The 72,089-nt window shown below is 36.8% G+C and overlaps 2 protein-coding genes across 3 annotated transcripts; one reads left to right on the top strand and one right to left on the bottom strand.

Moving 5' to 3' along the window:
* Positions 1 to 894: 894 nt before the first annotated feature.
* Positions 895 to 15,739, bottom strand: LOC100893087 (low density lipoprotein receptor adapter protein 1). Its single transcript, XM_030991448.1, has 3 exons — positions 15,061 to 15,739; positions 5,827 to 5,891; positions 895 to 2,155 (listed from the first exon to the last, which is right to left on the bottom strand). The coding sequence occupies exon 3, from the start codon at positions 2,036 to 2,038 to the stop codon at positions 1,037 to 1,039; it is 1,002 nt and encodes a 333-aa protein (XP_030847308.1). The 5' UTR covers positions 2,039 to 2,155; positions 5,827 to 5,891; positions 15,061 to 15,739; the 3' UTR covers positions 895 to 1,036.
* Positions 15,740 to 18,757: 3,018 nt separating this feature from the next.
* LOC580274 (cilia- and flagella-associated protein 251) lies at positions 18,758 to 40,206 on the top strand. Of its 2 annotated transcripts, none has more exons than XM_030991449.1 (25): positions 18,758 to 18,860; positions 20,875 to 20,956; positions 21,489 to 21,910; positions 22,407 to 22,679; positions 23,312 to 23,458; positions 23,885 to 23,988; positions 24,449 to 24,557; positions 25,189 to 25,347; positions 25,834 to 26,002; positions 26,417 to 26,507; positions 26,936 to 27,073; positions 27,886 to 28,015; positions 29,718 to 29,773; positions 30,146 to 30,205; positions 30,703 to 30,782; positions 31,581 to 31,720; positions 32,525 to 32,698; positions 33,143 to 33,286; positions 33,668 to 33,750; positions 34,395 to 34,536; positions 35,126 to 35,217; positions 35,778 to 35,906; positions 36,775 to 36,971; positions 37,612 to 37,752; positions 38,573 to 40,206. In XM_030991449.1, the coding sequence occupies exons 2-25, from the start codon at positions 20,923 to 20,925 to the stop codon at positions 38,794 to 38,796; spliced, it is 3,438 nt and encodes a 1,145-aa protein (XP_030847309.1). In that variant the 5' UTR covers positions 18,758 to 18,860; positions 20,875 to 20,922; the 3' UTR covers positions 38,797 to 40,206. The 2 variants fall into 2 exon arrangements, with proteins under 2 accessions (XP_030847309.1, XP_030847310.1); XM_030991450.1 differs by having other exon boundaries at positions 21,492 to 21,910.
* The last annotated feature ends 31,883 nt before the right edge of the window (positions 40,207 to 72,089 follow it).

The raw sequence follows: 72,089 nt of genomic DNA on the forward strand, positions 1-72,089 counted from the left end.
ATATAAAGAGGTTCGATATTTTGGAAGTACTTGTATTCGCGCAGCATTCGGGACGGATCGAGAGTGTGATTCGAAAAATTAAACGAACCGTAGTCAAATAATAAATCATGTATTTCGAGATAAACTGTCTGTAAACTATTCTAAATTGACAATCATGATCCCCATGTAATCATGTGTTTCTCAACAAACAAAACAGAAACGAGATGACCACTACATTATGAGATGACCACTACATTATGAGCTGCAAAACAAAATGGTAAATGGCACATGATTTGTATTGTGATCACGACAAAAATGACATAATCATATTCCATAGCTCACTACATTACTAAGATACATTTTCTTTTCACATAAGATTTGTTTGGTAGACATAATTATTATTGCGGCTTGCTTCAACACTGAATGTAAATTTAGCTGGACGCAACAATAAAAGTATTTTTGAGGTGCTACTACATCTTATGACTACCTTCATTCTAAATGACAATATGACTGCAGACTTTAAAAAACAAGAACATCAATCATGATAATAATTACCATCTTGTCAATTTGCTGGTGGAGATGGCTTAAGCAGATCGCTTTTGAAAATCATTAAAATATGCAATTTTTTCTGTTAAAACTATGTGCTGATAGGATATAGTTTTAAAGCCAAACGAAAATTAACGGTACAGATAAGCTAATGATGCAAAATACACGAGCCTCCTAAAACTTTGCTGCCAAACAAAATGATATCAAAACGATACACAATAAAATGACACAATAAAATGTCACGACGAAACAGGAGCGTGGTACGTGGATGGCTTGTAAGTGGTGTAGCATGGGTCAAGACAGTGGACATTGGTCTTACTCTGTGATAAAAGTGCGAAAAAGAGGGCAACAAATGGGGGTGAGGCCCTTACTTCTTTCTCTCCCCTCCCCTTTCGCCATTCGATCTGTGGAACGTTCACACCCTGTATCTAAGCCTCTGTGTAATTAGTTTCGTGGAGAATCTCTAGATATAATAATCTACAATTCTACATCATTGTCTTGCTATTTCATCCTATAGTGAATCTAATAGTTTAGCTTTCTGAGCGGCTCTCGATTCTGCGATCTCCTCGAACACACTTTGTACTTCAGGGTCCATCAGCTCAGAAACAATGTCCACCTCGTCATTCAACATGGCAGTTGGGTCAACAAATTCTTGATACTCTTCCTCTCGATCGGTAAATGCTTCGTTCTCCTGTGCGGTGATCTCGCTGCCCGATGGCGACGTCGACGAATCGTTACTCGGCAACCGTTTAAATTCTTTGTTTGACCCCAAGCCGAGCCATTTGTCCATCCATGACACCACTTTGTCAGAGCGAGTAGCTGTCTCACCAGGTGGCGTAACGGGTTTCTCTTCCGTTTGTGAATTAGAGTCTGATGTTTTGTCGCTAGAATTTTGATTCGTTGCCGTGAGTTCCTCTAGCTTCGCGATGGTCTCCGCGATGCTTTTCTCGTCTCCACTACGCGATCGGTTGAAAATGTTGTGACCTGGACCCGCTTTGATCTTGTCACGTAACCTTTGGCTCTTGACCCCTCTTCGCCAGCCCTCGTACGCGGTCTTAAAGGAACGCAGTAGGTACACCACCATCGCCCGTGCGATGGCAGGGGTCTGACATACGAAGGCGAAACAGTAGAATGGCATGGTGGACTTACGACCCTGGGTGATGTTCGGGTCATTCTTGCTGAAGTTCGTTACAAGGGAGAAGACTCGCGGGTAATGTTTGTCAGCAGAGCCGTAGCTGATGGAATAGATGGGTATGAAGGTGTCTCGCTGTTTCTTCGGATCCGAGCCTTCCGTTACTCGTACTCCCTTACTCGTAATCGTCATCCGAACGACCTTGAGTTCCTTTCCGCGCGACTGTGCCACGAGGTCGCCGATGATCTCCGATGTACACTCGCGACCCATCTTGCGTTGTGTTGCCGTCTTTCCGAGAAACATGAGCTCAAATTCTGGCGGCTCCTCATTGAGCTCCACTGTGATACTTTTCTTCCGATTCTTTGAGAACAATGACGCCATTTTCTGTTTCCGTAAAATCAATGAGATATTTGAAGATGATGCATTAACCTTCTTCACCAAGTATTCTTTCTACCTACTGGAGGCCTGCTTATATCACATCAGAGTCAGCATTTCTTTCTGTAGATAAGAGAGATACGATGAAAATGTGAATTAGTATATCTGTACAATTTAACACATTAACTCCATTTACTAAGTCTCTTCTGCCCCCCCCCCCGTCTTCAATTGTAGGGATAATAAACATTAACTTGGTGCAGCACATCTGCAGAACGTTATCGATTGATATGATGAGACGACGGAGTATATCATTTACATTAAAAATATCAACGAACATTTTTCAACATGTTTATGTAAAAATATATGATTAACAAAACTTTGAATCCATAAGTTTGTGGTTTCATAATGTGAGTAGTCCTGAAAAGAAATAAAGAACATGAGAGAGGGGTATTCTTTCAGTTTCGTCTTATGGAGTACTACTTGGTATCGTATGGATAGAGGTAAAACAATTAAGAGAGTTTTTTTTTTCGTATGAATCCTGTGAATAAAATTTTGAACCAAGGCCCTGTTTCATAAAGCTTGTTATAAATAACAAGTTACAAATATTGTTAGAAGCTATACTGAAATCATGGCATCTGATTGGCTGAGAGCAAATTTGTCATATATATTTAGCATTTGTTATATACCTCATTTTAAGATTCTTTACTAATCCTGTCTTCTGATTGGTTGAAAATGCAGTCATGTTCTTAACCATGCCCGCTAATTGAAATTCATAGTCATTTTTCCCGGCTCTACCGGTTTATATCCATTTTTCATAGCACTTTTTCCATGGCTGTGAAACGTGACGTCATTTTGCTGCGATCCCCAACCATGCCCGCTAATTGAAATTCATAGTCATTTTTCCCGGCTCTACCGGTTTATATCCATTTTTCATAGCACTTTTTCCATGGCTGTGAAACGTGACGTCATTTTGCTGCGATCCCCATTTTGGTTTACGTGTTACCGTATAAGTTTCTTTTGTGCGATGAGATGGAAACCTAAATGGGTGAGTCAACATTTTCCTTTTTTTCGGTATATAAAATATATATTGACTGCTTTTAATATTCGAGGCATAGTTGTTTCTATAGGGTCTCGGGAAACTCACAACCTGCTATGACCCCGCGGCGCAAGCGCCTTGGGGTCATAGCAGGTTGTGAGTTTCCCTTGACCCTATAGAAACCACTATGCCTCTCAAAGCAGTCAATATATCCTTATTATTGATGACAAGTTTTATGAAACAGGGCCCAGGTTATGAGAGACATCAAGGCTCGACGTTCCGAACAGGTTAAATGTGCATCATCAGAAGTGGACAAAAATATTTACGTTTATAAACCTATGATAATGTATTTTATATACTAGGGTGATCGGGAAAATTGCTCCTATACCCCCTCCCCCAAACGAATCTGGCAGGGCTGGTGAAAAGACAATTTCAGCAAAATCACACGATTCATCAGCCCCCTCTCCCTCTTAAAATGAACTGACACCTTCTTCATACAGCATAGTGTGTTACAGGGGGGTCCGCTCGCTCATCATAGAGGCCGCTTTTCATATAAGGACCGCTATTCATAATTTGAGAAAAGGGTCATTATTCATATTTTAAAGGATTATTATTCGTGACACCCTTTCCGTTTTATGAATAGCGGTCCTTCACGGAAAGTTGTTGTTGTTGTTGGGTAATTGTTTATTGGCGTTCATTCAATGTTGAATATATACGCCATAATTATTTTTAATTTTATAAGGAAAATCAGTTATAAATAAGAAAACTGAGGATAAAGAAAAGGAAGGAAGTTCCACGTAATGAATAGCGGTCTTTACGAATAGCGGAATAGGGGTTCTCACGAATAGCGGTCCTTATGATCAGCGGTCCTCATGGCTACAGAGGTTACCCCGTTACAGGAATCCATACCTCATTTCTTTGGTTATTTGAAATTTTTATTTTGAAATGTAATAAACAAGAATCTGAAGACATCGACAATAGGGTCAACAAAATCATTAATATGATAGCAATTTCACATTGTTTTGAACAATTTTTAGTACGCCTAGGAGTACAAATGAAAATGAATGGGCAATTTTCGGTTTAAAATTTACCTAACGGCATTTGCATCTCCAGAAAAATAAAGAAAAAATCAAATCATATGGAGCCCCTCTTCCTCCTCCTCATAGAATTCCGAACGAGTGACTCAGAATAGATTTTACTGGGCCTTTAGTAGAGGCCGCGTTTAATCTTAAACGCAAATAAATACGAGCTGTTTACGAATTCAAGACTGGTATGCTGAACTTGTTTTCAATATTGCCGCATAAAAAAAAAATGAAATTAAAAGCTGCTCATCCCTGATAGAAATGTGGTTCCAGTTGGAGAAGCATTTTCATTGTCTATACAACTTATTCCCCTTTCAAACATTAATCTGTCGTAATATCTAACGATCCATATAATCGATCCCTGCAGCTAGTGGAGGGAATCAAGAAGTCAAAGGGATTTCTATTATAAATCAGTTGGTTGGAGTATTAATATAATTATGTTACTCAAAATACCCAATATTCTCGATGTTTGCGGCGATTGGACTGACCCCCGCCCCCCCCCCTTCCTCACTGAACGTTTGACCCGTATTTTCAGCTTGGACTCTTGTTGGTGAAGAATTTAGACCTTATTCTACTAAGAAGATATTCATGATATTAAGCTAGCCTACGACCTTAGTTGTTTTTCATTTCAAAATCAAAGTGAAAATGTTGAAATAATTCATTCGTTAAGGATGGATCGATTGAAATATTTCATGGTCTCTTAAATGAATTATAATTGTCCATATTGCTCAACGTCCTAAAACAAGCAGTAACTGGTACGATAATGTGAATTCATCGACTTAAAATACATTATGAAATTAGCAAAATTATTCTATAGGTTCTAGTAAACTTAATCATGACAGAATCATTACAGAATAACAGAAGAGATCAGTTAAATCATTCTGGTAACAGTGTCTCTGATATGGACGATGTCTAGGAGGTGAGTAGAATTCCATCCTTCTTAAGAGTTCCCTTTCAAAGCCTCTCCTTGTGTTCATCGAGCAGTCGTTGCTATGCAGCAGGAATTTTACATCACCTGCTTAGCAACGATTATCTTGTATTTCAACTATATACCCAGGTTCATTCATCAATTCGTATACCCATGCAATACCTCCGGAATTTCAGAAAACCTTAGAGCTCAGAAACGTACCAGCTCTCTTTTTGGCACTTTTGGAAGACATCATCAAAAATTAATGTGGACACACTGATTGAATTAATCAAACATTCCATGTGTCCTCATCAATATTGTTAAACATAGATAGACGCCCTCTATAATGTGTTTGAAAAGCAACTTCCATCATGAACACGATCGGAACTATTATGTTTTCGAAATATCATCTTATGGGTAATTTCAAAAGGGCCGTACAAGGCCATTGAAATCACCTAAGGATGATTTTTCGAAAGTTTTTGCGATCGTGTCGATGTTAGTCTTAAAATAGACATTACGCCTTTTGAAATAAAGCTTGATTTCCGTACATGCAGGTCCAGCTTGTATTTTGTTTAACTATTAACATGACGTATGTCTGCTATACATGTACTGGAAATGTATTGTATACGTATCACCTGCTTATTTCCAATCTTCTCTTGAGTATACCCCCATTGCACGTTTGCAAATTAGACAATAATTAATGTCACCGCGAAGGGCATTATTCAAATCAACTGACCATGCTTATTACTGGCGTATATAAAATACTTACACATCGTGATGCCAATGGTGTACGTGCACGTTGATGAGAACCTTTTCAAATGATGTCAAAGCGGCCTAAAATAGAGAAATAACAGAGAGAGAGAGAGAGAGAGAGAGAGAGAGAATGAAATGTCAGATGGTAGCACCGGTCTAAACTGGTAGAATCACCAGACATGAACGTATAGACAGCAGAGTGGCGAGTGGGGGCAAACTCAGTTGCTCAAAGTGAATGCTCTAGAAATAATGTTACCTCATTTCAGTAAATGTAGCCTGTAATATATCTCTTTTAGCTGACAAACTACTCCATTCACATACACAGATGGTAATAAACGATAAAGACGAATTGAATGGTAAAATAGCAAGTCGAACAACTAGAAATGCAATCGTGTCACAACGATGTGCGTGCAATGACGCCATGTTTCTACGTGTCAAACGAAAAAGCTTCTCTCGCCCTATCCAGAGCAATTTGTACGAAGTCTGTAGCTTCTGTGATATTGGAGATAGGTAGGGCGAAAGAAAGGCCTCAACAGTGACCTTGATGGGATGGTAGTGACTATGCCTACGAAGTTTGAAAGAAATTGGGATATGGGAAAGGACGTGGAAAGGGCTCGCAAGCACTGCGTGCAAAAACCAAGGGGATTTGGTGCATGTTCGTCATTGCAATAAAGATCGTTCTGGGGGTCAAAAGCGTGAACCCGATATGCCCCATAGACAATGCGTGTAATGCATGAGCGGAAAACGTACAGGATCTGTATTATGACCGGAGTTAAATTGTTTTTTCTCTCTCTCTTTATGTCTCTTTATGAGCCGTATTTGGTATCATTAGAAAGAGAATTTCATGAATGTTATTGTAAACCACTCTCTTTTTTCCCATGATAATCCTATCGAAACACGTGATGTAAAATAGATTTATAGGACAAAATGGCGTCTTAAATAGTCACATTGACCAATTTTAAAAATCCGGCCATGAGGTGCCCTGCGTATTGGAACTCGGCATGTCACTGCAAATTTTCAAGGGAAAAAAAGGACGTTTAAGGGGCGAAAAGCAGTCTGAAAAAATGACGTCATAGCCGATACGTGTTAGATTCGGGCGGAAACTCGGCGGAATTCGTGTAGTGATCTTTGTTCAAATGCGATTTATTCACAATTTTCTGTGTGAACATATACTATACTTGGTATCATTCGAAAGGGCACTTCATTGCGGTCAGTTTGACACCATTGTTATCTTCGCGCAATGTATTGCACGCATTTAACGCGCTATCACGCAATGCATAGTAAATACATCATTTTTTGAGATAACTTTGCGCTGACATAATCAAATTTTACCAAACTTTGCGGACAGTTGTCACGTATATAAATACATGTGTGTGCCAAGTTTTATTGACGTAGGTCAAAGGATCGTAATTTTAGAGCAAGTTGAAGTTATTTTGGAATTTTCTTGAAAATGGCGAATTTGGAGGGCAATTTTCTCAAATTTGGTCAGTGATAGGGTATATAATTTTGTATATGGCTGGAAAGGGCATATCTTCAAGTATCTAAATCCAAAAAAGGGTACGGGTTTGCTAAGCCATTATGGAGATACGGCCACAGAGAGAAAGCCAATTCCCAGAACTTTAGAGGGCGCTATTTATGTTGTGCAAAGTCATTGGAGCGTGAAATTTGGCATGGCTATGTGCAATTATGAGATAAGGATACTGTGAGATTTAAATACAAAACGGAATTTATATGAGAAAGTTATGGCAGTTTTAGATTATTTAGGTGTCAATTTTTCAAGAATTTGAGAGATAGTTGACGGAGTCGGTTTCAGATTTGAATTTTGAGTATGAAGATGGCATTTTGAAGGGCAGGTTATACGTCGCAGATAAAAGAACATCTCTTAGACTATCTAGAGGAATTTGTTAGAAATGTGTAGGATCTAGGATAGTGGAGATAGGAAGGAAGAAAGAAAGGCCTTAAAATGGACCAGAAACGGACAAAATGGCGCCTGGACGGTTATGCATGAGTGATTTCGAAAATCGAAGAATGTAGTGACCTTGAAGGGATGTTAGAGACTATGCCTATGAAATGTGAAAGGAAAAGGACATGAGAAAAGCACCTAACTAGGAATAACAAACATTACGTGCAAAACGAATGCGATTTCCTGACGATAAGGAAAAGGAAAAGGAGGAAAAGGAGAATATTAATGGGGCAGAATGTGAACGAAAACAAGGCAATGACGAAGGTCGTCATTGCAATGAAATCACAATATTGAATGCAGTGTCAATGCTGTCGGTGAAAAAAAATACGTCTTCAAAATAGTATTTGATCTAACAAACGAGAACAGTATGATTAATATCTCGCTTTGATACGAATTCTTTTCAATTCTTTTCATGAGATTCAACAAGAGAGAAGAATGTAAAGACATTATACTGCACACGATCGTCTGGATAAAAGCACGTATTGTTTGCTTATCACTTTTGATAGGGATATGAAGCTTTCAATGGGAGCCACGAAGGCCAACTCTCCAAATCTTTTAAGATGGATCGTTAATAATAGTGAGTGGTAAGGGTGCGTCTATACCTGGTTTTAGCTACTTAACGCTGTCTGTACTCTCCAAGATACATGCTATCATATGAGCACAAAACATAATTGGGTCGTATCATAAAACGTTTTACATGAGGTTTAAACGTTCTTGATGTGTTATGTGAACCGACAAGAACGTTGTGTTCACGAGCGAGGCGTTATTTCTTATGAGAGAGAGAGAGAGAGAGAGAGAGAGGAAGAGAGAGAGAGAGAGAAAGAGAGAGAGGAAAAGAGAGAAAGAGAGAGAAAGAGAAAGAGGAAGAGAGAAAAAAAAGGAGAGGAAACAAGGGGGCGGGGTCGGGGAGAAATAAGAAGATCATTAGAGAGAGGGGGAGATCTCACAGAATGGACAGCTATTGCTGATGGTACTATAGTATTTTGCACGCCGTAGAGACAGCATATAGACTTGCTATCTCTAGGCGGTTTGAGACTGCAGAACCGGACAGCAAAATGTGAATGATTCAGTTGCCTCTTATTAGATATTACCAATAAAAGTCAGCTGCATGGACACAGGCTTGTGTTCCCACGATACTATCTTGTATGTAAACATATAAAGGGTCTATTGAAAATATCCCCATTTTGCAAGGAAGCCTTGGAGTATTTTGATTAACAATAATACAACTTTTTTTAAAGAGTGGTATACGAGAGAGTCTACGTACTTCTTCCCATGCCTGTCATAATAATTACAGTTGAATGGGTCAAGTTGTATAGTGTTTGCTTTACTACCGCCTACAGGCTTTTTTTACTTCTATTTGTGGCTGATATATTCATAGCAGAACAACAAATCGGCAGTCTGAATGTGTTGCTATTTGAGCATAATGTTGTTTTTGAATGACATGAATTATGTCAATCAAAACCACATAATTTGTATTGACAAAAAAGGTATAATGCATCTTGAACCCATAATCAAATCATCATGAAAAATACTAGGCCTACACTGAAACCTGATAATTCAAGCTTTGCCACTCTCCAACCATGTGCAACCCTCACAAAATCATCATTAGTATTATGATTACCATATTATGGTGTATGAATTTTAATGTATATGTTAGAATTATGGAATATATTTGATAAACCCATCTCTTTACTCCAACAATATAGGCAACTAATATTTTAATTAGGTACAATTTATGACGTAAATGCAACACTTTGTTTTAGCTTTAGCAAGGGGTCGAAATGATTAAGGAAAACAATGTCTTTCCGCTATAAATCACTATTTAGTTGCCCTCCTCATCCCAGGTGTAGAGAGCGATCTCGTAGGATGAATTCCTTAAATGAGACTGTATAATATTACCAGTGCATGGAGACGCAAACAGTTAACTATTCAATGTGTTGTTCAAAAATGGAATAATATAATTGATAATGCATACTAATAATGACTTAATGAATAAAGAATTGGCTGCCAATATGAGTTGATGAATGTAACTATACTAAATTATAACAATCATAATACGCTTTGTATAGCACCGACTACCACATTTTTCATCGCTTTACATTTTATTTATTATTACTACCAACACAATTGGTCCTGTTAATGATTTTTTCATTTATTCTACTACACACGATGAATAGCTGAAATCGTCAATTCGCACCAGATGGACGCATTTCCCGAAAGTGGATGAGCAAACCAAAAAAACTTCTATTGATTCATAACGTCGAGAGGGTCGATTAAAATATGTTTAATTTGCCCTGTCACGCGTCAGCTGTTAATTGATTGCATTTGTTTAACTTTGTTTAATGTGTGCATTTGTTTAACTTGTTGGCAAGCAAGTCGTGTTCTATCTCAAATGATAATCTGAATGAGTTCACCCCTCTGAATAAAAAAAAATGTGTTGTCATGACTCATGAGGCTTGAACGATCTAATTATAGTCCCTCTCTCATTATTCGACTCTTAAACTTATGTATGTGCATATTTGTAATGGATAAAGACAAGTGTCAGACAAAATACCGAATCTTCTATTACCACTACTACTACTACTACTACTACTACTACTACTACTACTACTACTACTACTACTACTACTACTACTACTTCTACTACTACAGGTCCTACGTACATGAAATGTATACTTATACTTTTGTATTTTTCTGTTTTCTTGATACCATTTGAAGGCCCTTTCTTGCAATCCTTCTCTTTGTCCCTTTCTAAACCAATGCATTGTTATCAAACTTTGCTGCTATGTCAAGTAATATATATATTCTTCGATTCAAACAAATATTTGTGACATTGATCTTCATTGTAGCCTTGTCAAGGAGCAAAATGTATTTCAATGTATGTATTTGGCACCTATACTATTTGTAGTATTATAGCTATTCTTACACTGATAGATAATAATGTATACAATCCAGGAGAGAGAGAGAGAGAGAGAGAGAGAGAGAGAGAGAGAGAGAGAGAGAGAGAGAGAAAGATGGAGAGAGAGAGAGACAGACAGACAGAGAGAGAGAGAGAGACAGAGAGCGAGAGAGAGGGAGATAGAAAGAGTGAGTGAGAGAGAGAGAGAGAGAGAGAGAGAGAGGGAGATAGACAGAGTGAGAGAGAGAGAGAGAGAGAGAGAGAGAGAGAGAGAGAGAGAGAGAGAGAAGAACGATCAAAATCACCTGTCTAGATTTCAGTTCATGAAATGGGCACGGTGAGTAATATTTGTCCAGTTGGTGTGTCTATTTGCAGTCTAAATATGCAGATAATACATATCAACACGACTAAGACCTGGACTCGTGAGAAATGTATAAACCGTAATAGATTTCTTATACTTTTCGAGACCGATTTGTAAAAGAGGTACGAATATAGTATTCAGGACACGGGGTATGGCAGGTTTTTAGACCAGGGCGATTCCCGCTTCCCCCTTGACATATAATATATCAAAAAGACTGTGAACAGGGCCTGGTAGAATTATGCTTTCACAGATAACTATGGTTTACATTACTGGGTACATTAATAGAGCATTTGGGATATGTAATGTTGTAGACCAAGTCAGTCACATGCAGGATTATAAGAGTCCTTCGGATAGGATTTACAGTAAGAATCCACCAGCGCCTACTCTAACTAATAATAATAATAATTTCTTAACCCTGACGTAAAATGAACAGTACTAGCCCAGGATACACGATAGCCCATATTTTAAGAAGAACCATGTAACCTGTAATTATGATTCATTGATCAAAATTAGTGCCTAAATTTCGATAAATATGAAACTAATTAACACAGCCTTAATTCTTTCTCGTGATGCCGGAGGGATTGTAATTAGCTTTTTATTAGTTCCTGCTTATTGTACAGCCATTACGAAATTAATTAAATATATGAACCTGCTTACCGATGATAAATTTGGCACTACATATTTGCACATGAAATTAGCAGCGTCTAGTTAAGTTTATTCCTGGATATTCTTTATTCAGAATGTTTTATAAGTTACCAATATGCTCTAGATATACGTAATGTACAATGTAGGTCTCATTATCCTCATAGAAGTCGCGCAGCTTAGATCTTGGGCATAATTTAGGGTGGTAACTAGGCGTGCCTCGATTTCGGGGTAATTTTTAATCCCTCTCCTTAATCCGGTTACCCGCTGTTATATTTTGGAGATATAATCCATAGACCTACGCCGATATGTAATTCGATATGTTCAAGATGTCATGGTAAGTTTCCATCGTTTTTTGGAATAATTGCAATAAATTGGGAATATGATTATGAATATAATTAGTATCAGCCTATTGTCACAACTTAGACAAATTGCATACGCGGCGAATTGCATTTCTAGGCATATACACTGTTGGTCATAATGGTGGAATATTTATTTTTACCCCAGTTTAGGGAAGGATTTAAAAAAATTATTTATTTCTAATAGATCTAGATAATGGCATACATTCTCAGATTTTATTGAATATTAATTTGCGAGTGTTTGTTTTGCGTGACTGCTTAATCATATGTGTGCTACTATGCTAATCAGTTAAGGGACCTACGTCCTTAAGTCATAATTGACAGTAATGAGGATTAATGCCTCACAAAAGGGCACTAATATATAGCTGATCGACACGATTTTTATCCTGGGGCCTCACAGTAACGAGGCCATTGCTTAGCCCCTGAATCATGACTGTACGCAGTGTTTGCTAGGGTACGCGGCCCCTTCCACAAATCCCCCAAAACGAAAAAAAAAAATTCCTCTGTAGGGCCATGCATTATGGTTCAAGGCATGGCCACACAGAGGAATTTTGTCTGTTGGGGGCCGGGGGAAAATGCAATGAATTTTTGACAATTTATTGCATTTTCTTCGTTTTGGGGGATTTGTGGGGGCGGCCGCGTACCCTAGCAAACACTGCGTACAGTCATGATTCAGGGGCTAAGCAATGGCCTCGTTACTGTGAGGCCCCAGAATAAAAATTGTGTCGATTAGCTATATTAGTGCCCTTTTGTGAGGCATTAATCCTCATTACTGTCAATTATGATTTAAGGACGTAGGTTCCCTAGCTGATTAGCATAATAGCACACATGTGATTTAGCAGTCACGCAAAACAAACACTCGCAAATTAATATTCAATAAAATCTGAGAATGTATGCCATTATCTAGATCTATTAGAAATAAATAATTTTTAAAAATCCTTCCCTAAACTGGGGTAAAAATAATTATTCCACCATTATGACCAACAGTGTATGATGTCGTTCATGTATCTCCGTAAAGAGGCATTAATTACGATCTCCTGGGACAATTTAACCTGGACCTAACAGTCCATGATGTATAAACATTGCACAGTTTATCATAATCATCATCATTATGCTCATTTATATTCCAAAATTGACTCTATTTTCATCACGTAGAGGTAAGTGCTTGTCCGTGACATTTACAGAACGATAATGTCAATTTGTTAATGACATTATGTTTAAACAAGGTGCCGGGTTGATCGAATGCTGACGAAGTTGCTTTTATTTTATTTTTTTTATGTCATCGTATTAATGTCATTTCCTGAAACCATTATCAAGATAAGGCTTTATTATTCATATGTGGAAACGAAACGAAAGTAAATCTTCTCATTTTTTCTGGTCCCACTATTTGGAATAGTCTCCCTTTAAGCATTCGTTCTTGCACCTCAGTCGCATCATTTAAGAGAAATTTAAAAACTCATTTGTTTTCTTTGTAATTGTTATTTTTTTAGAGTGTAATGCACTTGGAGAGTATATAACTATTCTGTCTGTATTTTAAAATGTAAAGCGCCTTGAGCATGTTAATGTAAAGGCGCTAAATAAATACCAATATGTATGTATGTATGTATTTTCTAATGTTGGCACGTTCACACTAGTCAGTCATAATACTTTGACCTTTGTAAAGTGAATCAATATTGACATTAATATTTAATTTACATCCGTCTAGATTGCATTAATGACGTTGTTTTATCTGATCTTTTTAAATTCGGAGTAAATTTTAAAGATTTAACACCAATGTCGTATAATCTATAGATACGTTTCTACATTCCGATATCTTTCTGTGTGATATTACCTTATAACAAAATGCAGAGACGTTCGTATAAATGGTGTATCACTATATAGACTAATCTTTTTTTTCAAGCAGATTCAACTGGTCATTCGATTCAGGTCATATGGCATGGGTATAGTTTATTATATAGGCCTATCTAAATTCAAGGTTAGACTAATAGTTTTTCCCACTCTATATACAAGACACAATACATTTAGCTTTGTTGTCTGGCTTTAATTGCTGTTCGTGACTTCAGCAATACTATTACTGGTGAAGGAGTCTCATGCAAATTAATCAAATTGATACTCTGGAGAGTATGGCATAAAACAAAACTTAATGATGATGAAAGTTGCTGGAATTGGAATGATCTGCCCCCGCTGAGAAATTAATTATAGGCTAAACATAATAATGACAAATTTGATGAGGTGTTCACTGTTGCCTTTACCGCTTAGCATTGACACAATTGATCATTAGCACGAAGATTAAATTATTCATCAAGTCAGCGACATTGGGTATCTAAATTGATCTAGCATCAGATACATTTATTGATCGAGTCGAAAATAACAGTAAATGAAAATTGAATTTGTTTTAATATACGAAACCATTGTTATACGAAGAGAAACATAGATATCTCTAAAATCATTTAGCTGCATGACAAAACAAATTATCATTTATATCAAGGCACGATTTCTGACTGCGAAATATACAAATTAAAACATAATAGCATCATCCCATTTCTTAATAAACATGTTATAAAAAAACATTCAATGCTTATTATTATTAGTATTATTATGATTGACATGGTTTTGCGACTTAAAATAATGGTAAATACTTCACGAGAAACCTTCGTGTGTGCTTTTTAAAAGGTGACACTTGTTAACTTTTCCCGGAGAAAATTAAAGTGAATGAAGCTTATGTAGGCACAAACCAAAACAAACCTAGAAGAAGAGACGAAACATTCGCAAAATTCGTGATGACACATCCAAGATACCCTACTATATTATACACAATGAAGAGGAACCTGGTTGTGAATATTCTTGGCCTATTGTCATGTAAACACTTCATTGTTTAATTGTCATAAACAAGAAATATGCAAACAACTTATCATTATTATAACAATATTTCTATATTTTCAAATTCCAAGCATCGTTTTCAAACTAAAAGACGTAGTGACATAGAAATGCATGCAGTATGCGGATAACACGCATGATATACTTACTAGTATAATACGTTGCAGATATAGGCCGCTCACTTGTTGGTCTAATCGCTTCGACAATAATGACTAAAATATGATTATAGAGATTCCATATAATACAGTCATAATAACTTGGCACTGCCATACATCTTTTCCCGTACACCGGCGCACACACAGTCAGCCACGTCCAATAATATGCTCTCCGCGTACGTCGGTCAAAATAATGTGGTTGTTGCCTGTGCGTTTCTAATACCAGTCAAGGCCGTCCGACTTTGGCGTGAATCCTACCAAACGGCGCCAGATTCCTGCTAAATCACCCAAAGTCTAATAAACGATATATTATCACGTTTATTTCACAGATTTCTCAACCTCCTTTCAAAATATTACCCACCAATTAGAGAACTACCCCGCTGAGCAGGAGCTATATGCAAACTAAAATCCAGTATTGTGTTGTTATACGCCAAGGGAGTCCGTGGTTTTGCTGTTTGTCAGAGTTTCTATTATTAATCCACTTTCTACAGTTGTTTGTACTAGCAAAACGGAATCCTTAATTCCGTGTTATATGCAGCACACTTTATTGAATATACTGTGATTGTGCAATATACGCATACATATAGAAATAATCTTGATAATTCTCCGATACTGATAAGTAGCTTACACGTTCCGTTTTCATGCAGCTGCTGAAATATACGAACACAAGTCATGGGGAATTTCTTCAAAAGGCATTCGCTCTACCGTGATATTTTGCCTTTTCTCTCTGTTTTCAACATTTCATTGTATTTTCTTTGGTCCTCACTGTAGTCGGTCGATATTGTTATAGTCTTGGCATTAGACCCATTTCTACTCTGAGCTAAATATGGATGTAACTTCTCTTTCAATAGTGTCTACTTTAGCTTATTAAACGGCACATGTTTTTATGTCATCGATATAGATTTGTAACTAATGAGACATTGCTATAGCATAGAGAATTTTATAATGAGACGATTGAATGAAGGGCATTCAGAATAGCTAAGATTTCTGTTCTCTTTGAAAAAACAAAATAGAAAACAGAGAGAAAAGTTAAATGCTAACATAAAAGAAGCAACAAACACAATCATAGACGGCCTAGGGTAACTGAACCTTCCGATCATAAATGGCTTTGTTGATTTGGTATACCACCCTATACTGTATTATATTTTGTTTGAAAGTTACATGGATAGGTTTTGTTTAGTAATATCTTAGTCTCCTTTATGCACAATGATCCTTCCTTAACGTCACGTGTATCATGGGTATATTATTGTTAATGATATAGGCCTATCATGATCAGTAAAAGATTGACACAATGCTCTAACCAAATAGTAGCAAATCACTGCATATTCAAACGTATACTGTATTGGCATATTGTATGACTATTATTACTGAATGGTTCTGATAACGAGAGCCATTTAGCCCTTTATAGTATTATAGGCCTGCATCTTTTTCTATACCTATGATGTTTATTTTGTTTTCATGTTAATGGGACTATGTTTAGCAGAAACTGTGCCAAACTTTTTATGATCCCCCAACATTCACATGATTTGTCTTCTTCTTTGGTTATTTGCTTGTACCACCTTATTTCTTTTAAATAGTTTTTGCCATGCTTAAACATGAATTTAAAACGGATAAGTGGAAATATCTTCAATTCAATTCAATTCAATCTGCACATCCCCAACCCACCATTCACATAAAATGAATGATTGTATACTTAGTGCAGTCGAATGCAAATATTACAGAGTTCCCATACGTGTGCGAACTCCAGACATAGCACGCAAAGAGGATGACCTTTAGAAAGAATAGGGCAACTACAGTGCTCTCAAACTGCTCGTTAGATATGGAGAAGATTATGGAGAGAGGTTAAGAAACCCTACAAGATATAAATCTAAAATCCGAAAACTTTGCCCGATACAATGGAGTAGCCGTATTATTAAGAATTTGACGTTACACGAATCGACAGTCCCGTTTGCTTGTTTTTTTTGTATAGCAAATGGAGGAGTGAACGAAAAGTAGAAAATGCAATGCAATACTTGTGTTTTGTTGGTTTAATTTTTTTTTTTAAATGTATATATGGTTCTAAGTGATGTTAATTTTGAGAATGAATAGTTACTACATGCAAAACATGTAACTTGAATATAATTCTAAAATTAATATACACAAAATTATTCTAGATATCATGAAGAGGCTGTTTGAGATATTGTCAGGGAGAAAGGTTTATGAATCCATACAAGTTCATATCCACCTCTTGTTTACTGGCTTAAAGTAAAGTTCGACACTAGATAGAAAACATGTTATTCAAAATGTTTTTAAATCTTGAATGTCAGACGCTGTAAAGTAAATATTATGTGAATTGTGCGTATAATAATGTGGTTCACATTATTTTTTTAACATGGAATATGAGTTTTTTTATTGAGGTACCAGCTTAACGATAAGGATATTTTCCAATATAGAATATAGCAATACACACTTTAGTGTTTTAAGAACCATATTATTCTATCATCAAAATTATGGTAGATGGTGTTAATAACATTTTTATCTGAATACAAAGTTCAAAAGTACTTTGAATACAGGGCATGTAATTATTAAAGATATCGGTATCTTTATATGTATTTTAGTCCATTGTCCTAACTTTTGAATTGCTTATAAACATGATAAAACAATATCCGGAAGAACATTTGTGGATAGCCACGGGGGGGGGGGGGGGGGGGGGGGGGTGTGCATGTGTCCCTCGGCAAAACCCAATAGCATGCAGGCATTATGACAACAGAGAAAGTGTGCTCAAATTTGCAGGCAAACATTATTTAAGGGCTTGTATATCCTTCCCCTCACGGGACAACTTCATCTTTTCTTAAACCTTCTTTTTTTGGTGGTCTTAAATGCCTTCTCTATTTGGTTATCTGCTGAGAGATGTCTCAAGGAAAAACTAAGTTTATCACTAAGCAAGTTCAAGTCATTAAAATCACACGTGCAGTGTGCTCAGTGTAATCAATGGTACAAGTGCAAATATTTCATGTACATGCTGCATATTCTGCTAACCTACAGAATGCGAGAGCAATATCTATGCAATAATCATTGAATAGGGGGGGGGGGGGGGGAATCGGAAAATACAAATATAATCTGACCTGCACTCTATCAGTACAGACCGAAACTCAGCTCAAACAGACTGAAACGCTTCTGACTCATTTGCGGTAAGTAACACGAATCAACTTAATTTGATTTCTTAAGATTCTTTAGAAAAATAAGTACTAATTTTATTACATTACATAGTGCAGCTTCATGTGGGGACAAACCGAATAAAAGTGAGGGTATGACAGAGAGAGAGAAAGAGAGAGAGAGAGAGGGAGAGAGCGAGAGAGAGAGAGAGAGAGAGAGAGAGAGAGAGAGAGAGAGGGAGGTGGGGGGGGGGGGGTGCGCAGGGTGAAAGGAGTGAATTCCAGAAATAAGATGCCAGAAAATGTTAATACTGAAGGGAATTGGCACACCTACGAGAAAAGAAAAAAGTGTAGGGCTATATAATTATATAAAGGACAAGACAAGACCGGTAGCCCGAGTCCCACCCCAGATCAGGATCCGCCTGTTATAATTATATTGTTATTTTGTTCTTTATTATACACAATTTGAAAAAAAGAATACCCATTTAAGCCATTTTACATTGTTTTGAGGACGGCCAAAAGTATCGTTTTTATATTCGACATTAGAATATACCATTCTAGAACGCGCATTAAGGATACCATAGGATCACTAGGTACTAAAAATCTGTTGGCTAGTTTCATATTGCTGGTAAACAATAATCTCCTTGACGACTGAGTAAGGTAAGAGCAATGTTTGTTGGGAATCATTTGTATATTATTGACTTTCAGTGTTTTGTACATAGCACAGAGTGTATAAATGGATTAAATAATGCATGAATCGTTTTACATCATGCAAGAAACAAGATATAGGCCTGAGGAATGTAGGAAATACACCGACATAAAAACCGAATTGTCGTTAGTACAGTCCCACACGCTCGTGATCATGTTGCTTAAGTATGAACTCTCGATCGGCTTCTCGGCGCACAGCGCGTCGAAGATAAAGCCGCCCTAGATCTATATACCTATGCATCGACGACGCGTTACTACATTGAACAACTAATAGTTAATTCCATGGTGATTTTTTACGTGAAAGATGTAGATCTTCACGTAGTAGACTCTACTAGTAGAGACGTAGATCTAGAATGAATTGAACATTTCGTAGACTGGTACTGGTAGTGCTAGTTCTACTGTCCTGACAACAGTATGAAGCTTGAAGGGGTGACCAAAGTTCGCGGATATTTTAGAACATATTACAAAATGTGATATTCGATCTATGATTTCTCATATTCTACACAAATTTATTTATTTCAACTATTACCAAATGGACGGCAAAGTTTTTTACTACAGATTGGTTCAACTAAATCTAGAATATTTATCGTTGAAGGATTTCGGAGATATCACGATCTAAAAATTTGATGTCCAATCGTGCATGCGCGCTGCATCTAAAAAAGTCATAAAAACCACCATACTGTGGTCTGAATCTAATTTTAACTTGTTTTACCTGATAAATTTAAACTGAGTGAGATAAATTTTGCTGCTAGAGAGTGTTGTTGAGTATTGTTTTTATGGACAAGAAAGTGAGATGTTGTTCACTTTGTATTTTCTTTAGTGTTTTACTTTTGGAGAACATTTTTGAGAGGGAAAGGCCTCAATCAATGATGCTCTCATAATGGTTGATAAAGAGAGTGTAAAATTAATTTGGAAATATCCGACATCGAAAATGCAAACGCATGAAGAAGTGCGACAGGATGGGCTACTGAGTACTGTTTTCACTCTTGCCAAATTTAATGTTACATGGTTGAAAATTAACCTTTTTGGGCTATGTAATGACATGAAATATAATATTGATACCACCTAGGTCCTAACCTTAATTGGCACCCATTAGCCTTAGGGCTTGGTGATAATGACTTTTTAAATATATTTGTTGATATTTGTTGATATTGATATCACCATGTTTTAACTGGCTCCCAAAACCTGTGCTGAGAGGCAGGTAAACAAACCCTAAAATACGTCCAAAATCACCCCTTCCCACACACAACGAATATTGGACAGTGGCTTTAACATTTTCTATCCCGCTCCTACTCCCAATGATGCACTGCGATCAAAAATCGGAGGTAAAAATGACCTAAAATTAGCAAATATTTTACCAGAGCAATACAGCTTTGCTTCTTTTTCACATGTAACGGATGACTTTACGATCTGCATTGCAATGATGTTGACCATTGACATGTGTTGATGACACTTCCGTAAAATGTAAACCTTTTTGCTATACTGGACTCTTCTTTCTCCTCATTCAAAGCACTTTGAATCGGTCAAGAACTTGACCAATAAAATTTGAGAGCGATTTGCCTACCTTCCATGTGTTCCTGATTAGTGATGATAATGAGCTAACATGCGATGTACATTACAAAAACGCTGACCTCTCACGAGAGTTTGCAATGCTTGGTTCTACTGAAAACGGAAATACATGCTAATTGGATACTTACTTCACAATAATGGTGATTGGTTTGATGCACGTTCGCTGAGTTTATCAAAATTCCTGCGCGCACCCCTTTTTACACAAATTGCTTTAATGGAATTATGAAATTTAAAAAAGATCAGAAGAATTATGAAAACAGCCTTTCCTTTCTTTATTAGTGATGAAGAATTATTTAATTTCTTCAATAATTACAAAGGTCTGTAGTCTTGGCATTTCATTTCTCTGTTTCACATTGTAAATTTAATGAAGAACATTTTCGTCTATTTTACCTGACAGATAGAACGGAGTACCATCAGCACAGTTATCTAACAGGAAGTTTTCAACATGGCGGATGACGAAAAGCAGCCACCTCCAGAAGGTATGTAGCCCTAATTCTTCTTCTTCTTCAGTTGCAGTAAAACTTGCATTGGTGTACTGTTTAGGTGCAGTACAGATGTAAGTACAAGTCTGATAAAAGGTATATAAACAGCCTGCTAGTACAACTTCTGTAATTTAGAGCTGGGTCTTTGGAACCCCCATGTTTCATATTGTATTTTCATATTCAAAGAGCATTGTATTCATTGATAAGAGTTAATGCCTTCTTGCTCTAAGCTTTACAGATTACCTATCAGGTAGAATGTCAGGTATGGTTTAATACTGTGATTATCAGGTCAGTAGAGAAAGTGCCGTTAGTAAGTGGCAAGAGCTACCGATACTTACATGTACCCATCTTTGCAAGCAGCCTTCATGATTATGTTATTTAAAAGTGAAGGCGGTCATTGTCGTTTCGCAACAGATAGCTACTACTACTAGATAGCAGTAGTGTTTGCTTTATGTTTCAGAGTTGATATGAATATTTAAGCTGTGATAAGTTAGGTAACTTTAAAGTCTACTCATGTCTTTTGCAACAGAAGCTCCAGCAGATGAACAGCAAGCCACTGAAAATGCTGAACCCAGCGCAGAGACAGGAGGAGAAGGGGATGAGCCACAGGTAACAGAGCAGACAGAAGCAACTCTGGAACCTGCAGAGGAATCTACAAATAACAATGATGGAGATGATGAGGCTGAGCCAGCAGACGGCGGACCTGCAGAGCCCCAGGAAGATGATAGCAAACCAGCTGGAGATGAAGGAGAAGCAACAGAAGTGACTGAAGAACAGGCAGAGGATGGACAGAAAGGAGAAGAACCAGTGGAGGAAGGAGCACAAGAAGAAGGAGGAGGAGCACAAGAAGAAGGAGGAGGAGGACAAGAAGTGGAAGGAGAGAAAGAAGAAGAGGTGCCACAGAGAGCAAGAGGAATGACACCTCCGACAGAGACAAAAGCTTCTGAAACAGTAGGTGTTACGTGTTTTTGCTTCATGGTAGTAAGAAAACTGCATTTAAATGAATACTTCTTATTATCATCATTGCAAGTTATGATTATGAAAATAAATGTCACGTTGCAACCACATGAAATATCAGATGAATACATTTGAAGTAGACTGTGATGTTGTTTTCTGTGCCTTATTTACCATTTAATCATAATGACAAACAGCAACAAAAATAGTGATGCATGTATATTTAGTTTTACGGCTACACCATCCCAAATCTTAATGCAAGGAAATGATTATTTAAACTTTCTGGTATTAAACCATATTTAAAATTGTGATCGACATGGGGCTGTATGGGATGAGGAAAACTCTTTCTGTAAACCTTGTCTCAGATATGTCAGTAATAAATAATGCAATTTTACTATTAGTATACCATTTATTAAGTAAAAAGTTCGCAAAACTGCCCAGGTAGTCTGATAATGATGAGGATTATTTTAATTAAATTCCATTTCTGTTTTAGGACAATGTTCCAGAAGAAGCTGCTGAAGAGGCTGATGCTCAGTTGGGAGGGGTTACGGAAGAAGCCCCACCCCAAGAAGGAGGAGAAGTTGGAGAACAGGGCATCCAGGAGGAGGAGGGACAGGAACCAGAACTCATGGAACCACCTTCGCCCAATGGGGTACCCGACCCACCCAGCTCTGGCCCACCTCTGCCTAAGGATGTAGATAAGTCGAGAGCAGAGAGCAGTGCTGCTCAGGATTACCTTAACATGGATGTTACTCCAAATGCACTGGTAAGATATATATCACATCTCGAAATTTAAAAAAAGGTAGTTGTACAAGAAGTCAGTTATTTATTATGTGTACAGTCAGAATCAAAGAGGCTTAAGATGTTAATTGAGAGTTAGGTTATTGATTTTGAACAGTCAGTATTCATCAACCTACATTTAAACCACTTGTTCATTATGCACCTTCACATTGGTGCACAAATTGCATTTAGTGGTAATAATGGGACAATACTTAGATGCTTTGGCACAGTATTGTGGTAAGGACAAAATAGTAATCTCTCCATTGTCAATTTGAGATAACTTGAATACATTCAAACATCTTTGTTTAATGTTTTTTTTATGCAGTGTACATGTTTTATCAGACTGTTTTTCTGATGGGAATGTTATGTGCAGTAATCTATGAACATAGTACCAGCAAATATATTGATTTTGTAAATTGCAAATTTGGGAGAATTCTTATTCGTTGTCGGTCCAAACAGTCCTAAAATTAACGATGTTGAGAGATATTGATCTCTTTCTGTCTCCCAACCTGTCATTTACTGTTTATTGTGGTATGGTGTGATAGCAAAAAGATCACATGGTTGTATCTTACCCAATTCTTGTACCTTTTTAATCAATTTCCATCTTTGTATCCTCAGAATATGACCTGGTCATTTGGGGTCAACAAGTACATTCCAGCCATCAACTTGACTGACCAGCACCGGAAGATGCTCATCTATGTCTGTGGCAACACTGCAGTGCTCTCCAGCTATGATAAGAATACACAGAAACTACTCCAAGGGCATGTGAGTATTCCTTATGTATACTCAATGTGTTCGATATGATTGCAGATTACACAGTAGTGTCACAATAACATTTTTGTTTGATTAAAAATATCTCCTAAAAAATAATATGAACTAGTATACAGCTAGAATATGTTACATAAACCCTCCCCCCCCCCAAAAAAAAAAGAAGTTTTCCATCACTTTGTGGATTAGTTATGTGTGAGTTTGAGAAGAATATAATGCATATCTGAAAACAAAATTTAAGGAATGAAAGTGAGTGAGACTTTGGTTCCTTTGTGTATGCCAGATGTATGTGCAAATAGAATATATAAGTACATGTATGAATAAAACAATTCAATCTACATGAATGAATAATTCAATGCATTGGACATTTAAAGATATTTGAAGTGTACTAAAAGAAAGAATATTTTAATCTTTTTTCAACAGTGTAACAACATCACTTGCATCTGTGCTTCTCAAGATAAGAGATGGGTAGCGACGGCTGATAAAGGAGAAAACAGTATGATCATCATCTGGGATACGTATTCAGGGTACGTTGAGTCTTCTTAGTTTCTTTTGGAGTTCTCACTAAGAGATACAATTTACATGAGTTCTAAGACACCTTATGAAAATCAAGCATGGAAATTTAATGGTCTGCAACTCAAATCTGTATATATTGTGCTTGTAATAGAATGCTGTGATGATATTGAGGTAGTGTAACAAATCTTCATTTTGTATGTAAAGCCACAATATATAAGCAAGACATTGGGATAGGAATTTTCGAGAAGTGTGTTTCTAATTGCCTTTTACGGAAATGAATTTTGAAAGATATCACATAGATTCAGCTTCATGAATCTTGAGTATATGTTTGCCTAACTGTGATGCAAGCATGTGCATATATATTTTCTCCCTTTTTTGGCACCTTGGTGAAAATCTGTGAATGTTTGTATTAGCTCATTTATAAGTAGCATATGCAAGTAAGCTCATCACTCTATCTTGTATTCTACTCAGGACTCCTGTCCAGACGATCTTTGACCCTCACCCAGACGGTGGTGTAGTAGGTATGAACATGACACTCGATGCTAAATACATTGTCACACTCAGTGCAGCTAAGAAACAGGTGAGCTTCCCTTCACAAGTCAGTACGACTGTATACATCTATACCAAGCTTCCTAATTGACAAACAGTTCTTTTTAACTCTCTGAATTTGCCTAAATGGAACAGTGAAAAAGAAGAAGAGGAAAAAGAAATAATGAGGAGGATAGAGAATATGAAGATCAAGACAAATATGGAGAAGCAATAAGAAGTTAAGAGAGAAGAAGAAGTGAGAATGGAGAAATATGGACAGGAAATTGGCCAAATTTTGCCAAAAGTTCCAATTCTCAAAAGTTTGTTACTTATAAAATTCAACAATTATTTTGATTCTTTTATTTTCTTTGTGAAATATATATCTTGAATTGAAAGTTGAAACTTGTTGTCATTTAATAGGACTTAATCAAGCAATGAAATAATCTGTACGATCTCCTAATAATGAACCCAGTGCACCATTTCCACTCCTTTTGTATTCTATTCTGTAAAGCGCACTGAGACATGCGAGTATGCCTATGTGTTATACGATCTACAAACACTATTTAATTATAATTATTATTATTATATGCGCCACTTCCTATTCCCCCAGGCAGTGATTCATATCTCTGTACATGTCTCTGATTCTGTATATTTACATTCTGTCTTTCTTATCCATTCTTCAGACCCTGTCTATCTGGGACTGGACTACCAATGGTGAATACCCAGTGGCTAGCAAGGAACTAGGAGTCAACTATGGTCAACAGACCTATGTCTTGTTTAATCCAGAAGATCATTATCAAATCGTCTCAAACAGCCCCACACAAGTCATCTTCTACAAATGGGTAAGCATGTTTCAAAATGAGAAAAATAAATGAATACCAGTACATAATACTGTAAAACTTGATAAGTCTTCATGAGACTTTGCAATTTGTCTTGAATTTGTTTTTCCTGCTCATTTATGCAAAAGAAAAAAGTTTTTTCAAAGTGAAATATTCATTGTTTAGCAATACCCATTCTGCATACTGGATAAGAATTAACAACTTTTATACAGGAGATTTAATTAACCTAATTACAAACAATTTTGCTATATTCAAATCATCAGATACATGTGTTTTGTATCATTAATCTGCATTTGCAAATATTCTACCTTGTTGTAGCATACGCTTAAAAATATGTTTTTGTTGAAAGCTTATCTGGAAGCTCCAAATATCTATTTCATATTCATTATTAGTTTAAGATTATGACCTATTGATAAATTTGGATAAGGGTGGGATTTCGGTCTGAACCTTTTTCATCACAACTTGATATTTTAATCTCAATCCTAACAGGGTGGAGAGAAGATTGAGGTCTTTGCTCCTCCGTTGACTGACCAAGACTTCAACAGAGTGGTCGGAAACTTCAGTCAATCCATATTCTCTCAGAACAGCACCAGAGCACTGACCGCTACAGCTGCTGGTAATGTGGTGGTATGGGACAGCAATAGACCAACGTCTGGACGTAAGTGGACATTCCTTTCTGTTGTGGAGAATTTGTTGCATATCTGTACTAACCTATACTTATACAAGTGTTTGTACCATTGATGTAGCAAGATTAGAATGCTGAAGTTTGAATCTAGGATTTTATCTTAGTGCCCCCTGTTATTGATCTACAAGGGATGGGTAGAAAGAGAGAGAGAGAGAGAGAGAGAGAGAGAGAGAGAGAGAGAAATAGAAAGAGAGAGATAGGGAGCAAGTTTAACTTTTTGATTTTGTAACATAACAGTAAAATGTATTTGAGTTCAGTACTCTCAGTAAAATTGTATTGAAGGATGGACTACGTACAAACATATTTTTACAATCGATTGCAAGTCTAAACAAGAAAGCTCTTTATGAAGTAAATGTACCATTGTTCTATATTTTGTGTTATCCTCAGCCCCAAGTTTAGAACCATCACCCAACAAGAAAGCCTTCAAGCTCGTCAGGCTACAGGAGAGAGGTATCACAGTCCTCACTACAACAGACAGGTTAGTGAAGAAGAAGGAAAGAGGTCTTTGTAACTGATATGATAACATGAACCCATTGGATGATTTACCCTTACCTACTAGTACATGTTTTGTTATGTTTTTACATATCCATAACGTCTGTGAAGTTAAGTCAGCAATAGAGAAAAAGTGTTTCCAGAATATGTTCATAGTTTAAAAAACAGTCTCTACATGTAAATTATAATTAATTCATGAATAATACATTAAGTTGAAGAAGAAAAAAAGAAAGAAAAAAAAATCAGAAATGAATTATACAGTAATGCAACTAATAAAAAGCCATTTCAAGTTTATACAGCTAGAAGCCAGCCTTTCAACGAATCTTCAGCCAGAAATGATAAGGAGAAATTGTGAAGTTGATAGCTTTTATCCAATTTTATAGCTTATATCCATTTTATCCATTTGATTTGTAGGTTTGTTGTGACTGGAGATGTTTTAGGCCATGTGAAGTTCTATGACCTTCAACTTCGGATGTCAAACTGGTACAGTGAACTCAGCGTTGGTCCCATCAACTCGGTCTCGTTTGCCTATGTACCAGAGTTCAATGCTGAGTGAGTATCAAGACCAGGGACCCATTTCACAAAACTTGTCATCAGTGACAAATGACAGTATTTGTTATAAGCTAGTGAAATCCTTGCTTCTGATTGGTTATCAGCTGATTTGTCACTAAATTGTCATTTGTCATTGAAAAAAGGCTTTGTGAAATGGTTCCCAATTATTGCAGTTAACTTATGGTCTTCTAAAAGTTTAAGAAATGATATCATGATTGTGCAGTCTTTAGGTAGAAGATGCATCATTCTTGTTAAATCGTACACAATTTTTGAATATATGTTTTTTGTTCTTGGTGTGTAATGATGCTTTTTGGGGTCCTATAGATGCAGGATAGAAGAAGAGATATATTTTAGGAAACTGGTGTAGAGGAATGGAAAAGAAAAAAATTAACAGAGAGTCAAGTGGAAGAAGAGAAATAGTTAAGAAATCAGAAATACACCAAATGTAAAAGGAAGAGATGTGAAAAGATAAGAATAAAATAAATATATATTAAATAAGGGGACAGGAACTCAAAAGAATACAGGACTGCAATGCAGAGCAGGTCAAAAGGACCAACAGTAATAACAATAATACATGGTATATAATATAATACTGACGTGTGCATTTATATCACTACAGAAATGAAAGGAATAGGCCAGCCAAAGTTTAGGTTGAACGTTAAGCCGTTGACTACTGAATGTATTTGTTGCCATAGGCTTAACACAGAGGCCACCAGGTTCCAGTAAGCAAAGGGTTAATGTTGTAAACCACAGACATACATGTACTGTCATTCACAACGTGATCTCCTATCTGTACTTCTAACCTCAATCAGTGCCAAACCAGACAGTGAATACCCTAAGGATGCAACCATCCATGCCAAGTCATTTGTGACTAGAGATTTCATCGTCAGTACCTCCAATGCACAGGTCGCCCTCGTGGTTGCTGATGGGGTACAGGTCAAGGTATGTACAGTGAAACCTGTCTATAAAGATCACCCAAGGGAGACAAGGAAAGTGGTCTTTATAGGCAGGTGGTCTCAAGTTATGTACAGGCTCATGTTAAAAGGTTCATTTAGTACATGTTTCAATGAGAAACCATTTTCAAGGGAAACAAAAAATGTGGTCTTTGTATGCAGGTGGTTTTTCTATACAGGTGGTCACTAAAGCAGGTTTGATTGTATCTTGCTGTATCATATCTCACTGTCTCGCTGATAAGATGCTAGGTAGGAACAGGTAATGGGAGTTTTTTCAAAAATAGTTGAGTATAATGTCACCCAAGATGAGTGTGTACATGAAATGATTGGGAAACTCTTGCAGCCAAGTTTATATCAATCTTTGGTCAATTTTTTTATGCCTCCGCCACCGAAGGTGGTGCCGGAGGCATCATGTTTTCGGGTTGTCCGTCCGTACGTCCGTACGTCCGTTCGTCCGTACGTCCGTCCGTACGTCCGTCCCGTTTGACCGTTATCACAATATCTCAAGAACCATTTAAGATTTAAACTTAAGACTCGGGAATAGTATTTATCACCATAGGAAGACGATCTGATTAGATTTTGGAGTACGTAGGTCAAAGGTCACAGGTCACAGAGGTCAACTTATGAAATTCCTTGTATTGAGTTTGTTAGCGCGATATCTCAAGAACCATTTGAGATTTAAACTTCAAACTTAAGGATAGTATGTATCACCATAGGAAGACGATCTGATTAGATTTTGGAGCATGTATGTCAAAGGTCAAGGGTCACAGAGGTCAACTTATGAAATTCCATACATTGAGATTGTTATCATGATATCTCAAGAACCACTGGAGATTTAAACTTCAAACTTAGTGATAGTGTGTATCACTATAGGAAAACAATCTGATTACATTTTGGAGCACGTAGGTCAAAGGTCAAGGGTCATAGAGGTCAACTTATGAAATTCCTTGTATTGAGTTTGTTAACGCGATATCTCAAGAACCATTTGAGATTTAAACTTCAAACTTAAGGATAGTATGTATCACCATAGGAAGACGATCTGATTAGATTTTGGAGCACGTATGTCAAAGGTCAAGGGTCACAGAGGTCAACTTATGAAATTCCATACATTGAGATTGTTATCATGATATCTCAAGAACCACTGGAGATGTAAAAACTTCAAACTTAAGGATAGTATGTATCACCATAGGAAGACGATCTGGTTAGATTTTGGAGCACGTAGGTCAAAGGTCAAGGGTCACAGAGGTCAACTTATGAAATTCCATACATTGAGATTGTTATCATAATATCTCAAGAACCACTGGAGATTTAAACTTCAAACTTAATGATAGTGTGTATCACCATAGGAAGACAATCTGATTAGATTTTGGAGCACGTAGGTCAAAGGTCAAGGGTCACAGAGGTCAACTTATGAAATTCCATACATTGAGATTGTTATCATGATATCTCAAGAACCACTGGAGATTTAAACTCCAAACTTGTTTAATTTTTTAATGGAACAAACATCACGGTTTAGTTCATTAGAAAGTTGGGATATTCCAGAACATTGATGATTAAAACACATTTCTTTGGCGACTATGTCATAGCATTTCCTCTAATTCTATTTCATTACATTAAACTCTGTTTATGTTTGTTTTCATTTCTTTGTTTCACACAGTTGTTTATTTTAAAAACTTTTTCTTTCTTTCTAGATGATACTGGAGGAGCATGATAAGCCCATTCGTGCATTGACAACTCATCCTTCACAGTAAGTCATCTCCTTCATTTAATATTGTTTGATTGTTTGTTAACCAAATATAAAAACAAAGAGGTGGCTCTTAAAACTGTTGAAAAATATAAGCTCATCCAGAAGAGAGAAAGAGAGAGAGAGAGAGAGGGGGGGGGGGTAGAGAGGGATAGAGAGAGAGAGCGAGAGAGAGTTGACACATCCATGCAGGCATCTCTTGCATTTAGTGATCTCCTTGAAACTAACTTTATTTCATACGGTATACTTTTCTTAACGAAAATACAATGACCTCATAAATTTTGACATGTAACACAACAATATCAAAAGAAAATATAGAATAATATTTTGTATTACAAATTGCTTAATATTTCATGTATGTGTTTCATTTCCCAGACCGTTTGTGGTTATTGGCAGCTTTGCAGGCCTGTTGAAAGTTTGGAACTATGAAAACAAGTGAGTATGATGAACATACAGGCTGAGTGTTTTTAGTCAATGCTAGGATATTAGATTATGTCAACAAAGCCAATTTGATTTATGGGGTTGGGGGTTTGACAGACGAAATCCAAACTAACTTTTTACCATCACCTATTTCAAAAGGACACAAGTCCTTTTTTGGGTGCTATTTAGTTCTTGAGCAGCTTAGAAACATGTTTTAATTATTTTATTTTCTTATCAGTTTTAAATATAGTCATATAATAAATTGTTAGATTTTAAGCTTGGAAGGTAAAATTGATAGCAATTAAAGGCAAAGTTTAAGAGTGAAGGTTTTGTGGAATAAATGCTTCTTATTTCACTCTCTCTGATTCTCAACTTGATGTTCTTCCGTGACATAATTTGGCCAATGAATATCTATCGTACCAATCTGGCCGCACTGACATTAATAATGCAATAACGTGTAATTAATCGTTTTTATTTTGTGACTTTATAAAATGATTGTTTTTATCTTTCAGACAAGTAATGGCTTCTAGAAAGTTTCCAAGAGGTAACTTGATCAGATGTGTTGGATATGATCCGACTGGATCTTATTTAGGTGAGTGTTCAGACAACTTCTCACTCCAACCTTCACTCTGCTGTCTAACTTACAAATAGTTTATGCAAAGACAGTGTTAAGCCTAGTTTAGATAAGATGACATACAGAGTAATACGCTTCATATTTCTGTATCCTATAACACAGAGCTCAGTGAGTATGCACAGGCCTTTGTTAAGCAATACATTCACATGTTTAAAAAATGTGTCTTCTTTTTTTTTGCAGCAATTTAATACATTATATCTGAACGAGCCTTTATGAAACATGTTTTCCATTTGTATTTACAAAGAGTCAGTTATGTAAGCATCATGATGTTACATTACAAGCTGAAATGACTCTCACTGATGATGGGGTAAATCTTATGCAAACCATGCAATTATCTTTAGATGGATCAGAATTAACTTTGAATACCATTTTCTGTGTTATAACTTATCTTGACTGTATTGTCAACATGACATTGATATTTATGGTTTACTTTCAGTATTGCATTTTGTCCTAGAATATCTGTAATACTTGATACTCCTTTATGTATACTTAATGAATATTGAGTGTTCTCAAAATCCTAAAAACAAGGCTTTGCATTCTCCAATTTCTCTGTATAATGCTTCACCAACTATGATCATAGGTGTACTACCAAAATTATAATTATAATTATAATTATCAGATCCTACCCATCTTTAATTACACACAGATTTTGATAGCAGATTCATGACAGATATGCATCGACATGATAGTACATGTAATAGCTTCGAATGAGACATTGTTCATTGATGTTGTCTTCTCAAATTGCCCTGTTTCCAGGTGTTGGTTTTGAGAACGGCTGTGTGCGGATCCTGGATGCATTGACATTGATTGATGAGAACCCGGAACCGTTCCGTTACTCTCGTGATGCTGTCACCCATGTGACCTTCTCACATGACTCCAAGTGGATGGCTACAGCTGTAAGTTACAAAACAAAACCTGATGATATCATTTTTGATATGTCATTTATAATTCTGTTTGGTCTCTGCTTTATTCATATTTATGCTTCTTACTCTTTATGGAACATTGTGAGAACTGGGAAAAATAATTCACTGGCCTTCAACTGTGGATATCAATTCATTAATGGTAATTACACAGAGTAGCTTAGACTAGATTTTTGGATATTTGTAGAAATGCAGTGCAGTTGTGTCTGTGATTGACTATTGTAAGTCCTAGTCAAATGTATACTATGATGGAACATGAAAAAATGTCAAGGAGTTTTTGTTTTTACATCCATTTTATTCCTTCTTCAAAAGAGTTAGGATGAAAAAAGTACACTCATTCTATTTTGATTAAAAGTAAGCTAGGGTTTCAAACACTGAAACATATAGTTCTCCACTTCTTATTAAAATCTTTGTAGAAATCATGTACCAATCATCAATAAGTACAGTACATTTACATTGTAAAACACATGAGATGTTAGAAAGATAACTTGATTTCAGTAGAACTATGTTACTTTATGCTATTTAATTCTAGTTTCTTTCTAATTTGTGTTTCCATATGTTGCAATAAGCTATATTTCTTGTATTTATACTGATTTATTTTTCAAATTCAATATATCGTATTATGCTATGTTGTAGGTACTTCATTATGTGTTATTAATTTTGTTTGTAAACTTTTGTAATTCGGCTAAACGCTGCAATGAAAGTTTTATTTGAAATAAACCATTTTTAATTGAATTGAAATGTATCACCAGCATGTTCCCATCTCTTTCTCCTCACCAGGATGCTGATTTCTGTGTAACCGTATACAAGGCGGAGTCTCCTAACAGTCAGGAACCATGGGTATACATGGGCAAACATCGGGCTCATTACAAGCACATCAGAGGCATCACGTTTGGGGTCGCTCTGGACTCTGGAGCATCAAGGTTACTGTCCCTTGGAGAGGACAGAGCGCTGGTAGGTTCCCTATCTTTAACCTTAGTCAGAGTTATATCAAAATCAACTTGTATCCAATTTGGGTTAATCATTATACAGTCAAACCTGATTTAGTAACACCCTGTGTAGAAAGTCCACCCGTCTTTAAATATTGACTTTTTAAAGTTGTTTCTTTTTATCTTTTTAATGTCTTATTGACTCTATCAATAGGTGATGCACAAGGGAGTTGTAATTGCATTTAGGTTGATTAAAAGTAGATTATTTAGTTAGCAACACAGAATTTGTGCATATAGAAGATGTTCTTTATATAAAAAAAGAAGAAGAAAAAGAAGCCATGTTTAACAAGCTTGCTCAATGTTTCAGTATCTCCTCTCAAAGTGCAACGACATACAGAATACATTTATTTTCAAGTGGCATGTTATCATATTTGTAAACTAATCTTTAATCAATTCTATGCCCTATTAGGTCGAGTACAATCTGAAGACTGTTGCTAAGGATCATCTAGAGGTGATGTCAACAGATCGCATCGAGCAGAGCGGAGTACCCCAATGCTTTGCTTGGTATCCACCCGTCACTAAGGAACAGTTCTTCATTACAGCAAACAATCAGGTACTTCAATAGCAAATTCACAGTAACAGTATGACACAAAAATACTTTCTGAACGTATAGATTCGGTTCTTAGACACATAAGATTATTAAACTCAAATTTTGGATTTGGATTAAAATAGATACTAGTTTAACAAGTGTCTGTAAGAGGATTTTTTCTTGAAAGCTGCCATATTTTTTTAGTTCATGATTATTATCAGCAGTTACTGAATGGTACATCATTCTGGAACTGTGGATAATAATCATTATTATGTATTAATTATGGCAGATATCAAGTCTATTTATACTATGTTTAATTAACTCTCAAACATGCAATATTCTTATTTAGCATTGTTCTTTCTATGAGTAGACGTATATATTCGTTATTTTGTTTGTTTATTGCAGTTCAAATTCAAGCTGTTCAACACGACTACAAAGATGTGCAGAAGAACAGTCTTAGCCCCCACCTATGGGAGTCCTATTCAACAGTAAGTGCTGATCCGTCTTCATTCTGGCCTAGAAATGTGTCTTTTATTTAAGAAAATTAATAGGTTGGTAAAATTGTTATTGTTTTGTTTCAAATATGATATGAAGATATTTTTGACAGATAGAATGACTAGGAGAAATATGTGAATTTATAAGAAAATGACCAGCTCTTTATTCAATATAAAATTCATGTTATACCAAAATCAACATTTTATCCACATGGTCAAGACAAATGAATTAAATTCCAAGTCCTCACCAACCCTTGACCTAATCAAAAACACTACTGCATACCTAACACTAACCCTGAGCCTATGACAAAATATATCCCAAAGGATTTGTCATAGGCTCATATGTCAGTGGTACAGCATTACTCCTCACACTTCACATACTGTAATAAAATCAATGTCAGGATACATCTTTTAACGGTTTTCATAACACTACAGTCTATTGGGAAAAACGAGTATGGTAAACCCGGTCACTCAAAGACTTTTACTTTTGTGAGGCACTTCTTGATCATTTTGAAGCGCAATTTCTGTAGGGCTACAATATTACACCATATCACAGGCATTGATAACAGGTAGGGCCATGCATCTCATTGTTAAACGATGCCTTTAAATTACTTCCTGTGGATTCATTCCTCTTGCAGGATTGCGGTACTGCCGTCTGAAGACCCTGTGAATGATCCTCGCTACATGGCTTACGTCACCAAGGACAAGGTGGGACTACATAAGATTCCACCTGATGGTAACCCACACAATGCCATGGCACTCATTGCACATCCTTCAGGGGTAAGTTTATTTCTCGTTTACTTTCTTTGAAACAGTAGTTGGTCGAGACCCTTAACATTAACATTAACATTAACTATTTTTTAAAGCCCGTCTGCACTAGTTTGGCCAGGAGGGATTAGACCACCCAGTGTGGTCACTGACATGTGGTTATTTCATCAACTCAGCTCTCAATTAACATAAGAAAAAGAGGATCATGGGAGACCAATGGGCACCATTTAGGCATTGTTTTCTATTTAGAGGGAGCAAGTAACTATAAGTAGTGCAGTAGGGCTTTAACATAAACTCTTTGTTAAAGTATAGGACTAAATGCTCTCTCAGCTCTCTCAACAGATGATGCATTTTTAGAATTATAAAAATACTCATCAAAGTCAGAATCTGTGTTGATTTCCTATTTGACAATATTTCAGCATAATTGAATGCAATCTGAGGGACCTATAGTACTAACTTTAAAATGCCATAGCAAAGGGTCCTAGAGCATTGCCATCTTGGGACCACCATGCCTCCACCTTAATTCCTTTGACTCTGAAAGCACATTTTAAAAGATTGTTTGAATAAGAAACCGTACCTCCTTTCCTTGTCTCCTACACAGGTGACCAACCTAGCATGCAGCTATGATGGCAAGCATGTCTTCACGGCTGGAGGTACAGACTACTCCGTCCACATGTGGGACACTCACTTCAAGTAAGTAAATTATGAAACAAAACCATTAACCCACACATAACTATATTTATGAACAACAACCCTTGGAAAACAACCCCTTGAACAGCTTACCCCCCCCCCCCCTCTTTTCCTGGAAAATTTTCCTCATGTTATTAGACAAGGGTAGTTTATAATTGTCTCCAGTGCCTTCTACAGTTGAATCCCTAAACAAATTTGTCAGAATTGTTTTCTGAACTTGAAGAGACTTCCATGCGTCTTCTAAGAACAGGAAGCACAGAAACCATTGAACAAATCTTTGTGCAGGGTTATGAATAGACACTTGACCTACACTTTCCAGGCAATTGTTGTTAATTAGGTAGGAGGAGAAGGTTTCTAGACATTTCATATAATTGTGAATGAAAAGCCATGCAAGCATTTTCTATTTTCAGGTGAAGGATTAATTCAAAATAATATTTAAGTCTGTTTGATTGCAATATGTCTTCAAGTTATGTTCTTCATTTATGTAATTGAGGGAATAGAGGATTTAGGCAGCTCAGAAGAACAAGTATGGTTTGGTAACGGTGATCACTTCTCACGTACAGTGCTCTAGAAGCAGCAGTTAAACTTGGTGGTGATGATCTGATACCATTCTATGGCTTGATGGAAGGAGGCAGGGAAGGAGAGCTCTTCAAGGAGTTGGAGAATTACTTCTACTATGCACAAGTCAGGAGGTACGTGAGGTCACATTGATGATGATGATGATGATGGTGGTGATGATGATGATGATGACGATGATGATGATGATGATGATGATGACGATGATGATGATGATGATGATGACAATGACGATGTGGTGATGATGATGATGATGATGATGATGATGATGATGATGATGATGATGATGATGATGATGATGATAATGATGAGAATGATGGAGATGATGATAATGCCAAAGGTGATGATGATGGTGGTGAGGAGGAGGAGGAAGAGGAGGAGGAGAAGGAGGAGGAGAGAGGGGGGTTATTAATGACAAAGGTGATGATAATGATGGTAATGATGACAATTGTGATGGTGGTAATGATGGTGATGATGATGATGATGATGATGATGATAATTGGTTATGGTGATGATGATGATGACAATGGTGATGATGATGGTAATGATGACAATGGTGATAGTGATGATAATAATGATGATGAAAGAGAGGATAATGATGTAAAAGAAGATTGTGAAAATATCTACAAAAGTAATGATGTCTCAGAAGATTTGTATGGTATTAATCCTTTACCAGAAATAGCAATCACCAAGGAAATTGAAATTGATAAAAAAGAAATAATCGTGAACCTGGTCATGATTTGCTTGTACAAATTGTTTCAAATAACCTGTGAGTTTCTGTACGTAGCATGTACTTTGCAATTACATTTACATAAAAATTAATTTCATTTGTTGCTTTTTCATAAAAAGTAAATGTCACGCTTACCAGGACAAGCCCAACTCCAAGTAATCGTCTACCGGTATATCTTTAGAATGAAAGCAAATTTAAACTGAATAAATAATCAAACAAATACCAATACCTTCCTTTCTTGTATCAATCTCCAGTCAAGGGGTAGACACCACAGACACCCGTCAGGTCTCCACCCTCATCCCCCTCTCTGAGATCCCCTTTGTGATGAGGGCCATGGGTCACTACCCCAGCGAGCAGGAGGTGGAAGACATGCTCAATGAGATCAAGTTCAGTGAGTACGTCGACACCGGAGAGTACGTCACGGAGATCGAGCTCGGAACCTTCATCAAATGTAAGTCAGAATATTAAATTCAATCATTCTTCCCTTTTTTTTTTTTTGTACATACATTGGCATCCTTATGTATATATGCAAGAAAGACTTGGCCCATTGCATGAAACTTACACCAATGATAACTACCATGGTAACATGGCTCAACAGTCAATCAAAATCAAGGTTTCCATGTTGGTTACCATTGATGGTAAAGTTTTGTGCATCGGGGCCAAAATCAAAATCATCGGCCCACAATGTTAAATGCCAGAAGGTTTGGCGTACATTACCAGTTCACCGTTATTTATTTCATGCCCATACATGTATGTCCAAAATTGAGAGATATTCAGAATTTTGATCCTCGTGAAATGAAGAAAGCTGTTTCTTGAATTCTAGAGGAGCTCCAGACACCATCACAGATTACCCTTGTCTTATTAAGTTATTATTGTCCAGATTATAGGTGTGTGTATAATTGAATAATTTCTTCATGCATGTTTAAAGCCAATCTGCTCAATGAGAGTATTGGCATTGTACATTGTTTTAATTCCTCTTTATCTTCTGTTTTGATAATAGCACCTATGCCAATCAATGAACTGTACATATAACCTACCCCGCATATAGACCAGTGATATCTCAATGTCTTTTGTTGTATTTTCCTGTGTAGTGTATGTGAACCACAGACCAGCGTTTGGTATCAGTGAGCAGCAGCTGAACTGGGCCTTTGATATCCTTGGATATGCTGAGGACGAGACTATGGAACCTGAGATAGAGAGAGGAGAACTTCTGGAACTACTACAAACAAAAGGTAAGAAAAATTATGATGGTAATTATCATCAATTAATGTTTTACTTATCTGGGAAGCTAACATCAATTAAAGCAGGACCCGACTGAACTACTTGTAGCTATTTCCGCCCTCTACATAGCCAACAATACCTAAGCGGTACCTGTTGATCCCCCATGGTTCCCTTTTTCTTTCGTTAATGGAGAGCTGATTTGATGCGATAACAACCTGCCAGTGAACATGCAGGGAGGTCTAATCTCTCCTGGCCAAACTAGTGCAGATAGGCTTTAAGTATCATCAAGTCAGTAAATCAAAGATAGTGCTGTAGTACACTTTCGATTGGCAGTTGGGGATCTCATACCTATGCCCATGACAATTTCCAGCCTATCATTACCCTCATTACTGGACACTTACCCCCCCCCCCCCCCCCCCCAAGCAAGCAACACTTGTCTCCTCCTATCAGAGATATTGTAAACATTCAGGAAAGACATGTAGAATTAGGGGTCCAGAAAGTTGTTGGCAGAGGAGGATAGTTGACATTGTGATAGTGGTGGTTATTTTACCTGACTGCTAAGAAAGCATAAATGCTTGTTAGTAAGCAACCAGAATACAGACGGCTTTAGGTCCTCTCCGAGGGACCTGATAATGAGGATTAATGCCTTACCAAAGGGCACTAGCGCATCGCCTTGATTTCGAACCCGGGTCACCAGATTACGAGACCACTGCTCTACCGACTGAGCTATCGGGCCTCCTAGCTCCTCCTTATTACTTAGCATCATTCTAAAAGTGTTTTTTTTTTTTTTTTTTCTTTTCTCCTTGCTCGTCTTCCCCTAACCCTATCCAGGAGAGCACATGACCGAGGTAGAGGTCGCAGAGTACCTGACCACCTTACTAGGGGTCAACCCAGAGGGCGGCAGCTCGGAGCTCGGAGGCTACGACCATGCTGGAGCTCAAGATATCCTGGAGGAGGCTCTACCGGAGGAGGTCACTGCCTCCATGTTTGCAGTGGAGCTCCTGGGGTTCGGTGGAGCCGCGGAGCCGTCGGAAGGGACCGTCAGCCCAACATAAAATGCTTAAAGCCACACTGTACTACTTGAAGCTACTTGCTCCCTCTATATAGAAAACAATGCCTAATCGGTGAACATTGGTCCCCCATGATCCTCTTTTTCTTATGGTAATTGAGGGCTGAGTTGATGAGAAAACCACCTGTCCAGTGACCTTGCAGAGTGGTCTAATCCCTCCTATAAACTAGTACAGATAAGCTTTAAATGTTCTGGACAAATGGACTTAGCAATCATTAGTAGTTATCAACATTTCTCCCTCAATGGGTGCTTGAACAGAAATGGTCGAGGAAATGGTTCTTATGACACGGCAACAAATTTTACACTGATCATTAAGGAATATTCATCAACATCCAAGGTTGCTTGAACAGAAATGGAGGAAGTGACTCCTTTGACTTGAAGACCAGAAACATTAACTTGAAATGTTAAGGAGTGATGTTTTCACTGCAAGGAACATGTTGCAAATTTCCAAAGATGTAGCATTTTGTTGTGTTCTGATTCAAATATTTTGTTGCATCAAACTTCCACAAGGTTGGACCAATCTAAAGGAACATGAAATTGTCTGATTTTACTGTAAAGAAAAGAAGGACATTTCTATCATTGACAATGCACCGATTTCAACCCTTAATTTCTTGTTAAAAATCCTGATTATCACATTCAACAAATTGTATCTATGGACATCCACTGATGATAGTTTTATTTATTTAAACTGAAATGCCCTAGTCAGTTACAGAAAAAAAAAATAGCTATGCAATACAGTGGATGTATTTGAGTGTTCTGATTCCACCTTCTGAATTCTGAGTATAGATTCAAATTTTAGTGAAGTTGAACATCAATTCTACTCACCAAGTCAGTCAGATCTGAGACTTATTAGTAATGGGAGAAAAGTTTGCATGAAATACTGTATTATAAATAACATGTAAATAATGTAAGATATGAAAATATATGTACAAAGAAAACAAAATTGTTTGATATTTTTCTTTCTAAACATGCACATGATGTAAGAGTTCATTTTAAATGTAGTTTACACAGGTACAATATTTATTGCGTTTTATATCTATTATAACATAAGGATATTAAGACAGATATCCACTGTGCAGTGCAGGGCATACTAAGACATATGCACCACCAACTATATTTTATATTCATTATTTGAATATTTGTGTTTTCATATCCGTCCAAACACACACGTATTCCTATCTTTTAGATAACATTTTTAAAAGATTAGTGTTTTATTAATGAATGGGGAACACACCTTGAGAAACATGTAAGATAGACGTAGAGAGATGTATACCTGTATATTTGTGAGTATGTAATGTGTGACATGAACATGAATTTCATATACATTTCTAATTTTGATCTGTGTGTTGTGAAGAATTGTATAAATCAAGAAATAAAGATTCCAAATATGAATGCATTGTCATGCTTCTACTTTTTCTTTCTCTTGGCTTTTCTTTTGGCATTAAATATAGCATGATCACAAAGATTTTCCAGAAATGACCTTAAGTGCAATTTGAATACCCTACTGCACATCCCATAGAAATGGTGTTTGGTTTACATAACACACATTTCGGTACGTGATGGACAAGGTTTTTTTTTTTAAGTTAATTTTTTCATAGTCTTTGTGATCATTTTATACATAAAATATAAACATATGAAGACATCCCACTTTAATGATACATGTAGGCCCTATCAAAATAAGCTCAGTTTGACAAATCTAGAAAACTCGCCACATGTGAGCGAACCTTCTCTCTCAGAAATTAATCATGCCGTTCCCATTTCTTTCCCCTCAAAAGTCATTCTTCAAGAGAGTGTTTGATAGAAACAGAAAGGTGTTCGTTCTCATGTTACTGAATTCATGCTTTGACCAACGATCTATCCATCAGCTCAGGGCGGAGAATAATCCGTTTCATGTATCCGATGTTATGTTCTAATTAAGACCGTTGTCGCCTCTGAGGTGATCTTGTGCTAATTTAAGGGAAAAGGAAGACAGGGGAATATTAAAGGAAAACGGGGGAAACTGGAGATTCTGTGCCTATGTGCTGCTCCGCATGTGTACATGAGGCTATTTTCAAAGAACATTGCGTCAGAAAGATGAATAGCACATGCACGCTGTTATGTCATTTTAGTGAGCATGAGTGAGATTTCAGAATCAGACTTAAATTTTGTTAAATATAATTTTTTTTTTTTAGTGAGCATTGAATTAAACGCATTCTATTAAAGGCTTTCTGTTGTACTGCTATAGTGCAGAAAATTCTTAAAATATGATATTGATGTACACAAATTCAAAGCTTCTGTGCAGATTCTGTTACAATATGCTTTAAAAAGTCTACCACTTAACGGCACATTTATTTGTGTGTGTAGAGAGAGAGAGAGAGAGAGAGAGAGAGAGAGAGAGAGAGGGAGAGTATTGTAACTAAAGACCCTAAACAGGTCATTGCTATGTCTTATCTTTGATAATTTGTATTTGCTTAGTGTAAAGATGGCATAATCTTTAATTTAATTTTGTCAGTAAAGATAGGTACGTAAACGCTATTTTTATGGGGAAAACGAAAAGGAAGAAGGCAGAACATGCAGTGATTACAGCATCAAAACAATCCCTCAATATTTACCTTCCCTCCGTCGTATTTTAGATGAAGTGTCATTTATTTTGGCAGGTGATAAATGAGTTTTCTCTCTTCCAGAATTCGATGGCCCCTCAAGCCGCTCCGAGTCTCGTCCACTTCATCTGTCGTACCAGGTTCCTCCTTCATCCTTCCGTTGCTATGAAGAACTCTGATGATGAGTGCCCAGGTGGGGCCGTTGCTATGGAAAATGCAAACGTTGCGACCGCCGTGCGTGATCTTTTTATGCTCAATGATGATGATTGATGACACACCGGTATTTGCGCGTATTTGATCTATTTTATATTCCCCCTCAACAAAATCTCACATTTTTCATATTCTCTCTCTAAAGAAAATGCATATTACTTTTAATTGTGATCCCTCAGACCATAAAAGGGGACTTTGATTTCGTAGGTTTTTGGACAAACTCTACCACATAAGTTCACAGATAAATATTCATTAGATTCATTAATGAATTATTTGGCGGAAGATTGAATGAGGCTGTAGCAGTGAGATTCATATGAAAAATAAGATTTAAAAAACATTGATAAGCGAGTTCTATTTACTTCCTAGACATGATGTACCATAAAAAGGCATTTCCTATTTTCGGATAAGGCCTGGTGATTGAAAACTTAAGAAATAAGATATCATTCTTTTGCATCCATCCATTAAGGTCGCTTTTCAGAATCTGACGTATCGGAATATGTTCTTCTTTCTCCTGGCAACGGCGGATGATATAAAAAGGCCTTATGCCAGTGGCATCTCTTATTGAAAAGTATGCAATGTCTATTTTCAAGTTTTTATATATTTTCACGCGTTCCATCTGCGCGCAGAGTTCAAAGTGTATTGATGAGGATTGAAAGAGAATTCTAAGGTTGCCAGGAGCGACGCGGATGTTGATTTATTGATGTTTACAATATTTAGACATGATCGATGATGCAGTGTATGGATGTTTTTTCACATTCTCCTGTCATTCTCCTAGAAGTAATTCGAAATTGTAGAATTGATACGTGCATCGCATCTCTTCTAAAATGATGATAATAATAATAATAATAATAATAATGTTCAATTCTTATATAGCGCATATTACAAAACTGTCTCTATGCGCTTAGATACGAGAGAGAGAGAGAGAGAGAGAAAAGATATGAAGAATATATATATATATATATATATGATGGCTATATGTGATGGAGAGGTGGGTGGGAAAGTGAATAAAAACCCTTTCATATCTTTTTATTCAACTTTGCTATCCTTACTATGGTATTGCATATAATGGTCAGCCAAACTTACTTTAAAGGCTGCCTGTACTAGTTTGGCTAGGAGGGATAAGACCACCCAGGAAGGTCACTGACAGGTGGCTATCTCATCAACTCAGCTCTCAATTAACATAAGAAAAAGAGGATCATGGGGGACCAATGGTCACCGATTAGGCATTGTTTTCTATATAGAGAGAGAGCAAGTAGATACAAGTAGTACAGTGGGCCTTTAAAAATTAACAGAAAAATCGTAATATTATTCCATTGATGCACACTACAGAGACATAGTGGAGATATAATGAATAAGATTATGATCAACTTAATTTTCCAAGTACCAACAAAAATGTTCTCGTGTACGTGTTGTACCATCTTGCACATCATCGTAATACATAAAACAAAAACAAAAATTGATTTTTAAAGGAATGGAGATGAATAATGTATTGAAATATCACATAATTTATACAACATTGTTTGATATTACATTCCCGATTACATTCTAACAAGCATCAAAAGTGTCTTAATCTATTCGCAGTATTGAATCGTTTTAGACACTGTTCGGCACTGTGAAGAATGGAGGGGAATGTGTACACAAATCACTGCTCGTTTAGAGACATTACCGCACATAAATTCATTTTGGCGCCATTTTTTCCCGCTCGCAATGACTTTATGATCGCTGTCCTTCACATTGTCAAAAATCACTAGAGTTCGAAAGTAACAGATTGCAGTCAGAGGAGAGACGGTGAAGTGATTTCTTTTTTCTCTCTCAACGACGTTTTCTGTGTACATCATGAATCAGGGAATGATGGTGACTTCGAGAGGAGTGTCTTTCGACTTCATGGCAGTAAACACACAAGATTGAGATGATTTCACCGAATGTCTCTCAAAGGGCGTATGTTCAGAGATTAATGGAGTTTAATGAGTTTGTATAATGATTGTAGGTCTTGCATGTGGTATTAGCAGTTCGAGGGGTATAGAAGTAAAAGCTTTATTACAGGTATAGTAGAAATAATAGTAAAAGTAAAAGAAGAAGGAGGAGGAGGGAGGAGAAGGCGAGGAGAAGGGGAAGGAGAAGGGGGAGGAGAAGAAAAAGAAGAAAAGGAAGCGGAAGAAGAAGGAGAAGAAGAACAACAACAAATAAGAGGGGGAAAAGAAAAAGAAGAAACAGAATAAGAGGACAAAAAAAGAATAACAAAGAAAAGAAGAAGAAAAAGAAAAAAAGGGGAGAAGAAGGAGGGGGAGGAGAATACTTATCACTATTATTGTTAGGCGTAGTAGTAGAAGAATAAGTAGAAGTAGCAGTAGTAGTAGTAGTAGTCAGTGGCGTACGCAGGATTTTTTTCGAGGGGGGTGTTTGAACATTTAAAAATCGCGCCGGCCAATATTTTGCTCAGTAGGAGGGAGGGGGGGGGGGGGAGTGAGCACTAATTGTTTTCTTTATTTTTGCCCCCGGAAATGTGAAAATCGCGCCGACCGTATTTCGCTCAGTGGGGGGGGGGGGGGGGGGGGGGGGGGGGGTAAGGAGCATTGACTTTTTTTACTCAACACGCACCCTTTATCAAAAAAAAATAGGGGGAGTTAATCCCCAAAACACCCCCTCCCCCTGCGTACGCGCCTGGTAGTAGTAGCAATAGTATTAGGAGTAGTAGAAGTAGTAGTAGTAGTAGTAGTTGAAGTAGAAGTAGTTGTACAGTACATGAAGTTGTAAGTGTATTAGAGAATTTCAATCAAATGTATTTAATCATTGTTAACATATCGCTTAAAATGTGTTCACCAATAAACCAAAGAAAAAAAGGAACAATAATATATTCAGCAAAGTTCGGCGTCCTGTGCTAGTTAAACCATGAACCTAATATAATGGGCTCACTTATTGCCACCACCAGACTGCATTCTCGACATTGATTTCATCATTGGGTGAGTTTATTAGACGCAGGGGCGATCCACAATTTTGTAAAAGAGGGGAACTAGTATAAAAACGTCATCTCCTCATGAGGGGGTTAGGCACATTCTTGGTCTTATATACGAACAGTATGCCGCCAGGGTTAAACAGAGAGGGGACACGGGGCGGTTGCCCTCCTCCCCCAAAATAATCCGCCAGTGGTGGATAATCTTGTAACATCATGAAAAAGTAATAACCTAAAAAATAAAAAATTAATTAATGAGGGAGGGGGGGGGGGGTAGGTACAAGTATGTACATTATTAGACCCGAATATTAAAGGTACATGTTTGCCATTTTGATTATTAGGGGGAGGGAGCAAGGGGCGGTTATCCCCCCCCCCTCCCCTCTCCACCCTTATTCCGCTTGTGGTTAGATGATCTGGTAACATCATACACCTTTAACCATGCTCATCCTCTCTTCACTCCTCTGATCCCTGTGTAAACGTTATCAATTAATTACTTGGTTGTCTGTAGAGGTGTACGTCCGGCGGGAATTCTTGGTAAGTGTTAAGCAATCAATCGCCTGCCAACATTCACAGTCACATGCACCTCTGATTAAAACATTGCGGAGGGGTGGAGGGGTCGGGGGGCGGATGGAAACATGTCATTCATTCATGGCGTTGAAAGTTGATGCACCCTCCGTATTTGTTCCCTCTCTTTTTGTATGTACCTCCTCCTCCTACCTTACCCATTTCCCCTCTACTTTCTTTCCTCATTTTTGTTCTATTGTGCCCCCTTTCCCTTTCAAGACTTATTCACCTTTATCTCCTTGTTTTTATCTTTCATCTCCTTTGTAATGTCGTCATTACATTCTCAGATTTTTTTTAATTGTTCTTATTATTTTTTTTAGTAAACTTTGAACAGGACCTTAATAAAAAGTCAACCAGTAAAGATCAACACCCAGTCTAAAAATGATAGATTACATAGAATCGATGTGATGACGTAGAAATGTATAATTTGCAACCACGGCTATACGTACTTTTGTAATGAATATACTGTTATAGATTGACTTGGGAAGTCACAAATACGGTTATATGGATCTTTTCATTGCACGCACCATACCTTGTAAAATGTAAATAATCTATATTTTAACATCTGTTTTGTGAACCCGTGACAATCAGGATAATTTCCTCTGACAACTCTGACAAAGCTTTCTCAATTATCGATTCGTAATTTAATTTTAATTAACAACATGGTTAACGATTGGTTTAAAGTGTGACGTCTCAATGACCTCTTCAACGTAATAAGTGTCATTACAATAGGTCATCTGTAAATGTCATTTGTTTAGATCAATCTCTACCTCCCCCATCTCTCCTTCTCCCTCTCCCTCTACCCTACCCCCCCCCCTCTCTCTCCCTCTCTCTCTCTCTCTCTCTCTCTCTCACTAAACTTCCATTAGTATGCCCTCTTTTGATAACCAAACAAACAATGAAATAAAAAATAAATTACACAGCACAAAGAGCAGATGGTCGTAACAAACGCTAATTCGTTGTTATCTATTTTTCAAATCCTCAAGAGATACTCTATTGATATATTGCACTTTGCGAATGACGTCATATCGTGGACGTTTTTTAACGTCATCCTACGAAAGGAAATGTTGAGGTCATGACTTATGTGCAGTTATTGTCTAATCAAACTCTCTCCCTCCCTCCTCTCACCGTCCTTTCCTCGTCAGCTTCCCACATTTTTGACATTTTCTGTTGTATTTTTTAAAATCTATATCCGTCTGCATGCCTCCATCTAAATTTGTCTTCACTTTGTATTCATTGTACAGAGCTTATACAATTGTTCATTTATTTTAGATAAATAAATAATGAATAAAAATAAAGTAAGTAATTAAATGATTTGATTAATGATTTCTCCCTGGTCAACTTCTAGGCCACTTTCTCCTACTTCCTGTTTTCATACTTTTCTTATCTCCCTATATCTCTCTCTTGCTCTCTTTCTCTATCTGTCTCTCTTCCCTTTTTTCTTTCTGTCTCTTCCTCTCTCTCTCTCTCTCTCTCTCTCTCCTCTCTCTCTCTCTCTCTTTCTCTCATTGTCTCGCCTTCCCCTCCCTCTTTATATTCTTTCCACTGCTATCTATCTATTTAATGTCTTTATATCTATAAGTCCGTCTCTCTCTCTCTCTCTCTCTCTCTCTCTCTACCTACATGTCCCTCTATCTATCTGTCTATCTATCTATTTATCTATCAATCTCTTACGTTGCCCTTTCGTTTTCTCTTTTCTTGTTTTTTTTCCTGACTGCAGGGCTACCCCCTTCTATCAATAATATTAATAAGCCAAGCACCTGTCCTGTGCTCCATAGACGTAGTTTCTAGCTAAGGTCAGCCGCCTGCCTATCTATGTATCCAATTAATTTTGCAATAATGCCAAGGCCAGATGAGTGATCTCAATTATTGTTTGAAAATAAGAAAGATAACGGAGTGAGGTGAAGAAAACAAAGTAATTTAGAGAGAGGAGGAAGGAAAAAAGAGAGGGATACAGAAAGAAAGAGACTGTGCGAAGGAAACACATAATGAGGATGCTAAGAAAGAAAAAAGAGAATGAGATATAAAGAATAATAATGTATCGCAGAAGTGGACACGAACATGGAGAGAGAGAGAAGAAGGTAGGATGTAGGCTCCTGACAAAAATTGAAAACACATGTTCATGAAATACAGTGATGACGTGATGTGTTTATAAGAAGATAAAAGAAAATAAGTGCTGACTCAGAGGGCATTGGGGTGATACCCGTTTGCCTAAGAAAATCTCGTAATACTTTCTATCATAATTATGGCGCTTTTGACTTAGTACGCCCCTCCCAGGTATGCTTCGATCGACGCCCCTGCGACAAACATGCACTAACGTTGCTCAAGGGACGAAGCATGTCGATACATAAACTCTTCCCCAGCAAAGAGGTTAAACTATGTGCTAATTATCGTCTTCGAGCAGCACGCCCCCAGCAATATGTATGTTAGTTTCTGCTCGACATGAGGTAGGTCTCAACGATAAGTGTTCTAATCGGTATGTTCCTTGGTTTAATTAACATTCCCAAAACATGCCGCTGTTTAAGAGGACATATGTCAGAATGATTTAAATGCAAACGTAACTGTTTGCCTAAGCTGTTTTACAATGTCTACTGGTTCTAATTAGACATGTTTAGATTAGTTGGAACTACATGTATGTGAAGCCCAAACGATAAGAATTGATAGGTAAACGGCAACATTAATTTGTTGATAACAAGTTGGTTAGGAAGGTGGGAGAGGAGTGATGGGAGGGGGGAGGAGGAGGAGGGGGGTTGGTATCAGAAGCCCATTATGTAATATTCACACACACACACGCGCGCGCGCGCGCGCGCGCATACACACATATATATTTAAAAAGATACCTAGCATAATTATATACTTGTTTTCAGTATTATTTTGTACTCATTTTTGAACGACTATCTTATTTTTTTCTTCCTGAAAAATAAGAGAGAAAGTATAATACTTGTACAAATAAACATTATGGAATTTTAAAACTCATATCCTAAGGGCTTGTAATTTATTGCTATTTTCAATAATCTTCAATCAATTAATGAAGACATTCAATTCGTATAAGAGCAAATGAGCTGTTATATTTAAACAGAATGTCATAAATTTGAGCTTCGAAGCAAATTCATTTCACCTGAAATCATACAATCAACAATCATTTTTGGGAAATTAGAAATGGGAGGCACTCCCTTTAATCAATTTTTAAATGAGTACATACTTTATGAAGACGATGCAAGTGGGTTAACGATATTCCTAGATTATAAGAATACGATGAAAGGAGTACAAAATATAGATAGGGCAAGAGGATCTATGTTTGTTGATGTAGGGAAGAACTAATCAACATGATGATGGACAAGGACTGATCTTTTCAATGATTGAGATAGCAATGAGATACATGTAGCTCTGCTCTTCAAAATAGTTTGGGGAGACCTGTTCCTCGTCGACATACGCACACATTTCAATATTCAAAGTTACCGAAATAATGTATCCCATTAATAGCTCAATTCAATTTGTAACCTTTGGATAAAATGAATCATTTAAAATGCGCGCCCTGATGGGTTCAATTTTTGTCTATTTGAACCTTATCCGGTAGACATAAAAACAAAGAATGTTACAGTATGGACTGGAAATATTTAGAGATCACAATTTCACTTTGAATAATTATGTTTGAGACTTGAAACTTTTCCAGCAAATGACAAAAAAAAAGAATTGAAATAAAGGACTGAAGATATTCAGGTAACACGATTTAGTTTTTAATAATTTTGTGTAAAATGATTAAAAGGCTAACAGCTCCCTAAAATATTGTTTCCATATTATGAACCAGACATAAAGGCTATGGTTAGACAAGGCAAGTTTAGGAATATTAAATAAGGTATTGTAGAGTTGTATTAATTAGAAATTAAAGTAAATTAACATTAGGCCATTAAAAATATAAAATCATGTATTAAAGATCAATGATGGATCCAGCTGAGAGGGGAGGGGGGGGGGGATGTAACCTGAATACATTTAAACGATATCCGACATTATTAACAGGCACATTATAAGGATGAACACTTTATATCTGACTAGCAAAGACAAACATAATTATGATCATTTTAGGTCTCAAATACTTCTGACAAAGAGCACAAGGTTTGTTTGTTTCTTTGGGATTTTTTAAAATTGTATTTAATCATTTATTTTTTGTTGTTGTACGGGGGGGGGGGGGTGAACTATAAGCCTCTATTAATTCCACAAGTGCTACAACTTCTTTAAGTTCACTTAGTTTAGATATACAAATATACAATGCTATAACTCGTGCATGTGGATCAGTATTCACAGTAGTAAACAGCATTTCTGTTTCAGTGTAAGCGAGCAGAAAACATGACATATAGACTGAGCAAGCTTCTCTATCCAACCAAATCAAATTACATTCTATTTATTTGAAGCCAGCTGATCAAATTTACGCTCTTGATCTCGGGTTTGATCTCCATTCAAGCTGACGGAGATTTAAATGTAGGTTAAGATGTTTATCATTATGTCTCAACGTATACATGTGTTTGTGCTTCATCTTTGTATTTTTCCTTCGTTTTATTTCCCCCTTTCTTTCATAACATTATTAATAACCTACCCCCCTCCCCATACCAGTTATTGTTTCAATAGAGAATAAACCGGGGCCGAAATAGGAGTAAAAAATGGAAAGAGGAAGAGGAAGAGGAGTTAGCACTCTTGATCATGCAAACAAATAAAGCAAAAAAGACAGACCAAAACAGTAAAAAGAATCGTTTTCTTCTAAAAAAAAATATTTGTAAAAACAAATTATGAGGTCTGAAGCAAGTTGCCCATGTTTAACGCGGCAGTATCTGTACGTGACCGTATCCTTTAAAAATCAATTATGATATCACAAAATATATTTTCTCTCTACTTTAAGGGGCAATATCACGAAATACGTTTAAATGTAATTTTATCGGCAGCATACAGAAATGTATCTGTTTTTTGAAGTCTTTGATACAAACTGAAAAGACCATAATGTCACAAGACATGTTTTTGATAGAGGAGTTGTGATATTTGCTCCCTGGGAGGTATGTAAGCAAGAGTTTCATGCACAATGTGCTTTCTAAGATACATTCTAAAGGTCTTATTTATTGCAATCACCCGACACGGTAATAGTGAACAAAACATTTTTCGGGCTTTGTTGCTTTTTGTACTATGTTTACACGAAGTGCTAACAATCATGGATAATAAAGTTCTTGTAACTTAAGAAAGTCTACATTGATCTCTCAACGGTTGTATGTAATGCTACGTATCAACTTCAGACGTTCCTTTTATAAGATGTCTTCCCAGTAGATGAGACACTTCTCACATTAAACCCAGCGGCATATTTTCAAACACAATGGCATGCAATATCATGCACCAGTATCGACTATGTCGACCACAGCTCACCGGTATCAAGTAAATTGGACTTTACGAAAATATGTACAGATAATATGTTCTCAAGAAATCCTAGATCATTGTCAATTCGTGCTTTTCGAAATTATTTTCCTCACATGAACAAGAGCTATATGTTATATGATCTCAAGATGATATCTAGTGCAAAACACAATTAGAGAAAAGGAATGAAGAGGAAGAGGAGGGAGAGAGAGAGAGAGAGAGAGAGAGAATGAGAGAGAGAGAGAGAGAGAGAGAGAGAGGGTGAGTGAAATACATAGACAGACAGACGGAGACAGAGAGAGAGACATATCCAGACAGACAGACAGACAGACAGTCAGACAGACAGTCAGACCGTCAGACAGACAGACAGAAAGAATTATGTTTGGGAATCTTGAAAGAAAAAAAACAAAAACAACAAATACAACGAATTCATAAGCAAGTAGTTGTTATGCAAGCAACAATTTTAAAAGAACACTCGCTACCCTCCTGCTATAGCTTCTTATTTAACACACAGATAAACATGGAACGAGACAAACTATGGTAGCAATGATGTAGAAGTTAGCTTTCAAGTCGATCATTCGACGTCACAATCACTTAAGACTGTTGCAATCTTGAGCGAATTGCTCTGCTCGCAGACGACATCAATTTGGGCGGGGAAAAAAGGATGCTCCTTGGGTGCACGGAGGCGGTGCGTGCGGATCCGCGCAGATAGTGGTGCTCGTGGTATCCTTTCAGTAAAATCTCTGTAATCGTCAGCGTAGACCTAATATAAGGTTAACTCTTGAGAGCGCTCGAAAGTATCTTTTCATAATCGGTCAAATTCTTCTGCATGTGTTGACATCTCTTTCATCTCGGCATTATTGACATTAATTAGTTGGATTACTGTATTTTTTCTCTCCTGAAAATCATAACAAAGTTCAAGCTGTAAACAATCTTCATCTGGTAAGTAGAAAAGAATGAATGTACTTCTCCTTCTTTATATTTATTTGTTGTAGTTGTTTCACATTAATTAAGATTTCAAACCTTCCTCTTGTCGAAAATACTGGTATATATCCGAAACCTTTCTATTGAGTAATATTTTATTTGACGCTGGTCAGTTAATTTGCGTTGTACATGTATTTCATAACCATAAAAATACCAAAGGTCGATGACCCCAGACACATGGCTTTATATAACCTATATAATTCTAAAGGAAACGCAGATACTTTTTAATTTCGTGCTTATATCATGCTTATCTCTTGAGCCAGTTAAATCTTTTAGGTTCAAAATATTCTTTTTTCTTTTTTGTTCTGCAAATTGTTTACGACCGTTTCTTATAACATACTCATTCACAATAGTTGGTCGATATGTCATGCTACGTTATTCCAATCACATCGATATAATAATGAAACTGTAATTATTTGTTGTCAAAGTTGTATGAAATAATCTCAATACGTTTTCATAAGGACATTGATACGAAAATAGATTAGTCATCTTTCGTGGATCTGGAATTGGTATTGAAGATTTGTCTTTAACTCCATGCAACCAGGAATTTGGAATTTGGAATTTGGTTAGCCTACGATTCGAAAATTCGATTGAACATTTCCAGCGATTACTTAAAAAAATATAGATTTATTAAAATGTCTTGCATTGATCTTTACATGAAACACAATAAAAATAATTATAGCATGTTGCAAAGAGACACTTACATCTAATTTAGTTGATCATAAGAACGTTCACGATATACGAAGTGATCTTTAGATTACACATCATTCTGTGGGGAAGCATCGCGTGTAGACTCCTCTACCTATCAGATAGTCTCTTGTTCCTCATAATTTAGATGTCGAAAGTGGATAAAAGACTGGTTCACTTTCTTTGGGAATCCGTTTTCATGATTAGTACACCACTGAATAGTGAGTGTTCAAACAAGATTTAATAACAATCTTTGGACAACCATTAACCATTCTCTTACCATATGGTGAGCGTTTCAAAGAAACCCGGCACCATCTTTCCAAAAATAATCTAGTGTTTATTTTGTTGTGATTGAGAGAGAGAGAGAGATAGAGAGAGAGAGATAGGGAGATAGGAAAAGAAGATGGAGGGAGATTATGACAAAAGTGAGAGGATGAGAATGATGATGAGGATGTATCAGGAAATCTAGAGGACTGAAACGTTCCATCACTCATCTAGAGATAACTACCACTCATCTTCTCTTCCTCCACCAACATCACATCTTCTTCCTCCTTCATCCAGCCAGACACCAGCTCCAAACAACCATCTCCATGCAACATCATCCATACATTCCCTCATCTCCATCTCATTCTGTCGTGTTCTATCCCCTCTTCTCATAGACCGTCATCGCCTGTTTGGGAGGAAAATATTGCCGCCATTTGCCGAGGAGGACTTTTTGAAGAAAGCAAGAGGAATTGCTTGACGACAGGCCCAGGGATATTTGTTTTGGATGCCTCCTCCTACTCCTCGTTTCTCTCATTCGCTAGATCGCGGTAGAGTTTGTGGATCGACTTCGAGTTTGAAGGACATTGCTTTTGGAAAGAAAAAAGTGGTGGTGTCGATGGCGTATTAGGATTTGCGTATGGAGAAAAACTTGGATTTCGTCTGAATTTCTTCAATTTCTAGGATGCCACATGGTTTCCATATAAGGTAAGATTGATATTTATCCCTACAATAGTGTTGCTTTATCGTAATTTTATCACTTCAACAAAAACAAAAACAAAAACACGAAAAATGAAACCTACTTATTAACTCTTTTTTTCCATTACATTTGTTGGTTGTATCCATATTAGTTGTCACCTGTTATTAAAACGTATTTCATGCAGTAGGTGGCATTGTCCATAAATTAACATCCTTGTTTCTGTTATGATGAATCTGATTTCTGCATATAAGCATCCACTATGCTGGTTTAACAGATTGTATAATTAGCGTAATTGACCATTAATAATAATAATAATAGTGGGTTCTTGTATAGCGCTCAAGTCAGTCAGATTTGACTCTCCTGGGGCTCCCGATTATTATTCCAAATGAGCAATTCCAAATGCTGTATTACATGTTACATTCCAAAAACAGGTGCATGTCAAGGCAATACACGCACGCAGGTGTGCCAAGCAAACCGGACGTAGACGGCAATAGACCCGTTTACTAATTCCATAGATACGTTTTAAAAAATAAAATCACGACGACTAAAAAAGCTTGATTCTGACATAGCAAAAACTAATCCATGCAAAAGTAAATTCCATCCACAGAGATGCCATTATGCATAGGATGTGAGTCAAATAGTTGGTAACTAAGGATTGGGGAGAGAAACGTGCATATATTGAAAAACATTAGTTAACATACAAATAGAGTACCGAAGTGTGACGTCATACAATTATTAGCCAACTTGTCAAGGTTGCTGGTTCCAAACAATTTTGTGCTCAACTAGGCGTGGTGATCACACCAGCGCCAAATATTGAATTTTCCCTGCTCCAGCCCGTTGCTTCCATGTTGTCGCGGTGAACCTCACGCGTAGGCTCTTTTGTTTGGAACCAGTAACCTATATAACGAGCGAATATGATGAATATGACGTTAGCCCTTCGGTACTCTATAGTGTATAATTGTCTCCGCCTTTCATTGCGAAATAAATGAACGTCTAGTCATGTAGACGCCTGGGAATCACAAGTGTGAATATTAGTACAACTTTCTATTATTCGTCATTAATAAAGTACAATTCCAATGAAATAATTATGTTGTGTACTGCATGGGCACTGCGGATTTTTTTAGGGTTTTTACTTGGGCATGTCATGATTATTTGTTATTGCTTTGTCCCTTACGTTACCAAGTACAATGGAACAATGAAAATAATTGAAATCGAATGTACCATTATCCTGGATATTAATATGATCTTGGGTGTGGTAGGGCTTTCATCTTTATACAGTCATCAGGTATACTAATTTTTGATTTAGTCGGTAACCTTTAGGACAAAATATTTTCGAGCTCCACTCTCATATTCATATCCGATGGCAGAGAGGCGGATCTAGGAGTGCCCCCATCAATACTCTTTCCTCCTCCTCAGAAAAATCCCTCCCTGTATCGAACGTGTCTCAGGGGCTAGTGAAACATTTGAAAGTCATCTTCAGGGGGACTAAGGGGGCATCGTGTCAGGAAATTAATGGCTCCATCGCTTACTGTGACAACCCGAGTTACAGAGCGTCGTTTCAAGAGTAGGGCTTGTATTTTGATAATTATTTTGTACAATTTAAATCATCAAATTGTCTAGCTTATGAAATGATGAATTAATGATTATTTTACTTTCCCTAATTATTGTTACCAAGTCAGATTAACCCCTGGCAAGTTTTTCATCTTGTAACGGATGTTTTTTGTGTCTACAGACTTTCTTAATACATAATCCTAAACACATTAAAACGTTTTAAAATGCTGTACAAAGATTACTTGCATTATTTTTTCGCAGTACGAACTTTAGTGGCATTGAATATGTAGGAAAACATCTTGAGCAGCTCTGTTAAAAGATCTGTTTTGATAATCAAAATTATGAATCATCTGCAAGATCACTGCCACTGGTAGTAAACAAAAACCTTCTCAAAATTCTCTTCTTGATATCATATATGCATTCATATCTTGAGTTCCATTCAAAAGTTTAAAACCTCAAGTATAATGTTCAAGAGAACTAGCCTGGAGCTGGAATATTTGCAAACAAATCAAATAAAATTTGATCCGAGGTCGATGTTCTCTTATTCAGCGACTGCTCGAGCCAAATTTGTTAATTCTTGTATATCGCGCTTTTTAAAAAGACTCAAGAAAGCTTCCCATCTTGGAATAGCAAAAATAAATTGTATTTGAGTACCTTTTTCCTTTATTTCTTATTTTCAGTTTTGACATATCATTTGATTTACAGCCCTTGGGTAACACAATAGAGCGCTGACAATAAAGGCAAGGAAAATATTATAATTATAACAAATATAGCGGCCCTGTAGCATTGATCTTGATGAGATTTAATACATATGAATCCAAACGAGGTTGTAAGATGGGGTAGGCCTTGTATAACTTCATGCAATTTTCCAAGTTTATACCAATTCCCTCATGCAGTCTTTGTAGGCTTTCGTTTGAAGAAAAATTCCAAGTCATGGCAGTTTCTCGGACAACTTGGTAATCTGAAACGATATTGTTTGTAGCTATTACGCCAAAAGGTCCAAAAGATCGCTATGAAATAGGTCCATACCAAATACAGAAAGGCTTAAAGTGAATTTTAGGTATACATCTCATGAAATAGAATATTGCCGACATTTTATATCACTGTATAGACTCTTTACTTGTGTTGTTGTATATTTGTGAGCATTTCAAGTGAGGGACAATCAATTATTGAATGACATAACTGAAAAGGTGAAATTTAAAATTGTCATGTAACCTGTCAATTTAATGCACATTTTTAGACTCTGGAAATAGAAAATCAGTTATGATTGAGCTCAAATGTTTCTCAGTTAGTTGTGGTAGATATACTTTTTAGGGGTATGTATATTTTTGCTTCTTGTCATTTAACAGTACAAATGTGCTTTTTAGCAGAAAGAGAAATTGTTATTGTGAATAATATCTTATTTTGGGAAACATTCGATCTCAGAGTATACAGCACAACTTAATTATTCTTGTTTTTCATAAACAGGAACTGACAGGACAATTTAAGCCATCTTAAATTTCCATTATTCGATTTAAAAATACATGACATTTGCAAAGGGTTATATAATCGACCTGAATATTTCGGATTCTGTTTAATCCCCTAATAAGTAACACAAAGAGCATAATGTTTGTTTTATTCCCGGAGTCAGTGGTTAATGAACCCTGTACTTCCTTCTTATCTCCATGATTCCACACGGTTTGATTCATGAATGATATATTTCCATGGTAATGTGTCAATGATAAGATCATTCAGCTGTAATACATCGATATGTTGGTACATGGATGAAAGTCACATCGATCATTAATGAGCTTAAAACAAGACAGGATGATGACCAGTCAATAATCGTAGGATGCGCCCGACATTGTTTGTCAAACAGTTTTTGAGCGTCAAGTAACGCCTGGCAGGAATGCTCCTCAGGGAGTGGAGATTGTGCACACAATGTGTGCGGGAAAGCACTGAATCCAACGACCGGGGTAAAAGTATATCTGCAAAGGCGCTTAGAGACGTCCGAGATGTATCAAGCGCTATATAAAAGCTATATATTATTATTATTATTATCTTGGAATTTAGAAAACAAAATATTTCTGAACTTTATTGTGGGGCGAGGAGAGGAGTGTCAAATATGACATACATGAGTGTTATCTAAGAACCCACTATTATTTTTCTTATCATTATTATCATGACTCATAATTTTCTCCGGTTGTTTTCTCATTTGTGCTTTTTACTGGTTTCACTTTACCAATCTTTTCTGGTCTTTGTCACGATAAACTCGTAAGACGTTTATTGAAAATGTTGTAAAATGTTGCAATGTATTGCTTATTGTTATCCGTAAATCAATCATATCATTTGATTACATACCGTTTATCGTGTTTATTTCATTTGGTCCAATTCCAATTTATCCCCTATGCAGCTCGCCCTATCAAAATTTGTCTATACCCAGTGTTTCTAGTGTCTGTCTAATTGGTCTACAGCACTTAATATTTTGCCTATTATCTATTGGTATAATGATCGGATCATTCAAATTTCCTGAAGTCTAATCGTTATTTGGTCTGGTGACCCACTGGGCTGTTTCCGTATACTGAATATTGAGTCTCATATTCTCAAGTGCCATGTCAAATCTGTCCGTACCCCTTTGCCGGCATTTTTGGTAAGATGGCGAACTTGAGAATGAGACACAATGGCACTAAGACTAAATGAATTATTGCCTAACGGGGCATTATATATTGATAACGTGAAATATAGACAAAATTATGATTCGACCTCATGGTGGAAATAGACATCAACTGTTATGAGACATAATGTGGATAAACGTAGACAAACTGGAGATTGGACAACGTAGGATTGGACCAACAACGCTCCAACATTTCTTTATTCCCAATACTGAGTTGCATTCAGCACACGATATTTTCTGATTCATACATTAGTTTCATATCAAAAACCTTTCTATGAGTCAACGAGAAGTCATAACAACGGCGCGTATACAAAACACGCTCCACTATTCCGCACAAAAGGGCGTACGCGAGCCCCCATCCATACCCCCCGCACTGCCCCAGGACATGATCGTGTATTAGAGATTTGTTCACGGAATGGAATGAATTCCCATGATGCTTCAGTGTAGGGAATCATGAATAGTGACAATGATATTTGCGCTGGAATACGAATATTGACTTACCGAAAGTTTAGAGCTCTGTAACCTGTACGTGGGTGGATGTGCGCAATCATTTATGTTTATTGAGCACGTCAAGACAACCAAAGCTTCATATTATTGGACTTACATGTAGGCTACAGAGTCATGATGTTGCCCTTTGTGAATGTAATTAAACGTCTGTTTTGCTTCAGAGGTGTTTGATTTATATGTGGTATATCTTAATCACCCCGGTCCTTTGAGTTCCTGTTCAAGTGCCTTAGAAAATTGTATTTATAGAGCTTCTTGACCATATTGTATGCCCATTTAGAATATTTTGTTACAACGTTTACCAAAAAACATGATTTTTTAGAAGCCCTATATAAAACTTGTTGACCCAAACTGACAATAAAATAATGACAGGAGACATTAAGCGTTGTACGGAAATTTAGTATGTAGCACACATATATATATATATATATTGTGATTGGATATGTTAAAACATTAGCACAAGTGAGAAAGAGAGAAAAGCATTGAAACGACTTTGTACATCTCAATCGATTGAAATACCTTTAAGTGGCGCCATTTCCTTTCGTAGCATACGCTAACATCGAATTCATTAGCACGTGATTGGCCTGATTGACCAATGAGCGGTCATCATGAGATGAGCGAATGCCCGGAAGCGGTGACAGATACGCCAAGTGATACTCGAGTCCTCCATTAGAAGTGCTTTGACCGTTTCATGGCTTGTATTACCGGTCACAGCTGCACACAGATATACTGCTTTTACCTTTTAACAATCCGCTCTCGGTCACACAATCGGCGTCGTAAATTTAAGCTCAAATGTCCTATTAATTCGCCCAGCTTCAAAGAAAGACAAGTTGATTGAAAACCGCCCTACACAGCTTTGCTTGTTACAACCTTCACGACTCCTGTGTTACTCTCTGTGATCAGGCGACCACTGATACTGATTTCTGGCATCTTGACCATATCGAAAAGGGAATATTATGACTCCTTGACCAGTTTTTCAATTGTTTTGTCACCACAGACATATCTGTGTCACAAGGAGTTAAACACTTCATCATAACCATCAAGATTATTTTTATGTCACAATTTTACCAAAGATGACTATAATGTTTGGTATGAAAATGATTTGGTTTTTGTCTTTCGAACTAACTATAACCCGTCTTCTTTATATTTCAATAACTTCAATACCCTCCATCATAACAATAGAAACCCCCTCTTCTCCCCCAAAGAAAAGAATAATACAAAAAAAAAATCACAAATCGATAAATATGAATGTTCTTGTGATATATCAAATCGAGTTTAACTTCCTCTTTCAAATAAAATCATAAATTTGGGGATGAAAATAATATATTTTTCAGAAATGCTTTTTCTTTATATACATCCAACAAAATTATTTTCTACCAGTGCAAAAGGGATGAACAAATACGCAAGTCCGTCATGTTCTTCGGAAATGAATGTAATCATGCGATCTTAAATCTGGCGCAGTCATAGAATTAAGTGGAAATGGTTTCAGCCAGGATAGAAGATGATCAACGGTGATGGAAATATAAATATACAAAACCGACATTAATTTTGAGCGCGCCCTAGACACAATACAAAGATATGACCGTCTATGGGGACAATTTCGAGAAAAGTGTGATGTGAAACGAGAGTAGTGTTTGAACAGGCGATGTACCACGGAATGTAAACTTGTATGAGGAAATAGTCTCCTTCAAAAGCCTGATGGAATTCAGATTCAAGCGATCGCAATGGAAGTTTTTATCATGATGATTGTTATACTCTTAACGAGTTGACACTCGACAAATGAAATTACAGGTTTGAAAATTAAATAACATTTTAATACGGTAATTGTTCTATTTCTATAGCTTCGACTTATTTTTAATGATAACTCATTAGTATGGTTTGCCACAAATGTGTTTTAAAGTTATTATTAAATTAGTTATTATTGCTCTTCATAAATAAATCATTAATAAATCAATTTTTCACTTGCTGTGGTTCAAGTTACACATTCATATTCTTTTACTTATGGTTTGGCTGCCTTGTGCTTAATTTCAACGTACTATGTTTGTGATAGTGTACATGGTACAGCCAGATTTTTCCTTTAATACAAACATTGGCATCGAATTATATGAGTAGCAGACTGAAAATCATCATAGCAGTTCGTAAATTTCATCTTTTGTCGAGCTTTGTCATTTACAAACGGCTTACGATTAATAACACGCCAGAGTCGTTTCGTATCAACCATCAAGTTTCGATAACCATGTAAATCAATCGTACTTTTTAATGGTTTGTTCATTTATATGGGAGTAAACCAAATAGAATGTTACATCATAATATCCTTCATTTAAACAAAAATGCATTTTGTAGTTGCTATGAGAGTGAGAGCAATGCAGTAACATAAATCTGTAATCATACGATTGTATTAATATAATATCAATATAATCATAATCTTCACATATGATTTTGGAGAGTTTACTAGATGTTCAAACTTTATATACTCTTCGAATGTTTTTATGTTTGTGACAACAGTCTGGAAAAAACCTGGTAGAAGTTATTGAACCATCTAGTAATACCGTTCAAGAACCAAATATGTACAAGCTCGGAAATTACCTTTTGCGTGTTACCGTTTTCTTTCTTTTCATTTGCTTGAAAATTTGTCTGATTTAGGCATCAATTAGCTTGTGGCTGTGGTTTTATATACCGATTACTTTAAACAAATTTGATAGCGTTTTGATCTTCATGACTAGTTTTTGTCATGAATCATTGAAATCTTGATAGGAACACATTACAATTCTCATAATCCTACATAACGACAATAAACTGGGGTGAAGACTAGTCGCAGTACTGGACGGATTAGAAACCGGACGGTATAGAGCGCTGTAACTTTTTCTGGGCGGAAATTAATTCAGGTTTCTCGATCGCCAACATAAGCAATTGACGTTTAGCTTGGGACGGCTCTAGGCAAATACGAGAAAAGGGACCTCCTATGTCATGATAAAGGACGAATAAAGTATCCACTTTCCTTCTCATCATCAGTATCATCACCATCCATACCAGGTTTCTTGGGGATTATTGAAGGTACATGGGATCAGATGAGGTAGGGATACATGGGGGGGGGGGATTAGAAAGAAAGTACATTCAACGAGAGGTCAATCCAACTGCCCATGACATGATATTATTGTCCTAGATGATGGCTTCTACCAATATTGCACTTTTCTTTTCTTGTGGCAGAAACATGGGCAAACACCTCAGTTGTAATGCCCATTGGATGTCAAACAAATCAATTTATCAGATATCTTTCATATAAGATGACGTATGTAAACCTGGCCGAACAAGAACGGGTGAACTTTGGTTTCCTTCATTTTGCAAATTTTGTCAGATTTTTCACGAGTGGTAGATTTTACGGTAATGGGTTTTTGAGAAATTGTGTGTAGTACAATATCTCAAACAAGAATTCCAATTGACTCTTCTCATATTTTTTGCTATAGATGCACATGTACTTTCAGACATAAGAAATCTTGCAGATGAAACTATTAATATGAAAAGTGAATGGTATTGTATGATTCAGGCGAGGAAATGTCAATTCGAGTCTCGCCTCTAGAGACAATTATTTTAAAACATATTTCATGGAATGTCCATCAACCTCTCAACCTCTCAAAAATACCCAATTCCAGAAACATTCTCCTTATGGCACTGTCCTGTAAATCTTTCATTTCATGTTTTATCATGATGCTATCATGTCTTCATGGAAAGTACGAATTATGAAAATCATTTAATTCTTCTGCACTTTTTTGCCAAAGTGCCCTGGTCACATACGACATAATATTGCTCATTCTGGATGCAGAATTTCCTTTCAAAGCGACCAAAAGCGACTTTACGGTCAAAGTTATGGAGTCCACTGGTTCAATATAACGACTCAATAATTGAAAGTTGATGAACACGGGTTGGTATTTATTGTGACGTCATCATATCTGCGATGATGTCATTGTGGCATTCCTGCCCTGGACAAAAGGTCAACGGACAAAGTGTGTACGTTATAGTCAATAAGGAATCCCCTTCATTTGACCATTTTCGTTCCTTTCCTCTATTCAATCTGTAAACAAGGTAAATTATATATTATATTCCTGGTCAGTAATAAACTTATGGGGAAAGATTTCACTCTTTCCTCACGGTTTTTATTTACACATTATTTACATTTCATTCTAGTTTTCTCCATTAATTTCCTCCGTAGCTGTATTTTACTTTTATTAGATGCAATTTATTCTTCATGGCCATATGCATTCTTGCAAACATCCTCTTTTTGCCAACTTTTAACCTTTTGTTTTTACCATAATTGAATGTGTTAACCCTCTTTTACTTGTCTTAACATCAGAGGAGTCACTTTGCCTCAGACTTTATGTATGCATGGAGGCTCAATCCTTATCTTTAAATTTCATTTGTTTCAGTTAGTTCCCATTTTGAGTAGCCACGCTGTTTTTGATGTCCGGTGCTCTTTAAAGGTCACGTTGCCGTTAAAATGCTTTCTGGATAGAACCTTTTAAAAGTCCTTTCACGAGCAATAGGATACGGATATATTATTACGTCACAGATGGGCGGATAGCAGGCTTTCTAGTTTTATTTCATGTTAGGGTTATTTGGAAGGGACACAAGTCGCCGTATTTACTACGACGATGGTGATACCGTTTGTTGAGAGCAAGAAGGGCGATAATCGGAGTAAAAGCTAAAGAGGCAATGCCTTTCTAGCTCTCATAAGAAGATGAACTCTTGTTTATAATTTCGCGCTCTTTTGTTAAACTGTGTTCATATCTTCGCGTGATTTAGAGTGTTCAGAAAATTGAAAAAATCATATACTTCACGTTTCGAGGTTTTGAGAGAAGAAGGTTGAGTAAAGGACAGACCAGGTCTACTGCTTGAGGTGAAAAATAGGTTTTGAGCTTTCTCAATTTTTTACATTCCCATGTTGCAATAGAGCAATGTGGCAGTGTCACATGAACAGAATTGCTCTTTAATGTATGGATGTGAATGCATTGATATTTCAGATGCGATTATGCTATCTTAATTACCATTTCATAAATTATTAATAAAGTAAAGTAGAAAAGACGAAATGTTCTCTGTTCAGAAATATTGGATAGCATCAGACGGATTAAAGGCCTATAACGACTTTATACCCAATTATGTTAAGGGAAACGAAAATCCCTTTTATGCATTGATATAAGTGGCGAATGTATAGCCTATGCAGTGGTACTAGTATCCAAATATCAACAAGAGTGACCTAATTTATTCCCGAAAAGCCGAAAGGCCTATCTTACCCGTGACGTAATCTATGACATCACGTGTGTAACTATTTATATGCACGGTCATGTTTTGAGAGGTAAAGAGGTCAAAACGAGTCAAGCACGTAAACAAGAGGTTCTTACGTGATCGTTTTTATGTTTCTTTCCATTCATTTAGTGTATACAAGTCATATAGCCTGAGCTAAGGTATAACAGTAGCAAAAATAACAAACGTCGTTATTTGCACGTGGGACTACATTGTTTTTATGGGACTACTTACTAGTGAAAAGAGCCATTACATTGTGATAAAGTGATCAAGAGTGTTCAGCTACCTTTATGATGACTCAGAAAATAATAGGTTGAGTGATTTCTCTTTTGTTTTGTCCATGTCTTCTGGCTTCATATGTCATAATTAATTTCTTAATCGAAAGACATGTCTCAACTCAGACACTGACTTTAAGTTCCTGATGTCACAAAAAGTTTGCCTAGACCTATACATGTACGTGTAACTTGTGCGATTTCACCACAGACATTATTGTTTTCATATAAATTACCTCTTAGACATTGGTTCCTCAAGCCTTTTTGCTGTAATTCGCTCATTATGTTATATTGCCTGTGATTGTTAATTTTGTGCTTTGAAATCTTGTAGCACCTTTGTAAACCAAGTACATGTTAACTACCTCAAAAGAATCCGATTAAAACTACCTCTCATGTCGTAGCGGCCTCCTTTGTACACCCCTTATCTGCTAGAGGGTTATGAACCGATTTATCACCATCTTAATGCGTTCCGTGTTTATTCCCCCTCAAGTTCTTTCCCTGTTTTTGTCTCTTGTTCCATTAATTCTATCCCCTGTTTCGTTTTCTTGGATTTAAAGGTTCTGTACCCCTTTTACGAAAACAAAAATCATACGGTGAAATTGGTATACATCAGCGACATACCCGGTCTATTAAGAGCAACGTTAACTAATTGCTAAAAACGGTGTGAGCTCATAACATCCTTCTGACGTCATCAGGAATAATTCAGTTTAAAATAAAGTGCTCCATGCACACGCGTCATGTATTGGCGTAGGACTGCGTCAGCGTCTGGCACCATCTTTGACGCACTATTTGCGAGTGAGCTCGTACTAAAGTTAATGTAAAATAGTGCCAACATCGCGTTCTCTAATTACTTTCGGAGGCTTGATCAGTGTAGGCAATAACGTAATGGAAATAACACTTACATGTAGTTAGTAATACACGTTGCCAGCGAGACGTCATTTGATGGCGTTATTAATTGCGTTAAACATGCCTATAAAGGCATGCACCGGTAATTTTATTAGCGCAATGATGGCATCGTTCTTTCAGCATTGACTTTTGTTTACGACGCCATTCTCACGTAGTCATTGACGCAGTCCTCCGTCAATATAATGTGTATCGTGTGCAAAAGGCATAACAGACACGGCGTTTGATGTAATTGCGTCGAAAGCAAATGTCCAATCGCTGTACTCTGAGGTCAGTTTTTAAGTAGTTTTTTGTGTACTTCTTTATATCTTAGTATTATATTGTATATCCTAATCCTGGAAAAGGTTCGCATCCCCTTTAATGTAAGAGAGAGGGGATGGACGGACTATCTATCGAGAAACTGTAAGAGGCACCTCTAAAGAGAAACGCAAGCTAATACGAGCATCCCTTGTTGAACTACAAAGTCAGTAATGGCGATGAGTAAGAAGTTATCGTGAAAGAATCAGAAACAATATCTTCGTTAACTCTCTAATCTTAGACAGCCTGAACTTGACGTGGACTATCTCTCGTCGTAAGGAGAACCCGGCTCTTGAAACGCTTCCTTCAGATTGGATGGTCTGATAAACGAACAAAATGGCCGATTTTCTGATGGTCAAAGACCGCTAAGGTGATGAACTTAAACGCAATTAGTCAGTTGAAATGGTCGTATTCCTCTTTCTACTTTTAAATTGGATATAAATTTGCACGATTTGATGGAAGTTATAATTGCTTTTATGGCTGACCGACTTTGAGGATTTTTTCAAAACTCATTTGCCCAAAACGATCTTCTTTTCTCTCTCTGTATCTCTGTCTGTCTGTCTGTCTGTCTTTTCGTCGCTCTCTCTCTCTCTCTCTCTCTCTATGTCTGTCTATCCGTCTCTCTCTCTCTCTCTCTCTCTCTCTCTCTCTCTTTTATTATCTCTATCTCTTTCTCTCTCTTTCATTCTTTTCAGAAGTAAATATTGTAAAAGCATTTACTTATAGGCTTTCCATTTCTTGAATTATGAGATATTATTCAGAGTATACACTAGTCCATAATAATCTACAAAGATTGTCTCTCCCTCTTTCTTTATTTCATCTCAACCTTTCTCCCCCCCCCCCCTCTTTTCCTCTCTCTCTCTCTCTCTCTCTCTCTCTCTCTCTGACGGTCTAGCTTTCTGGCTCGTGATATCACACGTATGTTTGCATTTAATTCTTCTATATCCATATGTCTTTCGGCGACGTTAATTATGGTTATCTTCTCATTCGTACGTTGCCTATTCGTTGTCGCTCTGATCTTTCTGTAAAAAAAGGCCTTGGATTTCAAAGAAAACAGTTCCTTGTAATTTGCATCTATTTCTGGCTGGGAAGTAATCGATTTCTTGTCAAGTTGCCGCTTTATTCTCTATTCATGTAAGGGACATTTTGCTAGTATTCTGTAAGTCTGTACTAGCGCTTCATAGTCACCCGTGTTCAAATTATGCGATATTAGGGACTTTTAGATTCTGCACGACGAGAACGTGGACTGCCCTTTTAAGGCAATGTGACGTCCTTTTAAGGCACTAGCAGTGACGTCACATTGCCTTAAAAGGGCAGTCCACGTTCTCGTCGTGCAGAATCTAAAAGTCCCTGTTAACCCCTCAAGGAGCCCGCTCATATTCTTAATTGAACATTACAAATGCTAAAAGTCCAATGTATCTCGCTCAGGAGTATATTTTGAAACAAATTGATGGCAGCGGCTAAATTTTATTGTCAAATGCTGAAATGATACTTTTTTGTGATGTGTGTTTGGGTATTAAACATAATGGTGAAATTTATATTACATTGTACTGCGTCAGTAGCCATGGTATAACTATGTAGATTGTACTTTTTATGATCTTTAGAATATTTGCTGAAAACAATTGTAATTCTTCGTTGGAACATCTTATACTTTTATCATTTTAGGGTGTATTAATGGGATCGAGTGCAGCAGATCCACATGATTTCCATGTACATCTATCGAACTATTCTTTAAAATGTTGATATCAACACAATTGTCTAAATCAATTATTGTTTGTATCTCTTTCCTTTTAAGCAAGAGTAAAATGTAATTCTTGTAGACAACAAAGAGCATGCTTTAGCATCTGTAACTCTGAACTTGATATTTGAGTCACCTCACCCCAGTATAGGTGACCGTTTCGATAATGGTGCTTTCCTTACGACATCGTCTTGTTTCCTTGGCAACGGGCAATCGATTACGTAATTGATACAAACAAGTGCCCAGCCAGCCATCGAGGCGTTAGGGATATAACTTTACGGGTCAAATGTTATTAGACACAAGCATGGAGGAGTTAGACAGGGGGATCAGTTTCAGAGACAATGTAGCATCCTGCTCTTCATCACAGAAAAATATTTTTGTGAAGAATATTCTTATTTGATGACCTTAAAGTACTTCTGGACATTTCTAAATGAAATCAAAATTGTGATTTCAGAAGTGTGTGAAATGTCATCATAAAATTATCTAGAGGCCCTTTGAACAAACCTCATCTTTTATGGGATGAGGAGGGTTGTTATTTTTTTGGATATTTATATCATTTGCTCTCTCTCTCTCCCTTTCATTCTATGTCCCTCTTCCTTCACATTCTCTATCTGCATAAGATATATACATAGTTGAATAGTGGACAATTAAAAGCATAAAACATTTGGCGATTCAAATTTTTATAAATTGTTGCGATACTAACATTTCATTTGTTTCCATCAGTTTTTAATAAAAAGGGAAAGATACAACAGTTTCGTAAAATTAGACATGATTTAGGACAATGTGATGTATGCTGCTAAGGAAAAAAAATAGTGAAATTGTCAATTTTGATTATAGTCACTCAGTAACTATCCGCACGATTATGCTGGGTTAACCGAGTTCATCTACCGGCTCCTAAAAATCAGGGAAATTTAAAATGCAGATGTACGCTCCCGCGGTTAACGAAACGCCCTTTAAAAGATTGTTATCCTTTCTCGGTATCCGCAGGGCTTTCATTCATCACTGAGTTCTACATGCCTGCTTTCATAAACACGGGATATCTGTCACCATCATCATGGCTACCATTAATGGGGATAGATCGATTGTTATCTCATTAATTCCGATGAAGAGGAAGATGAACTTCACTGTCTGCAAGCCGTTTTCCTCTACCCCGCCTCTGTCCCAAATAAAAAAAAAACATTTCAATTTATAAGGCTAGGATTTAAGGAACAGCTGTTTGTTTAAGTTCAGATTATTATTATGTGGAAAATGTATGTAGTAGGTCATTGAGACTGTTGTGGAGCTAGAAAGGAATCGTCCATCTTGTTGCCGAATACCACGTAGGTTATAATGTATTCTCTCATATACAAATTATTTTTAAATGAGAAATACAATTCCTATTCTCGAATGTAATATACACATTTCAGACATTTTTGTTTCTACTGCAAACAAATTAACTATAGGGGAGAGAGTGAATTTATTTCCCTCATGATATATTTTCTCTATATCTCCTCTTTAGTCTTTTTTTTATTTTATAGAACACCCTTCCCCTTTCGCTATAGTGCACCGCCATGTAATTCCCTTATCATATCACACTCTCTGTATCTCTAATGTTTCTGGTAATCGCTTCTCGGTGATTGATTATTCTCTATCCGTCATTCCGTCTTTTTGTGAAGACTGTTACCCTGATTTTTTCTACCTCTATATATTAAATGCTTTCTAAAGTTGCTCCTCTCATCCCCATTGTATTCTTTTAGCTTTCACGCCCTCTACCCCCTCCCCCGGTCAACATTCGATTTCGGGACTTCCAATTTAAAAAAATTCTTACTCTTACTTAAAAAACACAAAAACAATCAAGAAAGAATTTTGAAACATTGTTTCACTCGATCTATCGATACGATTAAAGAAGTAAAAATAGAAATGTGATAAGTTAAGGAATTTGTCCATCCATAGTTTCACGGGTAATTTTCAACCGTTTAAAATACCAAATTCCTTATTAATGTTTTATATGGTGGAATTTAAAGGTAATACAAAGTTTTGGGAAATTCTGAAAATTGGCTGGATAGTGATTCTTTACAATTTTTATATATTTGGATGTCTCTGTGTATGTATTATAAGCACTAGAAAATATAGTCCCTAAAACACTTCTGCTTTCGAGAAAAATTGAATATAAAAATTTACCGGTGCTCCCGGTAAATTCTAATAAATTTCGAATAGGGCCTACGGCATACAATGGTAGATGCGACCATGAAAATCTCAGAATATGTAGTTGTGATATATAATTTCCAAACGGGAATAGCCAATCGGTCAGTTTTAGTCAAGAAATATTGTGTTATAGCAAAATTAATATCTTGACCTTGAGAGGGAGCTTTACAACATAAAAAGTTGATTATTTACAATTTCATCACTTTAGACTCGATTTCAACCGCGACAATGATCACTTAATATTATATGATCGCATATGCTTCCAATATGTTCATTTGAACTAAATTCATGACCCCATACCAAAACTTTGTATTACCTTTAATAACTTGTTTTTATTCAAGTGCCATATCTAGTATGTAAGTATGTGTACCATGTACTTTTTGTTCATTTTATGCAAAGATGCCCTTCATTATTTTTTTAAGCATTTTGCCTTCTCCTGGCTGATTGAGGCTAAAGTTCAAGTATCTGGATTCTATGCAAGGGTAAAAGCCTGAAAGGCCTGTAAGACGAGGTAGGGCAATAGATTTGTCAAAATGCTGACCTGTGGATAAAAAAGACTCATGAAAATAATCAAGAGCGAGCAAGCATGATACTCGAATCTTAATTTAAGGGTTAAAACAAAGAGTTATAAGCCTTAGGCAAGTCAGATGAGTTTGGGTGGAATAAAAAGCAATTATGTTATGCTGGAGCTCCCAATTTCCGAACTTGGATTCGTATGTAATAAATACCAAGATCTAATGAGGCTGAAATAACGAATGTCCATTTTGGAGGTTGACTTTGCCCAGGTTCCGAAATTATGAGCGGTCGCTTTTACCTGCAAGGTATTGTTTTGCTTGAATTCTTGGAAAAAGTGGAAAAACATTCTCATAAAGGCATGGGATGGGGCTTGTTTGAGAAATGATGATGTCCCGGAGGAGGGATTGCTTTACAGAATTTTGTAGAGCATTGTGCCGAGAAGGTCAACTTTGGAGATGAAATCAAAACTAACTTTCACCTGTCTCAGAAGGATATAGATGTCGCCCTCGGTGGGGTATTACATAGAACAACATGAACTCCCCCGCATCATAATCAAGAGTCGACTCAGGTGTGACAGAGTCAGGTTTGATTTCGATTAATGGCATGAAAGCTCACATTGAAGTATGGCCTTTGGTGATGAGGATGCGTTGATGGGCACACGACATTAGGCAAGCCGAAGACGTGACTTGCAGGTCGGAAGGACCGCTAGGTGTGTTGCTACCTTGTAGAGCATCCGTCTCATTATTGTTCCTGCCAAGGAAATTCATTCTCGATGCACTGACAATGTGTTGAATATTGTCCTCAGAAACGAAATGCCAAAGACCTAAAGGAATTGTTGCAAAGAATGGAAAGCCTGAGGTGATTGATTGAGATAAAAAATTCCTTATGTCACAAAGAAACACCTGTCAAAACACCTAAGTTATACCTCTATCCAAACCAAGACAATTTCTTTTTGGAGGTAACCAAATTGACTGAGGGCGATGCTTCTCCCAGGTAAGGACCTTTCATTGGTTGGACACTCGATGGCCGCTATATACCTGACCAATCTGACCAATCTTAATCATTCCCATTTCTCCTTCCAAATATATCTTTTGCCTGGAGCAGAAAATGTGGTTAGGATTGTTTTGGAGCTTCACTTGAATACATTGGTGATGATCATTCTTCAATGGCGGATCGTGGCACTGTGACTTGATCACTACTTGAATGGAATAGGTAGGATTGCAGAAGATAGTAATTGATTAAGGGTTAGTGTGGTCAGGTCACATGTTTCAAGATCATACAAATCACCAATATTCTTTTACAAATACATTTATGAATATATAATTTACACCATCTACATGATTGTAAAAATGGGGATTTAATCAGAGAAATGGTTAGAAGCAAATTATCGTCATGTCTATTACGAACGCAGTCCTATTCTTCAACATTGCTTTATTCTATAAAGCAAACTTTGTACGCTTTTAATACTTACAAAACATTTTCATGTATAAGAGTGACTTCGTTTCTTGTTATCTTAAAATCAAAAGATGGTTATTCATTGCCCAAATTAATCTATGATCATCTTCTGGTCAACAATAATAATAATGTTTTAGTTACATCTGATATTAAAATACTTACTTTAAGGTACATATTGTAAATTCCTATGAAACTTGCTCATGAACTTGGAACGATCTTGAGTGCTCCTAAAGGAGAAAACTCGTTACCTGGTAAACACGAGATACCAGCATAACGCTTATAATGATAGGAAGCTCGCCCCAAATCAGCATGTCCTTAAACTGTCATTTTGAACCACCAGGTATACTACATTTTCCCGAAGGCCGTTAATTAATTGTCGATGGCTAAACACACCGGTAGTCTTATCCTGTTATCACGCTTCTCCATAATGATGATGCAAGATAACGTTCACGTTTTTCGACATTTCGTAAATGTTAAATACAGTATTGGGCTAATGACATGATTATACATGTACTAAGGAGGAACGCGTTGGTATATGGTTCATTTTAAGAGCTAAAAGAATTACAAAAGTACAACTAACATAATTGCAGCTGAAACTAGAATTGCACGTGCCCTCAAATTTATGTGAATACTATGCTGCATTAATTTGTATCGAAGGAGGGGTGGCTAGAGTGGTGGTGGTGGTGAGGGGGGGGGGGGGTAGTCTTAATGGTATAACTTGTTTTGATGTTTTATGAAGGATACGGTCCAATCTAGACTTCCCTTGTGTTGTCAAGCCTCTAGTAACATCTTTCATATCCATAAGCGCCTCGAGCATTTAATTAGAATGTATAATGGCGCTATATAAATCTCATGTATTATTATTATTATCATGACATTAATTCCTATAATAGATACAGCGCACTGATATTGCACCCTATCACTAAACCTATCACTTGCCTCCACCCCTTCCCCCACCGAAATCATCTCTTAACATTTTCCACTTACGTTGTATTAAAACAAACGACTTTAAACCTGCTTGCATGGCCAAAATTATGACTCTTAATTTGGCGAGCGCCGATCACAAACCCCATGATATACGGAAATCGTGGTTTGAGGCTATGTAATATGTCTATGCAAACTGGAGTGTATGTTATCATAACAATGACTTCAAACCCTGGTAATTGCCACCAGCAGCTAGATTCTATTTTATTTTTCAATACCTTCTTTTCTTTGCTCCCCCTTCTGACCTGAGAGGGATGTTTTGAGGAGATGAGTAAACCTACTTTAGCCGTATCATCTTCCCTTTTCATTATGGCCTTAATTCTATTCCCATTTCCCAGAACGCCCCGTAGTTTCAATAATGAGCACATGAAAATTGCACGAGTGTGACGTAAAACGACTGGGAACACGAATCTACACTCCCACGCTTTCTCCCAACGAAAACTTTAAAAAAAAAACCTCAACTAAAAAATGAAAGAAAATGAAAAGAATTCATAATACATCCATTTTCATTTTAGCCTTAATGTTGTCCTAATTTCCAACAAAGCCTTGTGGTTTCAAGAATGAGCAGGTATAGATTGTAAGAGAGCAACGTAAAACGACT

This window comes from Strongylocentrotus purpuratus, unplaced genomic scaffold (assembly GCF_000002235.5).
Source record: "Strongylocentrotus purpuratus isolate Spur 01 unplaced genomic scaffold, Spur_5.0 spur5_scaffold_2, whole genome shotgun sequence".
NCBI classification, from domain to species: Eukaryota; Metazoa; Echinodermata; class Echinoidea; order Camarodonta; family Strongylocentrotidae; genus Strongylocentrotus; species Strongylocentrotus purpuratus.

Coding starts and splice junctions, on each gene's coding strand:
- LOC580274 (XM_030991449.1), top strand. CDS start 20,923: ATGGCGGATGACGAAAAGCAGCCACCTCCAGAAG. Junction 25,348..25,833: donor AAGTCATCTTCTACAAATGG/GTAAGCATGTTT, acceptor CAATCCTAACAG/GGTGGAGAGAAGATTGAGGT. Junction 36,972..37,611: donor GCTCGGAACCTTCATCAAAT/GTAAGTCAGAAT, acceptor TTTCCTGTGTAG/TGTATGTGAACCACAGACCA.
- LOC100893087 (XM_030991448.1), bottom strand. CDS start 2,038: ATGGCGTCATTGTTCTCAAAGAATCGGAAGAAAAGTATCACAGTGGAG.